The sequence below is a fragment of the Mytilus galloprovincialis genome, chromosome 11 (genome assembly GCF_965363235.1).
Source record: "Mytilus galloprovincialis chromosome 11, xbMytGall1.hap1.1, whole genome shotgun sequence".
NCBI lineage: Eukaryota > Metazoa > Mollusca > Bivalvia > Mytilida > Mytilidae > Mytilus > Mytilus galloprovincialis.
The window spans coordinates 43,801,793-43,873,881 of NC_134848.1; the positions used below are offsets into that span (position 1 = coordinate 43,801,793).

Genomic DNA, 72,089 nt, shown 5'->3' on the forward strand with positions numbered 1-72,089 from the left:
CTCCAACATTTCGTCAGGTAGGACAGTACTGCCTCCTACAAACAGTCATCTATTTTGAAAATTGAGACATTTAAAGGTGACAATACTCAAAATCCAAAGACTTGGTTAATTAATTTAACCAATACTGAAGTTTTTATGAAGTTATTCAAACTTCCGAATACGGTTTCATTACACTTGATACAAATGAACACAGAACTGTCGATTTCTGGATAGGAACTAAATCCGTTTAATTTTCTTGAAGATTAGAAATTTTCATGCATGTGATCCTGTTGCATTTAAAATTTGTGCAATCGATATCAATGAAGATCAGGAAATTACAAGAAAACAAAATGTTAGCAGGTATATAGATGGTCCCAAGAAATGTATACTTATATAGTTATTTAAAATTAAATGTTAATTATCAAGGCTTAATTGATCACCTGAAAAAAGCAGGTATTAATCTTTAAAAGAGGGCCCTTTCAAGTTAAATAGTTCCATTAATATTGAATGAGGATTAATCTAGAAACCCAGTCATATTGTCTATGTCGTTCCGGTTTCATCAAGTAGATATCATTAATAAAGAAATTTAACAGATAATTAACATTGCGTATACTTAAAATGTCAAATTATCAAAGTGTGTACCAGGTAATTTTTATACAGGTAAATAAAAATAATTTTGACATTAACAGTTCTTATATAATAATACAATTTGAAAGAGTTAAATACGGGATTTTCATTTCGTAAAAATATTAAGTCTGTACTAATAAATAATCTTGAAATCAAATTATCAATCCGCCTTATTAGAGTTAAAATACACAATTCTCATTTCGTAAAGAGATAAACATCTGGAACGCGTCGATTACGACAAGGAAAAAAAAACCCTTTAAATTCAGTGTTTCGTAATAGGCACCGAAGTTGTGGCAGACATTCTAAAATCAAAGTACTGAAGTACTGAACATCAGAGGACCTCAAGTTGTGTTGAATTATTGATAAATGACATGTGTTTATATTATACCTGCCGGACAGATATGTTCACCTTACAATATAGTACAAATAATATAATTTGCTATGCTATATCTGAGATACTGACTTGAACTAGGATACTTAACTTTGTGAATTATCAATGATTATGTGGTCAAATGAGAACTGTTAGATTTGCATTATGACCATATAGTTGCACACATACAAAAATAGTTAGCATATAACTTACAATAGAGAATTAACATAGCAAACAATTCTTCGAGTAGCTATATAGTCACTCACCAATGCTCACTGAACTATGATATTAAGGAGGTTCAAGACAATCATATTAAAACGGACAAATTGTAATATTGGAGCTAAAGATACCAGATGAACAGCAAACTCATAAACCGAAAATAAACTTACAATTCCATGACTAAAACTAAAAAAGACATGCAGACAAATAAAAGTACACTAAAAACAACAGGTGCTCTGGATGGGTAAGCAGATCCTGCTCTACAAATGACATTTATTAACAATGTTTGTTCATGTAGTATCCATGGCCAGGTCTTCTACTTTCTGGAACATTTAGCTTTTGGATCAATCACTAATGGGGTGGATGTTAACACAGCAATATTACTATCCCTTATTCTAGATTTTTGTTGCAGTCAACAAAAACTTTTTTAATGTTCATAAATAGCTTCACTGAGTTATCTTGGTTTTATTGCAACACAGGCAATCATTTATCCATTATATTTAAAAAAAAAAATAAGAATCTGCAGCTATACATGTACATTGTAGGTTCTGTTTGCTAATTATTAAATGATTCATTGTAAATATTACAATATATGATATGTACATGTAGATAGCCTTTCGCTAATGATGGTATTTTTGTTAATTGAATTTCACAACATCTGGATAGTTTTTCAACTGTTAGTCTTTTTTTACTTTGTTCTGGATTTAATACTTTGAATACCACTGGTTTAAGCAATGAGAAAATTTTGCACCACACATATAGAACACAACTACCATATGAATGTGTTGGTCCTTAGTAAGAAGCATGTAAAACAGGGCTTGTAATGTTTTGGTGTATATCTTGATTTTCCGTTTGTACATTGATGTGGCCATTAGTTTTCTTGTATGTATTGTTTAACATTTGCCATTTAAATTTCATGGCTATTTCTTACTGATGTATGTATAGTTTTTTTGATTGTAAAAGTGTTGTATGGTAAGCTTTATTTCTTTTTTGTCATTTTGTATAGGGCTGGTGTCTGATTACCAGATTACCAATCATACCACCCTTTTCATTTCTTTTTTTTATGCATTATGACAACAGTTTGGTGTTAATTTTCATTTATGTATGTACAGTAACTACTGTACATGTAACAATATAAAACAGTATATATACATGTATAATCTCATTCCATCATTAATATTGGTCATTGTTGGTATAAATTTATCTTTAAGTTTAACAATGTACTGTGAAAGAGCTATCTTCTAACAGATACTTAGTATATAGTATGGTTATTAGTGTGAAACCACTGATTCAAAGGACAAGTTTCACTTCTTGTCAAAAATGGCCTAAAATATATAGTTAAACATAAAGCTCCAAAAAGTTCACAATTTGGTTTCTCAAATGGGTCTATTTCTAAAGTCATAACGCTCAATAAATCAGTTCTTTTCATAAAGGTACATTTTATGTTCCAAATTTTGTCAAAATATGATGATTTTGGGCAATTTTCAGACCCGAAAGCTTTAAGCAATTAAGAATTAAGATTTAGCCACCACCTACCATCCAAAATGTTTTGTGACCAAAAGAATCCAAATCTGATATATATAATTCATCAATATAAAAACTTTTTGGATCTTGGATGGCAGCCAAGTTTAATTATTCCAACAACAATTAAAGTTTTACCATAGTTATCTGTGGTATAATTTTCACAATTATTCAATAGTTTTGTTGTGTATGATTTACAAATATAAAAATAAAGATGACGAGACCTGAAGAAGGCCGCCTGATTTTTTTAAGTGACATATGAACAACAGAGTCAGTGTGGGGCCACTAAGCTAAACTGCCCGCTTTGCACCAGCCAATATAAATGAATGCCTAGGGTGGGAATCGAACCCACATACACCAACTCTGTTGTCCCTATATTTTTAAATGAACAAAAAATTGTCAAAAACAAATTTAAAAAAATGTATAAATTGGTTAAAATTTAATTATCAATTTATACATGAATATATCTATAGGTTGATTTTCTGTGATTCAGATGTCTACTCAGATTGTAGTCTCATAGGCTCCAATGTACAGCTACATGAATAGACAGCTTAAGAGTGTTTAAAATTGCTAAGGCAGACTTTTGGGGGGGAGGAAAGAACTGAAGGCTTGCCCTTTTCGAGGAGCTCCATGTATGGTAAATGCGTAGTCCTTTTTTTATATAGTTTTACCCAAAATGTTGACTTGCTAGACCCCTCCCCCTTTAAAACTCCTGGATTCTCATCCAATTTGATAGAAATCTAAACTGTTTTAAAACAAAGTTGTTTAAGTAATAACAATTATGTTTGGGAATTAAAAATAGAAAGGTTCCTTTAAATGTTGCTGAACATTTTGTTTGAATAATCTAGAATATACATGTACATGTGGTTTTAATCGTGGACATTTTAAATCCATGTTAACTTATGCGTGACTTGGGCTTCTGGTACAAATTAAAACATGGAATTATTCATGCAAACTCACAGAAAGATTCTTGAGATTTAAATTTCCACAGAATAATAAATAAACAAAAACATTAAACAATTTAAACATTTAACATACTAAAATTTATGATAAAAGAGATGATTTTTCATTTCCTATCGTTAACTATCCATTTTTAGATGGTAACGTTCCCTTGTCACCATCTTACGGTGTTTATATACACTGTATCTCAACTTGTACGATTCTCTCATGTATGTAACAATGTTTTAGATTTTAACGAGAGAAATTTATGTATTACTGAAAAATTATTACACCAGGGTTTTCCATATCACAAACTAGTCACAACATTTACTAAATCTTATCAGCGGTATAAGGACATTATTCGTAAATATAGCTCAACATGCAGACTTCTTATACGTTCAGGTATTTCACATCCAATTTTTTATGGAAATATTCTTTATAAAGCACAAAGGTGTCAGTATTCACCTCAGAAACTAACAAAACCTTTGAATAGACTTATTAAGAGGGATTTAGTAACGATACTGTTGTCAGGTCATTAAAGATTGCATATTTTGGCGTTAATATTAATTCACTTATAGGGTCTTTGCATCGGAACTAAACACATTCATTTAAAAAACAGTTGTTGGCATGACACTGGTTATGTTCTTCTCATATATGTTATGATGGTATGATACTAAACCCCTAATGGGAAGGATTGTGCTTGATATTCATATGATGAAATCATAATCTTTCAGTCAGTTTTATTGAAGTCTGGAGCTGGCATGTCAGTTAACTGCTAGTAGTCTGTTGTTATTTATGTATTATTGTCATTTTGTTTATTTTCTAGACTATGGTTACATGTACATCTTCTGACATCAGACTCAGACTTCTCTTGAACTGAATTTTAATGTGCATATTGTTATGAGTTTACTTTTCTACATTGGCTAGAGGTATAGGGGGAGGGTTGAGATCTCACAAACATGTTTAACCCTGCCACATTTTTGCGCCTGTCCCAAGTCAGGAGCCTCTGGCCTTTGTTAGTCTTGTATTATTTTAATTTTGGTTTCTTGTGTACAATTTGAAAATTAGTATGGTGTTCATTATTACTGAACTAGTATATATTTGTTTAGGGGCCAGCTGAAGGACGCCTCCGGATGCGGGAATTTCTCGCTATATTGAAGACCTGTTGGTGACCTTCTGCTGTTGTTTTTTTTTCTTTGGTCAGGTTGTTGTCTCTGTGACACATTCCCCATTTTCATTCTCAATTTTAACATTTTGATAAAATAAAATAATACACTAACCCTTTGCAATGTTGCAGTTCAACTTTTAATCTAGGGTTCTGGAAAACATTTAAAATATCTCTTGCAGTCATATGCAGGGTATAGGGCTCATAGGTTTGACTCAATAAAGATTTGCTAAGTTTACTGACATGTAGAATCCCAATATCGCTCTAATTAGTATAAATAGCCACATGTGTGCTCAAATAACCATTTAGATTAGTCTCAAAATTGACATATCTAACTCAATTGAGTAGATCTAGCTAAAATTTTACTCATAAATGTAAGTGATCATATTTGCTCAATTTAAGATCTCATGGGTGCTCGTAGTGAAATTTAACTGATTGTATTTGCTCAAGTACTCATGTACAATGTATGCGTGAACAAATGTCTAATTCAAATACCTAAAATTTTACATGGATATGGTTACACAACTTAATAATTTTGGCAATACATGTACATGTGACATGTTAGTCCAAATAATTATGACGTCAAATATAATAGCCTTTCAAGTGGGTCTCATTGGGGTCTAAGCGTGACGCGGGATTGTCGATTTTCTGTAAGCGTGACACGTGAAAGTCAAATTATTGTGTCGTGAAAACGGGAAATGAGGTCTTGCGAGACCCGGGAAATGACAAAAAAATGAGAATTGCTTACGTACATAGTGTAAGCGGGATACGGGAATCCGACAAAACTGTAAGCGGGATCCGGGATTGGGACCCCCCAATGAGACCCCCTTTCAAGACGTCATAATTATTTGGACTAGTGACATGTATGGTCAAAATTATACAATACTACAAGGAAGACTTAAAAAACAGAACAGTTAATCTATATTTATATATACCTCTAAAACTGTAAGGATTCTCCAAATATATCTAGTGGCTAGTAAGTTCTGACATTTCACTTTCACTTTCAGCATGTTCAGTGTAAAATAAGACTCTTGCTTTTACGAGCAAGAGTCATAATTGACACTCAAAAATAGTCCATCTCTATTGGAAGAATAAGAAGTCGAAGATTCTCTGAATATTACATAAAATACAATTATTTCAACCAATAATTATATATAAGAATTACTTACAAATTCATTAACAAAATCCGCTTTTTTTCTAGTCAAGGGACATAATTATTCAAATATACTAATGCAAGTAACTAAGTCGGAGAAGGAGCGAAAATCCGAAACAGCACCTTAATTAAAAAACAGAAAATAGTTCCACGTGTGTGTCCAACTCCAAGTGATCAATCTACTTGTTATTTACGAAGAAAAGAAATTTAACTTCAAAAATTGTTGAGATCTTTAAAAAAAAAAAAATTGATTCCATTAAAGAATACAAAGAAAGTAACCTTATCTTTAAGGGCCTTGCAGGTTCTTGTTACTCCTACCCAATCTGCTGGTATTTTCAAAATGGCTGCGGGGGACGCGGCCTGACAAATTATTTTAATATTGTGTCAGATTAAATATTCCTGATTTTGCTTCGTTAATATTATAGACAAATATGCTACAAACGGTTTAAAGATGTTACTCTATTTCAAATAATTGAAATATAATTACCTTTCTGTGTGTAATTGCGTGAATTGATTTTCTCTCGTTCATCTTCTCGCTCTTGCTCACTTGATGAATATGCATAGGTGGTATTCATCCGCGACAATAATATTTCGGTATATCATTGATATTGAAGATCGTTTGGTTGATATACGAATATTTCTAACGACAAAACATTTTCATATTATTAATTTGCATTTAAAAAAATCTGAGTATCCATTGAAAACATAAATATAAAAGAAGAGACAAGGAATTTTATTCTGCACTATAATGTCCGCGGGTTCATAATGTCGGTTATTATCCCAACACAAATTATATATGCATCTCTTTGATCTTTGAAGATCTTTGAAAAGTAGGCGATGGCAATACACCCGAGGCCCCTCAGGGGCCTCTGATGTAAAAATACGATTCAAGCCTAGATAATTGACATTGCGTATAGTTAAAATGTCAAATGATCAAAGTTTGTCCCTAAGTAATCAATACACAGGTAAATAAAAATAATTTTGACGTTAATAGATCTTATACTGAATACAATTTGAAAGAGCTATGTACAGGATTCTCATTTCGTAAAGATCTTAAGACTTTAATAATAATAATTATAATATTGAAATAAAATTATCAATCCGCCTTGATCGATCCATATGATACTACAGGTAGTACTGAAAACGAGAGGCTCTCCGATGGTGATCGTAACATTTATTATGAAACAGCCAGCACTGCGTAGGTCTACCAATGTAATCGTAAGAAAACATGAAGTGCCTCTACATGGCTGCGCTGTATATAAGTATAATTTTCGTTTTTGAGAAATCCTACTTCTAACATGCTGTTAACATGTTTGTTTACGTGTCAACATATGGTGGGTGCCAGGTAATTAACTAGGCTACGTCACATACAGGTAACCAAAAAAAAACATTGTCGGTTGTGGTATCTATGACTGTAAATGGAGATCGTATTTTACCATAATTCCCTTTCGTTCTAAAATTTTCAGCAATCATAGACACCCCTGTTAAATCATCCTGACTCTATTGGTTATAAGTCTCACCAGTTTCACCGAACGAAAATAATTTAACGGACCAAATGGTATCATCAGTGAAATAACATAACTGTGTTATGGCATTCTCGGGAAGCCACGTCACACAGGTATATTGAAATAAGAAAAATATCGTTGACATAGTTCGTACCGAATAAATGTACACGGCGCGCTTTTAACCGTAAGGTGCTAAGAGCAGTCCAGTACCATTTTGATTTTATCAGTTTCAGCAAGGTATTCCATTTCTCTGACATATCAACCTGTCAACAAAAGGTGGGTCCCAGGTTACTAAGCTACGTCACATACAGGTAAATGAAAATAACTTTGTCGTATGTAGTATACATGACTGTAAATGGAGATCGTATTCACCATGTTTCCCTTTCGTCGTACAATGTACGGCAAACATCAACAGCCTTGTTAAATCTACTTGACTGAATATAAAACAAGTCTCAGAAGTTTCATTCAAGGAAAACAATTGATAATACTACAAGGTATCAATACTAAAACGACAAAATTATTTTATGTCGCACAGGTGGGTTCACACAGGTACATTGAAAATAAGAAAAATAACGTTGACATTGTTAGTACAGAAAAATGTAAACAGCAGGTTATTTATTTCAGGTAAAATCGCTGTTCGGAATACAAATTCACCAGATCAGCTCAAAGCATTAATAGCGTTATCTTAGATACTTTTGAAAGATGTTAATGAAGCTTCCAATGACACATAATTAACAAAAACAATGATAAATATAGATATATCTTAAATGAAATATAAATCAATCGACAATTGCTGGTTAATAAAAATATTAAATAAAATAGTAAATTTATGAAATACATGTTATAATCAATGTTTTTTATCTGACAAATACAACCCCTTTATACATCATAACTTTTTTTTATTTACACCTTTTAATTTGTTTCTGTTTGTACTTTCAGGTTTTTTTTTAGTCTCTTTAGGAAATATTTGTTTTTTCGTTTTCGTTTTCTTGTTAGTGTATATTTATTTTTCTATAAAATTCCTCATATAAACTTAAAAAGATGCGGTATGATTATCAATGAGATAACTCTCCATTTAAGACCTAAAGCAGTGAACATAAACAATTATGTTTAGTCATACTTTGATTTTTTTTTCATATTCAACAGCAAACCAATGTTCAAGAAGTAAGAAAGCACGACGCGACCACCAACACCACCAGCTGGCTTCAGCTATCAATTCAAATTCCAACTCTACCATCAGCTAACTCAACATATGCAGTTGGTTGACAACCACTACAAATAATGCAGTCAAATAAATGACCGATCGAGGATGTCGATAACCATATTAACCCTGATATAGTAAAGAAATCCATGCTGGTGTATGAAGATATTTCACCAGTAACTAGGCAAGACAACGAAAATGTCTTTCCCTAGGATCTAAATGAGTATCTATTTACTCCATTGTTGCAGGAATAATAAGATTTTCTCGTGTATTTTAGGAACATTGTAGTTTCCGTTCCTTCTTGTGTATATCAATTCATTACATAGTGCAGGTGACAATTTTTTTTATACTGAACTGTAATTCTCGGAATTTATTTTTATGTTTTGTAATTTCTATCCAATTGGAGGAAACTATCTCAGCAATATAAAGTAAGGAAAAAAGATAAATACATTTTTATTACTGTTAAAATCACATATAATCATATTTACATCAATACAATATACAATCTGTTATATACTGTTCTTTTTTATGGGATAGAGGACATGTTTGTCCAGATAGAATACCATATAATGATTGGGATTCTTAAGAAGAAAAAGGTTGAAAAAGAAATCCAACACAAGAAGATGGTAAAACAAAGACTGCACTACCTTAAAGTGCAGGAAAAACTAACATAATAACATTGTCAACCTATTTATATTTGTAATAAATAACAAATAATGTAAATATTTTTATTGTTTATTTTGTTAATTATAAATTGAGAATACAATGTTTACATATTAGTGTTATAATCAGTGGGGGGTATGTGAAGCCAAAATTAATACCAAGCATAGTTTTTGCCATTTAACACTGTTCAGAGCTATCCCACGTTTTGTTGCAAATGTTTTGTCAGATCCTTCTTTAGTAAGGTATCCATTTTACACTTTTTCTCTGACGCTTCTTTAATTTGATTGATTGATTGATTGTTGGTTGCTTTACGCCGCATTAGCACAAAAAGGCTATATCGCGGCGTGAGCTAATTCGAATATTTTTACAATTTAAAGCATATTTTTAAAATAAGACAAAAAGTCCTTCAATATACTAAAATTCTAGACTAAAGCAAATTGATTATTTACAAATAAAAATCAATATAAGTAAAATAACGTGATAAAAATTAAAAACGACTTAAATATTATAACATTTTTATATTCTATAATAAATTCCAATTTCTGTTAAAAATGCAACAATATTTGTAAATGGAACATTATTAAATAAATCATACATATTATTGACATTGAAATGCTTCTTACGAATATCAGCAAAGTCAATACAATTAATTAAAACATGTTTAATAGTATACTTGCAGTTGCAAGGTACACATTGTGGTTCATCTTCATTTTTAAAAGATACTCGTGTGTTATTCTAGTATGACCAATACGACATCTAGAAATAACACACTGATCTTTTCTGCACATAAAATTATTAAAAGGTTTACCTATATTAGGTTTAATTTCATGTAATTTATTATCATCTTTTTTACTCCATTCATTTTTTAAAATATTAAACACATATTCTCTAATATTAGATTTAAAATCAGTATATGGTATATCACAGTTAGATAAAGTGTCACCCAGGGCATGCTTTGCCTCAAGGTCTACAGCTGTGTTTCCAAGGATTCCAACATGACCCATAGCAATATTATTTCTTTCAGAAGAATTTTTAAATTCCTCATTACATATAAAATTTGGAGAATTAGTGGGTTTTTAATTTTAGTATTTTGTATAGCTTGTAAGCATGAAAGTGAATCAGAACATATAATAAATTTGGATTTATCTGAAGAAGCAATAAATTTCAAAGCCAAAATTATTGCTTCTGCTTCAGCAGTAAAGATGGATGCATCAGATGGCAAACGGAGAGTTGCAGCTCTGTCCCTGAAGACAGCAGCAGATGCAACTCTGTCGCCATCTTTTGATCCATCAGTATAGACAGTTGAAAAATCTGGATAATTGGCTTTAATTTCAGCATAGTGTTGCTGAATTAAAAGAGGATTTGTTTTATTTTTATTGTGTTCACGGAGATCAAATATCATTTTTGGTTTGGGAATTTCCCATGGAGGACATTTGCAAATTTTAACTTGAGCAACAGATTTTAAATCAAAAGAAGCTAAATGTGGTTTTAAACGTATACCTAACGGAGGAATTTTATTTTCATGTTTTGCAAAAATATCTTCATAAATCGGATTAAAAACACAGCTGTAGGCAGGATTATCTGAATAGGCTTTCAGTTTGACAGCATATTGAAGTCCAAGACATAATTGTAATTGTCTTTCTATGTTATTCATATTTTTGCCTCTGTAACATATTAAAAAATCATCAACGTACAATGAACCTTCAATATTACTTTTTAAAACTTCAACAAGGTTGTTGATTTTAAGACTAAATAATGTAACAGATAAAATACTGCCCTGAGGGACACCCATCTCTTGATCATACAGATCAGACATGGTCGAATTAACTCTAACATTAAATTGTCTGTTAGAGAGAAAATTAGAAATAAAATAAGGCATATTGCCTTTCAACCCCATATCAAATAAATCTTTTAAAATACCATATTTCCATGCAGTATCATAGGCCTTCTCAAGGTCGAAAAAGACCGACACCACATGTTCATTTTTCGCAAAACCATTACGGACAAATGATTCGAATCGAACAAGGTGATCAAGAGTACTGTGGCCCTGTCGGAATCCACACTGGATATTGGCTAATAGCCCATTGGATTCCAAGAACCAAACAAGGCGATCATTGACCATCCGTTCGAGTGTTTTACAGACACAACTGGTAAGAGCAATTGGTCGATAATTAATAGGATCCGTATGATCTTTACTTGGTTTTGGAATAGGCACGACGGTTGCAAGCTTCAAGATTGATGGTAAATTACCAGATTCCCAGATGTTATTCATGAGCTGCAAGAGAGCTTCTAGCGAGGAATCTGGCAAGTGTTTTTAAGAGTTGGTAGTGAATATTATGAGGCCCACAAGCTGTATCATGGGCTTTTGACAGAGATGTTTTAAGTTCTTCAAGAGAAAATAGTTTAATTTGATAGAATGTTCGAGAGTTCCAGGGGTTCCATTGAAATTATCGTTCTCTTTTTCTACAAATAAACCGTTCCCCGTTTGTGTGAATGTGTCCATTTTTTTTAAATCCTCTTCCTCTTTATTTTGCTGAACTAACGGTTTTGACGCCAATAATTCTTCATATTTTCTCTTGGACAACAATACGTGTTCTTTTGCCATGACTTTATATAAAATCCAAAACAGGGCGCAATAGACTCGGAAGCACTTTGTTATAACGGATCAGAAGTTTCTTCTTTTTGTGTCTACTCACCGATTTAGATTCTAATTTCCATATAATTGATTTGAAAGATTCCAAAGGTTTCATGTATTTTTTTTTATTCGGAAACACTCCTTTATATATGTTAAGAGCTATTTCAGACAACACATCTACTTCCTTTTTTGTAATGTGTGATAAAACAGCTATCCTTTGGTTTTTATTTGCCTTGTACAAGAATTTCAGAAATGTTGAATTTGATTTCATACAACTACTCATGATTTTGTTTCATAATAACATATGCTCGTTTTTTTGCAAGAACCGGGTATTTATACTGGCAAGAAAACGACACAGATGTCATCAGGGAAAATTCCTGTACGCAACATGTATTTTTCACGATCTATCCTCTGATTTGAAAGGTCAACCAGAAGGTAGCCCTATCTTTTTCCCTCTGTGGCTTTCATAAAAGAGTCGTTAAAATATTTTGTCCTACTCGGAAGTACTTGCGATGCAAATGTTGATAATTGACGCATATCTCTTGGATTACGAAATAGAACAAAATTAGCACAGTTTAAAGATATACTTTTAGAATACTTTCCTGGAGGATACAATGATTGTGAAATAAGTACCACTGATGTTCCTTTGTGGTGACTTGTAACAGAAAATAAATGCAACTGTTCTAAATCCTGTACTACTCGCGATACTAAATAATCTAAAACAATCAATGAATGTTTTTGGTTGCAAGTAAACTCCTCAATCACATTCTTGTCTGGTAGTCCTTCGTAAAATGTCAAATTAGGTATATTTTGCATTTCGTCAAACATTTTTTGATATTCGGAGTAGGCATACAGAATTTTTTCGGGTGCTTCAGTGAACATATTACTTGCATTTTCTATGAGCTTCCTGCAAAACATTGATTTACCTGACTGTGTCGGGCCAGCAATGTATAGAGTTGTTGGTTAAAGGAATGGTAGGAGTGTCTTTTCCACATTCATTGCAATAGCAGTCTGACATTACTACACATGATTCATTTTATTTTATACCAAACTTTTTTCAACATTATTTTCTACTGTTGTCGTTTTCTTGCAGTTTTAATTGCTTTGTCTATATGTGGTATTAACCTTTTGAAATATTTATACTGGTTTGTGTTGAGGAAAAACCCTTTAATTGTTGGTTTTCCATTTAGGAAAAATCTGACATCAACTGTTATATTTGATTTATATGTGCATATAGTGACGTAGTAGTCTCCAGGTAAAGGATATTGTTTAATATAACTGCACAAACTCATATATAATTGTTGTCTTGTGTATATGGTTGGTGACCTGATACAATATATCATTGTTGTGTTTTGTGACTTCTCCCTTGAATAAATATTGCCGGTTAAAGCTTAAGTAACACTCATGATAGATAAGAGAACTACCACTCCAGTTAATTTCAAGATGTCAAGATGGATTTCAAAATTCCGGTACAATGAACTCATACTAGATCTAATACTTGAATGTCTAAATGTCATAGGAATTGTGGAACTATCAATCTCATCTTTGGAAGAAGTATTTTCCATTATCAATTTGATGTTATACCAGTGATACAGAAACTTACAATGGAAAATGATATTTAAACTCTTTTGTTTTATTATAATGGTTCTACCCATAACACATAGCAAACATGAACTATAGGGTAAACAAGCAAGATAGGTGGAGCTTTAGTGACTGACACTGCTTACTCTTCTGGAGCATCTGGTTGTCAATCATGTTACAAGGGTGCTAGTTGTGTTTTGGTTAAGTTAATTTTTGTTTGTTTACATGGATCTTTGAATATAGATTTGACATTTTTTATTTAATTTCCTAGTTTATAGTAACCATTCCATTCAAATTTGACATGTGTGTGTGTGTGTGTGTGTTACTTTAGCTTTGACCAGCAATTTATATTCAAGTGACAAGTCTAAGCATAACATGATAATCAAATAAAAACATAAACAGTGTATGATAACTCAATTTTAATCAATTTTCAAAAGAAACATGTATAACAATTTGGCACATTAAATTTCATTGGCATAAAGTGATAAAAAAACAAAGAATGTCTATCTAAAGTAATCTCAATTGGCACATCTTAAATTCATCATTAAACATCATAAGTAATCATTCTACCTAATGTAAAAAAGTAAACAAATATATACAGTGAGGTAGTGAAATTTTTTTAATGGAGGAATGGAAAATCAAATGGAATAAAAAATTTATGTGAAACTAAAATAATTCAGCTATATAAACATTCATAACCTGTTGGAATGTTAAAAGAAATCAGGTTAAATATTGTTTTTTAATTTACAACCTGTTTAGAAACATTAATATTAATTTCTACTTATTTAAAAAATATTCCAGTAAAGTATTGTTTTATAAAAAAAAAGTTTAATTTTATTATGTATGCTTAAATTTCCCCCCCAAAAAACCTATGTAATTAAAAATTTGAGTATAATAAATACTAAGATTTTACAAATATCATATGTATTCTTAATAAAAAAAACATAGTGTATGATAACTCAATGTTAATCAATTTTCAAAAGAAACATGTATAACAATTTGGCACATTAAATTTCATTGGCATAAAGTGATAAAAAAACAAAGAATGTCTATCTAAAGTAATCTCAATTGGCACATCTTAAATTCATCATTAAACATCATAAGTAATCATTCTACCTAATGTAAAAAAGTAAACAAATATATACAGTGAGGTAGTGAAATTTTTTTAATGGAGGAATGAAAAATCAAATGGAATAAAAAATTTATGTGAAACTAAAATAATTCAGCTATATAAACATTCATAACCTGTTGGAATGTTAAAAGAAATCAGGTTAAGTATTGTTTTTTAATTTACAACCTGTTTAGAAACATTAATATTAATTTCTACTTATTTAAAAAATATTCCAGTAAAGTATTGTTTTATAAAAAAAAGTTTAATTTTATTATGTATGCTTAAATTTCCCCCCCAAAAAAACCTATGTAATTAAAAATTTGAGTATAATAAATACTAAGATTTTACAAATATCATATGTATTCTTAATAAAAAAAAACCATAGTGTATGATAACTCAATTTTAATCAATTTTCAAAAGAAACATGTATAACAATTTGGCACATTAAATTTCATTGATAATATCTCTGTAAATGTATTCGGATACGAGGACGGTAATCTGTTTCCAATGTACATTAGTACGAGAAAAGGTAAGAAACACTAGGTTGATTTGCTGTATTTGAGCGAAGACAAAAACGCGCATTATTGCTACGTCAAAAGTTTGAACAGGCTATTAGCAAGGACAAAACGCAGCAATACAGCATATAAGCTTTGTCGCTACTGTCTGTTATTATCAGATCTCAAAATGTAAAACAAAGACTACCAGAATAATTATCATATTGCAAAGAGGAAAACAACCAACGCTCCTTGTAAGTATAAGTCACATAGCTGAATTTATTTACTATGTACTGAAACACAATTTTTTTTAAATAATTGTTGTACATGTTATGTATATAAAAACTGAGATTTTTACCAAACACATTGACAGGTTTGTAGAATGATTATCATGATAAGGATTTTTTTTTTATTTTTCAGAAATAATAGGAATTTAATCTTGCTGTCAGATAACAGAAAAAGAACTCAAGATGGAAAAAAAATGATGATGAACAATCAACACAGGATATATCCAACAAAAGATAAAAACCGACTCAAAATGGACAAGAAGACAAATGGTAAGTGCATTTGACATTAAATCTAATTCCTGTAAATGTGTTCAGTTTTATGTGTGATCACACATAAATCATTAATGATGAACATGATGAAGATAACAAAATTATTTTCATGAAAAAAAAAACCCAACAGACATCAAATGGACAAACCAAAATTATTTCCATGAAAAAAAACCAACAGACATGACATCTACAAATAATATATTTACCAAATTATTTTTCTTTTTTTGTAATTGATGTACAATTTCCTTGGAAAAAAATGTTCAGTATTATGCGAGATAAAACATAAATTCCTAATGATTTGACAACTGAACATGTCCATGAAAAAAACAACAGAATATTTTCATAAAAAAACCCACCATACATCACATTGACAAGCAATGTATTAACCATATTATTTTTTGTAATTGTAGGACAAACACCTCATTATTCAGCAATAAACAAGAGGAAGAGTTTAGTACCATGAGACACATAGAAACTATATTGAACACAAAAATTAAGGACATGGCAGCAAAGATTGAATATGAAAATTATGTGCAAGAGAATAGAAAAAAACAATTAAGGAAAAACAAACATTTAAGGAATATGATACATGACAGACTATTGAATTAAAACTTTGACTATTTTCCAATGGATTGTGTATAACATGTTTTTTTTCTTGATGTAACACTATACAGTGCTTATATAATAACTTTAATATTTAATATAATTTTTGTATACAAATGGACAGTAAAGTTATATGTATTAAAGTTTAACTTGCAGATATATAATTGTTTTACAACGTAGTATGTACATGTTTTGGCTTTAAGGTAAACCTATACTTTTGGCAGGTGGTCATCGTGTAGTGGTCAGTTAATTGACATTTATTGCTTTGTATTAAATGAACTTCAATGCTTAGCTATGGAAGCAAAAGTAATGACCACTGTTTATAACATATTTATATATCGCTTTTGGCTTTCTAAAAGTAAGTACCTGTCAAAGGTAGAAACAAACAACATTCTTTCTAAATTTAAGTCACGTTGGTAGATGTATAAAAGGACTGTCTTTCTCAGACAGTCCAGATTGTAACTTGATCAGTAATAAAGAAACGTTTACCAGTTCAGCCATTGTTTGCCGTTGTTGTGTGCCTTGTCTGATTTGTTGGGTTGCTGACTAACTTGACTTTTCGAGAGTCTAACACCTGGGAATTGGTTGCCGTGTACCAGGATAACCCTTTTATTCGTAATCAGGTAAGCGATTTTTCTAATCTATTGTTACTTTCTCATAATGGCTGAGCAAGACATCGGACAAGCGTTTAATAACCTAGCTTTCCAGCTACAAGGGTTATCAAACAAATTAGGGGCACAGGGGGTTAATCAAATCATACCAAAATTTTCGGGGGATGCTACAAAGTTTAGAACATGGATCAAACAAATTGAAAAATATATTGTTTTGGCAGGGTTGGGCAGAAACCAAGCGAAAATGGTAGCATATCAAGCTAGTGACCCGCCGGTTAGTGATTTCATCCATAGGTGGTTAGAGCAAATGACAGGGATGAAACTGTGGGGTGGAATGAGTTAAAAGCTCAATTAGGTGTAAGATTTTCAGAGGTGTCGGATCCACAACATGCTTTCGACCTTTTAAGTAAAATTAAGCAAAAACATGGTGAAAATGTCCCTATCTTCGCGGAAAGACTGCATAATCTCGCAGAAGAAGTTTTTAAGGATCAAAATGTAAATTTACCTATAATACAGAAACAATTGGTAAACTTTTTCATAAATGGCCTTTCTTTAGACTACTTGAAAATGAAAATTATGAGGTCAAACTCAGACCCCTTTCACGATGATGTCGTGGTAGCGATGACCGAACAAAATTTGCGAAAAAGGTTTGAATTGAGAAGGGGAACCCCAGAAAGATCAAATAATAGACATTTTGATGGACAGGGTGCGGGTGAAGAATCTATGGAAGTAGACCATTATAGGAATGCTAAACGATGTTTTAACTGTAATAAAATAGGACATAGATCTAGGGATTGTAAGGCAAGAAAACAAGTAAACGCTTTTGACCAAACTCCACATTTTAACAAAGAAATAGATTACTGGAAATGTAGAAGAAGAAAATAGATTTCAGGGAAACTAAGAAACTCTCTTTGTTATGAAGCCGACAAAGAGAGAGAAACTAAACAAGAAACATGATTTTTTTTTACTATAAATTTGGCAGGAAATCGAAACAGTTGTATATTAAATAGAAAACAAAATTAGAAAATTAAGGGCACTTTTTGATTCTGGAGCACAATGTAGTTTATAACATTATAAAATTTATAAACTTTAAACAACTTACTAAATGGATTTTTCTATCAAAAATAATAAAATGACACACTTGTTTTACGTTGTTTCTGGTATGAACAGAAACGTTATTTTAGGACGTGACTGGTTAGGCTTTAGTTTGATTTCGGAATGTTGAAAGAAGGAGATGTTTTTGCTAATTTAGAGGAAGATACTAATATATCAAGTATTTCAAGACTTTCTAAAGTACATGCACAACATTTTAAAACATGCACCCGTTGAAACGTGGGATATTCCAAAATCAAATGAAAATAAAAAGTTAAGGAAAAGCAGATTCGTTGTTCCACCGTAATCTAGCGAAAGCGAAATGGAGGTTGACCCTCAAAAGAATGAGACAGTCGAGAATAGAACCTCATTTCGAAATCGGTTAATAATAAAAATAAACATGAGCGAGACACGCTTTCGGATGAAGATGCGATTCCTTTAATGGAATTAAAGAAGCGAATAAATATTCGTAATAAAAGTTTAAATAATAAAGAAGTTTTTAGTAGTGAGACTGATGAGGAAGATGAAATTCCTTTATCAAAGTTAAAACGGACATTGAAATCTGATGCGCGCGACGAGTCGGATTTTACCGACAAATATTCAGATAGCGAAAATATGTCAGTTAATTCTGTAAATGTAAAATCTTTATGTAAGCAGAGCGAAAATAATGATCAGCAGATAATCGATATTTTCTCCGATATATCCCAATGTTTAAAACGTATCTTAGTTAAAAAGTAAATTCCATCTTAACTATTTTGGTATATATTTTCAGTAAGAAGGTGGCTGGAATAGAAGATTTAGAAAGCCAGCTGAGGCCGAAATAATAAAAGGAAAAGTCAATTTAATCATTCATGAATTTTCCCACATAGCATATTCCGGATGTAAAGAAACATTGGAAGAAGAAGGATTAAAGCCTTCTATAATCAAACGAATCTTCAAAACTTAGAATTTTAAAGCTAGGGTATTCCATGAGTCGAATATGTTAGGAGAAACCATGAGGGACTCTTTTGAAACTTTCCTACAAAACCCTGATATCAATTTGACCCCCTCTTATATTCGCGACCTTGTCAAGGGTAGGGAAAATGCCGCTAAAAGGCGTGGTGAAACTTATTTATCACTTTTAAAAAATCACTGTTCAATTCAGAGACTATATAACCGTTTTGTAAGGGATTTTCCCGTGTATACGACCTTTGAACAGTTTATGGAAGCATATTTCCCAAACTTTTGCACTAATTTTTAAACGACTATTAATTAATATTTCTTTAAATTACAAGACGGACATAAAGACATTATTTCTTGTCACCTTCCTCTTTTGTTTGGGTGAACAAGCATTTATTTCAGAAAATGTAGTTTTCGACAAAATAAATTCAATTACGACCACAAGATCGAATTGGTTGGTCACATTTGTCACAGACTTAAAACCTTTTGATAATTTTATAAAGAAACTTTCAAATGACATTGTTCAAACAGCCGCGCTTGCTCAAAAGATAACGAGACGATATGATAAACCGGAAAAGGAAGGATTTAAAAATACCTTTTCTAATTTAAGGCATGAATTTCGATTATTAACAGATACCCATACTTCGATATTAAGAATTTTTAATGATTATAAGGCTTTACATAGGAATAAACGTAGTGTTTTACCAATTATCGGTAAAGTCATGCATTTTTGGTTTGGAACTTTAACGGATTCAGATGTAAGTGCAATAAAAGGTAACATAAGAGTTCTTGCAGATAATCAAAATAAATTTTCTCATGTTTTATTAGAAAATCTTTCAATTTTAAATGTAACAAGAATTGAAGTTTCCGAAAATAAGACTTGCAATTAATTCATTGATAGGGGACTTAAGTGAAATAGATTCTAAACTCGAAAACGTATCAGAAGAATTTGAAAAACAAATAATCGATCTAGAAAATTATATACAAAAGTATGTTCAACTAGATTTTATAACCAGTGAATTAAAATTATTAATGCAAAAAGCAATGTTTTATTTAGAACATTTAGGTTCACAATTAAATATGTTATCATTAGGTCATCTTTCACCTAGTACTATTACTCCAACAAATGTAAAACGACTTTTAAACGAAATTAAAAACAAATTACCTAGATCCTTAGAGTTATCAGAGGTTCTTATTCAAATGTGTGGTTCTTTTATAGATTGTTGACTTGCACCACTGTACTTTACGATGATAAAATATTAGCCATTATCTCACTTCCGCTTCTCGATTCAAACAATAGGTTCGAGGTTTATAAAGCATATAATCTCCCTATGCCTATGAAAAACAACAGTACAAAATTGTTAACAATGGTAGCGAAATTTGAAATAAATGTTGAATATTTTGCAGTAAATGCTGAGCGGTCAAAATACGTATTACTAAATAATGATGAAATTAATAAATGTACAGATCGTTTTACAAAATTTTGTAAAAAAGTAAGTCCTGTTTACCCTATAAATCTAAGTAAGAATTGTGCGATTTCACTATTTATGAAGAAAGAAAATGACATTGATAAATTTTGTAAGGTTTTAGTAGAACCGAGTTCAATCTTGCTCATGGCAAACTATATTTCGTCAGGATCATGGTTATCAGGTTGTTCCTTTTGTGTTTTTCGGATCCTTTGTCACTGTATTTTACTTTCTAAAAATTCACATTTTGCAACAAAATTATCACTTTGTGAAAATGGAATATATGATTTTACCAAACTCCATCCAGTTAACTTAGCAATTTTACAACACTTCTTTGATGATTCAAAAATTGAAAATATCCTTGCTACAACTTTCACTGATCCAGTTTCTATTTCTTTACCAAACTTCACAATATACAAAAATAAAATGAATCATATTTTTGCTAAAGATGAAAAATATCACCTCAATTTAAAAAAATTGGTTACAAGAGTCAAGACACAAAATACTATATATTCCACTTTAGCTGATTCTATGGTAGATGGACAAATTGATCTAAACTTTGAAAAATGGCCTACGACAAACGATATATTATCATAAATTGCAATTATTATTACTTCACTTAATACAATTGTTTTTATCTGGTTATTTTATAAATTCAAAATTATAGCTGCTGCAATCGCTATATATCAACCTGTTCAAATATCGGCTACTACAATACCAAATTTTAAATTTGACCCTTCCACAACTCAAGCACCTACTACATGGATCATTGTATTAAATTCGAATATAACTTGGGATCATGCTGTTTCTACATTAGCTTTTACTTCTTTTTTAATGACTATTATTTTATTAGTTAAATCCTTCAAAAGAACAAATATGAATACTAGATTATGTTTAGAAATAACAACAGGTTTCAATTGTGTTTGTATTCCAATTTATTCCATGTCTCTATGTCCAACATACTGGGATATTCATCTTCCAAACATTATTGATAATTTATCTGTTGTAAATTACATTAGGCCAAAACTACATATTTCTTATCCAAATTTTACAGTTCGAAATAAAAATACTTATCTATCCATTCAGGTACCTGAAATTATCGATCTGAACATTTTTCAAGCATGCACACTAAGGTCAATACTTAAACATCCTTTCTCTGTTTATGTAATACTACTTCATCACAACATTAAATGTCCTATTAAAAATGACAATAGGTTCGCAACAAATAGTGATCACCCAGGTCAACCAAACAATCGTAACACTAATGTATACCCTTCTACTTTATACTAATATTGTTTTTTCTATTTTCCCAGATATTGATATGCTAAAAGACGTAACCACCTTTTCGCCGGCCAAGCTCTGGTACAAATTATGTAATAACCATACTGATATAGATTATTAAGAAGCCACAAATTATTTAGCTGATATCAATTTTGATCCATTCAATTATTCATCTCTTCAAACTGACTGTTTAGAAATTTTATTTAAAAATGAAGAGTTGGATATACCATATAATGATTTACCCCCCTTTATGAGTTTATATATTTCCTATTATGAAATGTTACACAAGCAATACATCAGACAACTTAGATACTTTCGTTAAATTTAAATTCTGTCAATCGATAAGTATATTATATTTACTATTTATTCAAAGTTTCTAATATATTAATTTTTCTTTACAATATTGCAAGAGTAAAACATTCATATAGAATCCCCCTTCATTTTTAGACTCTCCTCAAATTTCCTACCTTCAAGTGCGCGAATAAACGCGAAATACTTGTATACAAATAAAATGAAATCATCGCTGCCATTGTGATATGTGTATAGATTATACAAAAAGAAAAAAAAATGTCCCTTGTTTAGGCATGAACGGGAAAATCGTTAACGTCATGGAAAGTTAACTAGATCTTAATTGAATGATATATTATAATGATCATTGTTTTTAAAATAGTCATTTAATTAAGTATCTTTATGTACATCTGTAAATATTTGAAGGCCTTTAAATCATTGATTTATGTTATATATCCATTTAATTGTATTTTATGTTTTAATTTTTTTCATTGTGTATTTTATTGTATTATATATATATGTATATGAAAAAGAAAAAAAATAGAAACAAAACAAAACAAAACAAAGAAAAATATTGTGTTATTATTGTTGGTTGTTTCATGGTGTTAGTAAAGCGATTATTGTAATAGAAAAATGTACTTTATTTGATTTCATATAGTTACTAATTAATACATGTAAAATCTTCTGTGAAAAATATTTTATAGTCAATTATTGTTTAATATACTTTAAAGCCAAACTTTCATGTTTAATTGGTGAACATAAGAAACAACAAATCGTAACACAATAGAATGGTAGAGGACCATGTTCAACAATAGCAAAAAACCACTGAAGCAAGGAAAAACACAGCTAATTATCATCAAGAAATTCAATGCGATATTGAATCGGCCTTCGACAATTTAGATCTTTTCACAAAAAAACCAGACAACGTTATAAGCTTCAAACCCGATCACCCACCATCGTATCCAGTTGATGATAACGACACCACAATACCATACGTTGAAGACCAGCCTTTCTTTCAATCATCGCCTATTCATTCCAACAAAAATCACTTTCTTTCGTCGTGGACAGGACAACCTACTTTGCCATCCAGTATCACTTCATTAAGACCATCAATTGTACACCGGCCATCGATTCCATCAACGTTTGCTAAAAGACCGGCACCTACCACAAATTCACTTCAAACGCCACAACATTTTTCATCATTGTATCCTACCCTACCAATTTCAACTACAACTTCAACAACATCACAAATTTCTTCAACAGTGACTGCTACAACATCCACAACAGTTCCTACTGAATTTAAAAACACTTAGGCCAGTTAAATCATTTATTCATGCAAACAGACTTAAAGCTTATAAAGATCCAAAGGAATTTAGGCCACCTCCAAATCTTAGAAAAGATAATGAAGTTTTAGATAATGAACCTGGTAATATAAATCAACCAAATCCTAATAATTTAAATGAAGATTTAAATCCAACAGGAAATCCGGAAAATAACTCTCAAAGTGATGTTGATGAAGCAACATCAAGTCAAGGTCAAAACAAAAATGATAAATGGTATGAGGCTATTAAATTGTTAAAACTAAAATGGATATCAGGAAAGAAACATTATTTAGTTCAATGGAAAGATAATTCAAACCCAACATGGGAACCGCAAGAGAATGTTAGTGAACCTTTAAAGATAACATTTCATTCGGAAAAAGCGCGCAAAAGATTAAAAAGAAGACGTTTAAAAAAAAATGTTAAATTAATTTACAAAAGTGGCATGCAATTCACAATCACATTAATCCACTTGACTACCTATATCAAAATTGTCCTTTCATTTAGACCACTGGAAAAATTTATCCCCAATCTTTTGATCTCCAGAAATCAAATTAATTCTTTTTTTTTATATATTGTAGGCATGTCAAGATTTGGATTTGTGACTTTGCGATTTTTGCTTTTTGCTTTACTTTTGTCAACGTCAAACGCAGATGAACAGAGAATAAATTATGGAATAATATTTCAAAATCAACGTAATATTGACTTTGCAACAGATTATTGGACACATATTTATGAAATCCCAATGTATTTGAACATAAACATAAATTGGTCACTAAATGTCCAAAACAGGCAGGTCGTCAATGTCAATCGTATAACAAAATTGTTTCACAAGTAAATTATATAAGAGAATATATAAATGCACAAATCCAAGACACGAAATCATTAATAGACAAATTGGTACCAAGACTAAATATCACTTTAATTGGCAAATCAAAGCGAGCATTAATCCAATTTGTAGGAAGCATTGTAGGAGGGTTGTTCGGTTTAGTGACTGAAAAATCTATGAAAAAAATAGTTTCCCATATAAATACCTTAACATCTGAAAACAATAAAATTTCAAACGCTTTAAAACAATATGGAGGTAGTTTAGCGTCTTTTGTTTCACAAACAGAGAAAAGACTTGACAATGCAATGCAAGGTATTGAAAAAAATTATCAGGCTTTATCCTTTTTAAATACCCTTATTCAAAGAGATTTTAAAAACCTAGAAGAACATTATACAGACTATTTTCAAATTCTAACAGATCAAACTCAAGATGCTAACATTTTGCAAAATTATATAATAGATTTGAAATCAGCCATAATTAATTTAGTCGAAGGAAAATTATCTCCTCTTCTTCTAAAACCAAAGGTAATTCAACTAACTGTGTTGGATATTCAAAATTTTTTAAACGCTAACTACACTGGATACAAAGTTTTAACTTCTAATCCACATTACTATTATAATTATGCTAAACATGTTGTTCTACAAAACAATACAAAATTGTATTTAGCTGTCCAATTTCCTTTAACAACTCATGGCGAACTATTTGAAGTATATAAAATAAAATCTGTTCCTATTCAAGTTACTACCAATACTTCTCACGTAACTCAACTTTTTGACGTACCTAGATATATGCTGATCACGCATGATCGTAAATTTTTCACAACTCCTAACTTTTGATTGATTGATTGTTGGTTGCTTAACGTCCAGTGGCAAATATTTCATGCATATTCAGGACGAGAACAAGTTCACAATAAATACAACAGGTAGGTTGATACAATAGAGGCCATCTGGGATGATGGTCAGGGAAATTTGGACTGCCACTCGAAAATGAGGGTATATTGGATAGGGTCAGAAATTTTGCCTTGCAACAGGCCACCTACGGACCCCTCAAAGAGTTGTTGCAAGGGTTCTTAACGTGCAAAGAGCGTGGCACTCTCTTTCCACGAGTCATCGGATTTAACGTCCCCCTTCTGACCGGACGTGACTGCGAACTTGATACATCCCGCACAGCCAAACGGACGCCCCACTTCGGCGAGCGTTTTACTGCCGGTCGGGAGAAGACCAAGTGACCATATTTCTATTCCCCATTCACCCTTGGGGATCTTAACTTTTGAACAAATGAATATGTGTCAAGGTATGACTCCAAGGCATTGTAATTTTAATCCTTTATTTCAATCATCCAATACTATAGAATGTGCTTTTCATATTTTCAATAATGACAAACAGAAAATCAAAAACTTTTGTGATTTTAAATTTTGGCCTAATTCCATTTCACCACATATTGAGCAAATATCAGACGATTCAGTTCTAATTTATCAATATGATAATTTAAATTTAATGTGTAATGATAAAAATATAACACTATCAGGTTGTTCCTTTTGTATTTTTAGGATCCTTTGTCACTGTATTTTACTTTCTAAAAATTCACATTTTGCAACAAAATTATCACTTTGTGAAAATGGAACATATGATTTTACCAAACTCCATCCAGTTAACTTAGCAATTTTACAACACTTCTTTGATGATTCAAAAATTGAAAATATCCTTGCTACAACTTTCACTGATCCAGTTTCTATTTCTTTACCAAACTTCACAATATACAAAAATAAAATGAATCATATTTTAGCTAAAGATGAAAAATATCACCTCAATTTAAAAAAATTGGTTACAAGAGTCAAGACACAAAATACTATATATTCCATTTTAGCTGATTCTATGGTAGATGGACAAATTGATCTAAACTTTGAAAAATGGCCTACGACAAACGATATATTATCATAAATTGCAATTATTATTACTTCACTTAATACAATTGTTTTTATCTGGTTATTTTATAAATTCAAAATTATAGCTGCTGCAATCGCTATATATCAACCTGTTCAAATATCGGCTACTACAATACCAAATTTTAAATTTGACCCTTCCACAACTCAAGCACCTACTACATGGATCATTGTATTAAATTCCAATATAACTTGGGATCATGCTGTTTCTACATTAGCTTTTACTTCTTTTTTAATGACTATTATTTTATTAGTTAAATCCTTCAAAAGAACAAATATGAATACTAGATTATGTTTAGAAATAACAACAGGTTTCAATTGTGTTTGTATTCCAATTTATTCCATGTCTCTATGTCCAACATACTGGGATATTCATCTTCCAAACATTATTGATAATTTATCTGTTGTAAATTACATTAGGCCAAAACTACATATTTCTTATCCAAATTTTACAGTTCGAAATAAAAATACTTATCTATCCATTCAGGTACCTGAAATTATCGATCTGAACATTTTTCAAGCATGCACACTAAGGTCAATACTTAAACATCCTTTCTCTGTTTATGTAATACTACTTCATCACAACATTAAATGTCCTATTAAAAATGACAATAGGTTCGCAACAAATAGTGATCACCCAGGTCAACCAAACAATCGTAACACTAATGTATACCCTTCTACTTTATACTAATATTGTTTTTTCTATTTTCCCAGATATTGATATGCTAAAAGACGTAACCACCTTTTCGCCGGCCAAGCTCTGGTACAAATTATGTAATAACCATACTGATATAGATTATTTAGAAGCCACGAATTATTTAGCTGATATCAATTTTGATCCATTCAATTATTCATCTCTTCAAACTGACTGTTTAGAAATTTTATTTAAAAATGATGAGTTGGATATACCATATAATGATTTACCCCCCTTTATGAGTTTATATATTTCCTATTATGAAATGTTACACAAGCAATACATCAGACAACTTAGATACTTTCGTTAAATTTAAATTCTGTCAATCGATAAGTATATTATATTTACTATTTATTCAAAGTTTCTAATATATTAATTTTTCTTTACAATATTGCAAGAGTAAAACATTCATATAGAATCCCCCTTCATTTTTAGACTCTCCTCAAATTTCCTACCTTCAAGTGCGCGAATAAACGCGAAATACTTGTATACAAATAAAATGAAATCATCGCTGCCATTGTGATATGTGTATAGATTATACAAAAAGAAAAAAAAATGTCCCTTGTTTAGGCATGAACGGGAAAATCGTTAACGTCATGGAAAGTTAACTAGATCTTAATTGAATGATATATTATAATGATCATTGTTTTTAAAATAGTCATTTAATTAAGTATCTTTATGTACATCTGTAAATATTTGAAGGCCTTTAAATCATTGATTTATGTTATATATCCATTTAATTGTATTTTATGTTTTAATTTTTTTCATTGTGTATTTTATTGTATTATATATATATGTATATGAAAAAGAAAAAAAAAAATAGAAACAAAACAAAACAAAGAAAAATATTGTGTTATTATTGTTGGTTGTTTCATGGTGTTAGTAAAGCGATTATTGTAATAAAAAAATGTACTTTATTTGATTTCATATAGTTACTAATTAATACATGTAAAATCTTCTGTGAAAAATATTTTATAGTCAATTATTGTTTAATATACTTTAAAGCCAAACTTTCATGTTTAATTGGTGAACATAAGAAACAACAAATCGTAACACAATAGAATGGTAGAGGACCATGTTCAACAATAGCAAAAAACCACTGAAGCAAGGAAAAACACAGCTAATTATCATCAAGAAATTCAATGCGATATTGAATCGGCCTTCGACAATTTAGATCTTTTCACAAAAAAACCAGACAACGTTATAAGCTTCAAACCCGATCACCCACCATCGTATCCAGTTGATGATAACGACACCACAATACCATACGTTGAAGACCAGCCTTTCTTTCAATCATCGCCTATTCATTCCAACAAAAATCACTTTCTTTCGTCGTGGACAGGACAACCTACTTTGCCATCCAGTATCACTTCATTAAGACCATCAATTGTACACCGGCCATCGATTCCATCAACGTTTGCTAAAAGACCGGCACCTACCACAAATTCACTTCAAACGCCACAACATTTTTCATCATTGTATCCTACCCTACCAATTTCAACTACAACTTCAACAACATCACAAATTTCTTCAACAGTGACTGCTACAACATCCACAACAGTTCCTACTTAATTTAAAAACACTTAGGCCAGTTAAATCATTTATTCATGCAAACAGACTTAAAGCTTATAAAGATCCAAAGGAATTTAGGCCACCTCCAAATCTTAGAAAAGATAATGAAGTTTTAGATAATGAACCTGGTAATATAAATCAACCAAATCCTAATAATTTAAATGAAGATTTAAATCCAACAGGAAATCCGGAAAATAACTCTCAAAGTGATGTTGATGAAGCAACATCAAGTCAAGGTCAAAACAAAAATGATAAATGGTATGAGGCTATTAAATTGTTAAAACTAAAATGGATATCAGGAAAGAAACATTATTTAGTTCAATGGAAAGATAATTCAAACCCAACATGGGAACCGCAAGAGAATGTTAGTGAACCTTTAAAGATAACATTTCATTCGGAAAAAGCGCGCAAAAGATTAAAAAGAAGACGTTTAAAAAAAAATGTTAAATTAATTTACAAAAGTGGCATGCAATTCACAATCACATTAATCCACTTGACTACCTATATCAAAATTGTCCTTTCATTTAGACCACTGGAAAAATTTATCCCCAATCTTTTGATCTCCAGAAATCAAATTAATTCTTTTTTTTATATATTGTAGGCATGTCAAGATTTGGATTTGTGACTTTGCGATTTTTGCTTTTTGCTTTACTTTTGTCAACGTCAAACGCAGATGAACAGAGAATAAATTATGGAATAATATTTCAAAATCAACGTAATATTGACTTTGCAACAGATTATTGGACACATATTTATGAAATCCCAATGTATTTGAACATAAACATAAATTGGTCACTAAATGTCCAAAACAGGCAGGTCGTCAATGTCAATCGTATAACAAAATTGTTTCACAAGTAAATTATATAAGAGAATATATGAATGCACAAATCCAAGACACGAAATCATTAATAGACAAATTGGTACCAAGACTAAATATCACTTTAATTGGCAAATCAAAGCGAGCATTAATCCAATTTGTAGGAAGCATTGTAGGAGGGTTGTTCGGTTTAGTGACTGAAAAATCTATGAAAAAAATAGTTTCCCATATAAATACCTTAACATCTGAAAACAATAAAATTTCAAACGCTTTAAACAATATGGAGGTAGTTTAGCGTCTTTTGTTTCACAAACAGAGAAAAGACTTGACAATGCAATGCAAGGTATTGAAAAAAATTATCAGGCTTTATCCTTTTTAAATACCCTTATTCAAAGAGATTTTAAAAACCTAGAAGAACATTATACAGACTATTTTCAAATTCTAACAGATCAAACTCAAGATGCTAACATTTTGCAAAATTATATAATAGATTTGAAATCAGCCATAATTAATTTAGTCGAAGGAAAATTATCTCCTCTTCTTCTAAAACCAAAGGTAATTCAACAAACTGTGTTGGATATTCAAAATTTTTTAAACGCTAACTACACTGGATACAAAGTTTTAACTTCTAATCCACATTACTATTATAATTATGCTAAATATGTTGTTCTACAAAACAATACAAAATTGTATTTAGCTGTCCAATTTCCTTTAACAACTCATGGCGAACTATTTGAAGTATATAAAATAAAATCTGTTCCTATTCAAGTTACTACCAATACTTCTCACGTAACTCAACTTTTTGACGTACCTAGATATATGCTGATCACGCATGATCGTAAATTTTTCACAACTCTTAACTTTTGAACAAATGAATATGTGTCAAGGTATGACTCCAAGGCATTGTAATTTTAATCCTTTATTTCAATCATCCAATACTATAGAATGTGCTTTCATATTTTCAATAATGACAAACAGAAAATCAAAAACTTTTGTGATTTTAAATTTTGACCTAATTCCATTTCACCACATATTGAGCAAATATCAGACGATTCAGTTCTAATTTATCAATATGATAATTTAAATTTAATGTGTAATGATAAAAATATAACACTATCAGGTTGTTCCTTTTGTATTTTTAGGATCCCTTGTCACTGTATTTTACTTTCTAAAAATTCACTTTTTGCAACAAAATTATCACTTTGTGAAAATGGAACATATGATTTTACCAAACTCCATCCAGTTAACTTAGCAATTTTACAACACTTCTTTGATGATTCAAAAATTGAAAATATCCTTGCTACAACTTTCACTGATCCAGTTTCTATTTCTTTACCAAACTTCATAATATACAAAAATAAAATGAATCATATTTTTGCTAAAGATGAAAAATATCACCTCAATTTAAAAAAAAATTGGTTACAAGAGTCAAGACACAAAATACTATATATTCCACTTTAGCTGATTCTATGGTAGATGGACAAATTGATCTAAACTTTGAAAAATGGCCTACGACAAACGTAATATTATCATTAATTGCAATTATTATTACTTCACTTAATACAATTGTTCTTATCTGGTTATTTTATAAATTCAAAATTATAGCTGCTGCAATCGCTATATATCAACCTGTTCAAATATCGGCTACTACACTACCAAATTTTAAATGTGACCCTTCCACAACTCAAGCACCTACTACATGGATCATCATCATTGTATTAAATTCCAATATAACTTGGGATCATGCTGGTTTTACATTAGCTTTTACTTATTTTTTAATGACTATTATTTTATTAGTTAAATTCTTCAAAAGAACAAATATGAACACTAAATTATGTTTAGAAATAACAACAGGTTTCAATTGTGTTTGTATTCCAATTTATTCCATGCCTCTATGTCCAACATACTGGGATATTCAACTTCCAAACATTATTGATAATTTATCTGTTGTAAATTACATTAGGCCAAAATTACATATTTCTTATCCAAATTTTACAGTTCGAAATAAAAATACTTATCTATCCATTCAGGTACCTGAAATTATCGATCTGAACATTTTCCAAGCATGCACACTAAGGTCAATACTTAAACATCCTTTCTCTGTTTATGTAATACTACTTCATCACAACATTAAATGTCCTATTAAAAATGACAATAGGTTCGCAACAAATAGTGATCACCCAGGTCAACCAAACAATCGTAACACTAATGTATACCCTTCTACTTTATACTAATATTGTTTTTTCTATTTTCCCAGATATTGATATGCTAAAAGACGTAACCACCTTTTCGCCGGCCCAGCTCTGGTACAAATTATGTAATAACCATACTGATATAGATTATTTAGAAGCCACAAATTATTTAGCTGATATCAATTTTGATCCATTCAATTATTCATCTCTTCAAACTGACTGTTTAGAAGTTTTATTTAAAAATGAAGAGTTGGATATACCATATAATGATTTACCCCCCTTTATGAGTTTATATATTTCCTATTATGAAATGTTACACAAGCAATACATCAGACAACTTAGATACTTTCGTTAAATTTAAATTCTGTCAATCGATAAGTATATTATATTTACTATTTATTCAAAGTTTCTAATATATTAATTTTTCTTTACAATATTGCAACAGAGTAAAACATTCATATAGAATCCCCCTTCATTTTTAGACTCTCCTCAAATTTCCTACCTTCAAGTGCGCGAATAAACGCGAAATACTTGTATACAAATAAAATGCAATCATCGCCGCCATTGTGATATGTGTATAGATTATACAAAAAAAAAATGTCCCTTGTTTAGGCATGAAAGGGAAAATCGTTAACGTCATGGAAAGTTAACTAGATCTTAATTGAATGATATATTATAATGATCATTGTTTTTAAAATAGTCATTTAATTAAGTATCTTTATGTACATCTGTAAATATTTGAAGGCCTTTAAATCATTGATTTATGTTATATATCCATTTAATTGTATTTTATGTTTTAATTTTTTATTATGTATTTTATTGTATTATATATATATGTGTATTTGAAAAAAAAACAAAAAAACAAAGAAAAATATTGTTATTATTGTTGGTTATTTCATGGTGTTAGTAAATTTAGATTGGTGGAACAATCTCCTTTTCAAAGGGAGAGCGATTATTGTAATAGAAAATGTACTTTATTTGATTTCATATAGTTACTAATTAATACATGTAAAATCTTCTGTGAAAAATATTTTATAGTTAATTATTGTTAAACTACTATATTCTTTAAAGCCAAACTTTCATGTTTAATTTGTGAACATAAGAAACAACAAATAGACTTTTGTTTCAAGTAAGTGTCACGCTGTTCTAAGTGACTTTCTGAGAGTACAAATGTTACTTGATTTTGTTTGATAAAGGTTAACAAATTATGTCATAAACTATGGACAATGGTCAACTACATGTAGGCATTATCAATAATAGATAACTTAAGGCTCAAGACACGCAAACATTAGTATATAAAGTAATCAAGCCGCTATAATGTTAATAGCGAATTTCTTGATATTTTAGGTGAGTGTCTTAGTTCTGAAATAATTTTCATTTAAATTATTTTTCTTTTAAATTTAATTTGGAAAATAAAACAAGTTTATAAATAACTTATACTTTAATATCAAAGGTATAAATAAATAGTCATTACTATTGTTATTATAATATATTTAATTTTAATTGTTTATAGTATTTTATTATTGTTTTTAACTTTAAATTTGTACTGTGAAATTATATTGTAATTATTGTGATGTTTCAAATACTAATTAATAGCGAATTTCTTGATATTTTAGTTTGGTTTTTCTTTGCCATTGTTGTCCCGGCCTACTACCTTGAGCCTCCCCCATATTGTGCCAAAGGGCATTACAATTGTCGGGTTAATATATCACAACACCAAAACACAACAAATATTAACACAATACTTACTTAGATGCAGTAAACACTTACTTAACTAACTTCAAAATGGAATCTGAATTGAGAAGATGTAAATTAGTTAAAGTGTCGGATGGATTAGAAAAACTTGAAACATTATTGGCGAAACGTAATAATACGATAAATTTACAAGATATGGAAATGAACAGCATAAAAAAGGAAATTGAATTGTTAACCGAGAGAAATTGAATTGTTAACCGAGAGAATAAATTCAGCTAAGGAAGATTTTGATGACAAAAACAAGAGACGGATTTGGTTACGATTAATAAGACAAAAAGTTAGTGCAAAGACTAAGCTCAAAAAATTGATAACAAAAAGAACCTGTGAGAATGAAGAATTGATTGATTGTTGGTTGCTTAACATCCAGTGGAAAATATTTCATGCATATTCAGGACGAGAACAAGTTAACAATAAATACAATAGGTAGGTAGTTGTAATAGAAGCCATCTAGGATGATGGTCGGGGAAATTTGGACTGCCACTGGAAAATGAGGGTATATTGGATAAGGACATACATTTTGCCTTGCAACAGGCCACCTACGGACCCCTCAAAGAGTTGTCGCAAGGGTTCTTAACGTGCAAAGAGCGTGGCACTCTCTTTACACGAGGCATCGGATTTAACGTCCCCCTTCTGACCGGATGTGACTGCGAACTTGATACATCCCGCACAGCCAAACGGACGCCCCACTTCGGCAAGCGTTTTACTGCCGGTCGGGAGAAGACCAAGTGACCATATTTCTATTCCCCAGTCACCCTTGGGGGAGCGAGAATGAAGAAAAGACTACATTGGAAATAAAGAGAAGTGAATTAATTTCTGAAAAGAATAGGATAATAGAACTTGTTCGTCAAGACAGTAATTCCTAGTAATTAACTTCTTTAAGTCTTCCATCTTCAAAATTAATTTGTGCATCTTGTATAACAAACAGATAAACATTTATTGATTCATCTGCTCCTACCTTTTTCGTTATTTGGATGGTAATACCTTCAGAGGCATTTTCAATTTTATGAGTTATCATCTGTTGAACGTAAATCTAACCATAATGCAAAATTATCTGTTAAATATTTTTCTAATGTTGTATAAGAGAAACATACATCTTTTAAAACTGCTTCTGTTGTTTTATTTCTTTTTGAATTTAAAGCAAAGAATTTATTTATTTCATCCCATTGTTGATATGCTTTCATTCCTTGACTGTATAGTTGATTTGGAACACCTCCTATTGTCATTTCTACTTTTGTTATGTTAGGATTATAATAAGTGTCTGTACTTGTTCTTTTAGGATCTTCGAACACCATTAGAATTCCTTTCATACTCATAGCTGGAACATTTAAATTAATATTCCACAATGTATCAAGATTTGTTTTTGGTTATTTTTCTATGTCTTAGTATTCTATCGTACAAAATAACCATCTTACCATCAACTTGTTGTCTTATCTGTCTTGCTAATTCTGTATCAGAAACCATATCAAATTCTAAACAAATGTTTTTGATTTTATAACTTGCAGACGTATCTGTTGATTTAATAACTTTGTTGTAGTCATTGAATGTAAGTTCATATTCAAGTCTATCACCAAGACCTGCTTGATAAAAAGGCATATGAGTTTCTAGTAGTTCAAAATCAAGTGGGATACAAAATTTTGCACCATATGCAGTTGCAATTGCTTCATCGCCTGTGTCTGCTGCTTTATCATCCGCGTCAACTCTGTGTTTTAACATGTTTGTTTCACCAATACCTAAGTATGCCATATTTACACGTTCAGATGTAGATTTCCATAAATCAACATAACAATGATAAATATCACTATCATCAATTGACATAATTTCATTTCCACTTATACGAATTGTTTTTTTTTTTTTTTAACTATTGCTCTTCCTATGTTTTGATATATAGTTGCATTGTCGTCTGTAGATGTGAGTTCTATTTCGAATGCCAATCTGGTTGTTCCAGGAACAATGACATCATTATTGCTTAGATTGGGGAATCTCACTAATAGCTGTTGATTTTGATCAATAGTTGAAGGATTATTTGTTATTACTACACTTTGACGAATACCTTTCACACCACGGGGTTCTCTTATTTTTCTGTAAGGATTTAATTTGTTTCCGTATGCCGACATTTTTAAGGATTAAATTTGTTATAAAAATAATTCAACTACCGCTGATACTAGAGTATTGATACATGCAGAATTATCACTAACAAAACCTGTAGTAAAGTTATTTTAACCGTGTGTGACACCACCACCCAAACTTATTCCGTAACCATATGGCTTATTATTATTAAGAGTCATCATAACGGCTATATCATCTGTGTTTGTTCTTAAACTTACTAAACTAATACCCAATATTTGTCCCAAGTTACCAATTTCAGCTACAGCTTCTACAACGACACCAATTGCTTCAACTGTGACTGCTTCGCTTCCACATCCACAATAGGATCATTAACCACAGTTCCAGTAACGACAGCTGCAGGAACAGGAGCAGGAGCTGTGTCAACAACAAGTAGGACAATACAACCTCCTACGAACATTTATAACATGTCATCAATTTTGAAAATTGAAAAATTTAAAGGTGACAATACTCAAAATCCGGAAACTTGGTTAACTAATTTTAATCAATATAATTGTAGTTTTTATTATTTGTCAAAGAAAAAGAGTGCAGAGTCATTTCCTTTTCATTTGGAAAGTCATGCTAAAATTTGGTATGACACAGTAGTAGTATAGTACTTGAACGACTCCAGCGCACCCCCCAAAAAAAAAATTTGACCCCTAAAAAATACCCACATTTCAAGTAAAAAAAACCCTAAATTTTCATAAAAAAAAAGCAAAAACACCCAAAAAACACCAAAATTTTCTTACTCCCAAAACATTTTTTTTTACTTTGGAAAAAAAAAACGTTATTAAAAACACCCCAAAAACAACAAAAAAATTCCAAAAACAAAAATTAAAAACACCAGGAGAACTGACAGAGAAAGAATTTTGTGGGATTTAAGAGAAAAAAAAAATTTCCCCAGTGTACCCCAACGATAAAAATTGTGATTTTTAATTAATTCTATTAATATATTCATGTTAAATTCCTGTATTGATCTTGTAAGTCTAGTTATTGAAGTGCTACTATTCAATAGGACATGACTTCTTAAATTTATTTTTAGTCTATTTAAATCGATTATTGCAAATATTTACCTGGTTGTCAAGAGTATGTTTACATGTGATTGACAACGTCGTCATCACATGTAAACATATAGCAGACTGGTGCGGTCTTTCGTTTCAAATTAACAGTGGTGAGACATTAATTTTACCTTCAAATCAGTGTGAACGTGAAGCAGATATGGAATCAGAACAACAATGGACTTTTACCCAAAAACAATTGATTAATGATTATAGAATTTACTATCAAAATATGGGATTGTTGGTTAACGAACTTGATTCAAATGGACCAACCGGAAAGATGCCGAAGCTTCCTAAAAAACCTAAACCACGGCTTAGTGACGTTTATGGACCGAAAAAAGTGAATAAGGAAAAAATGACCCCCCAAGAACTGCACAAATATCTAACAGACAACATTGCTGATGTTAACCACACAATTTCTAGAGAAACATTCAGCCAGGCTTCTTTGCTTTTTGGCAATGAGAGTGAGACGAACATTGTGGAAAAATTAAATAAAGGGATACGAAATCTAAAACGGCAGGATGCTCAAACACTTTTAATTCATATTAGTTTTGGACATTTTTTAAATCTTACCAAAGCCTGGCTGGAAAATGAAAGGAAAGAAGGAAGAATTAAACAATCTTGGTATGCATGGTTAAAAGAGAAGACAGGGTATTCCGATGACCACGCGAGGAAGCTACGTGCTCTCGCAAAGGTTCTTCACGAATACCATCAATTTTTTAATGTGGGATTACCTCTAAATTTCATTTTGAGAAAACTAAAAGAAATAGACATCATGCTACAAATTCCAGAACTCAATGCATTCTGAAAATGAACAGTAACTTAGAGACTAATATAAACAAAATCAAATTCTGTTAAAGATTATTCATGTTTTTAATACTTCATATATGTTTGAAACATTTTGTTTTATTACACCCAAAGCCAAACTACGGCAAAGTTACAGGTCCGTCTAAACAACTTACGAGACAAATAAAAGTCCTGATTATTTTTGTGGAGGCCCGAAGGTCCCGAAATCTCAACAATTCCGACTAAGCATGTCAATTCCTGTCAATTATAGAAACAGAGACACTGAACGATCATCTCCTTGAAAGCAGGAAACCCGTAACGGATTTAAAGAAAATCCATGTAACACCGGTGAAATCGGCACCTGACAAAGGCACGTCTCTGAATGATCGAACCCGTCGATTGACGGAAGAACGGTTAATGCAGCCGCCACGCAATTCCACGCGCGACCAAGATTATTTTTTTTTTGCGTTATTTAAGGGTATACATTACCCTCTTCGGTTATAAACCGTACACAAAATGCCTGTACGTGGATTTGTCAGTTTGGACTGTTGAAGGTTTTAACAACTTTTTTTTTCTTGTTTCCAGAAATCCGGGAAATAATGAGATTACATCAATAGAACAAAATGCGTTTGAAGGATTAACATCTCTCTAAAGACATTGTTAAATTGATACTATATTTGGTTGAGGCTCGTTAATAAATGTTGGACGACCTTTAAAATCCAACATCAAACATCAACATCTAGACATTACAACATGCCATGGACAAAGACAGTGTTTCGACAATTCGAACCGGAATATTTACAGTTGAACATTATGTTTATACCTTTCGGACTAATCACTTTTACATTTGTTTCCAGTTAATGATTTATTTGTGACTTTATCAGAATACACAATTGTACATTGATACTATATTATAATGCATTTTTTTCTAAGAACCAAGAACTACTATCAACATCAGTGACATTAATAACTCTCTAATAACTAAGTTGATATTGTTGTGTATTTTAATTGTAAAAAATATATTTTCATGAAACTTGTACATCAAACGCTTATTGATAAAATCTAATTTTTTTAACTTAAAATTTTCAGCTGAGAAACAAAATGTTTATTTTCATTTCACAAATCGTATTGCATTACATGTCCAACAATTTTAAGAAAAACTTTTAAAAAAGACTGTCTTAACAAGTTATAAAAACAAGTGTTGTAGAATTGTATTCATTTAAATCGTCTTTTGAATAACTTTTCAGAATAATGTTAATTAGAACTTTGTTAGTACTAAAACATGTGTTTTAAACGCATGTCAATATTAATATTTGCAATAAGACGTCTTTAAGATTAGGTACAACTTCATTTAGGGTTACATAAAATGAATATCCTTATTAGTAAGTTACCTATTAGGAACAAGTTAGTCCAATTCTTTTTGCCGTGTTCTGTTGGATAATCTTATTCCGGTACAAATTTATAATAATTTATATTTAAATTTAAAAAAAAAGGTTTAATTGAATGGTATTTATTATTGTTATTATATTATTTTTAATTTGAATTGTAGTATTTAATTATTGTTTTCAATTTATTTTGACTATAATATTTGTACTGTGAAATTTGATTATAATTATAATAATGTTCCCTTTTTTCATATTATAGCGTATTTCTTGAGTTTTCTAGTTTGGTTTTCTTTTCCGTTGTTGATTCCGGCCTCCTACCGTCAACCTCCTCTTAGATTGCGCCAAAAGGCATTACAATTGTCGGGTACAACATATTATAACATCACAAAAAATATAATGGTAGAGGACTATGTATTAAACGGAAGGAAACCACAAAAGCCAGGGAAAACTAAATTACATCCAGCATCAAGAAATTCAGGCGAAACTTGATTCAGCGTTTGACAATCTAGATATTTTTGATACCGACAACGTTGTCAATTTCAAAAGCGATATTCCACCATCGTATCTTGTTGAAGATTGTGACAACAATACAACCATTCCATACGACGACCAATCCTTTTTACAGTCATCACCAATTCATCATAACAACAGTAACCATTTTCTTTCATCGTGGACAGGTTATCCTTCAGCACCAATCTACATCACACCTTTGAGACAATCCATTATCCGCAGACCAGCTATTCCATCCTCTTTCAATACAAGACCACCACCTCCAACAAATCGTCCTCAAACGCCTCAACATGTTTCTTCATTATATCCTTCTTTGCAGACATCGACACCATCTCCAGTGCCACTTTAACATCAACTGTAAACATCTTCACATCTACCATATCAACAGCAGTCTCAACATCATTACCAACAACTACAACCACTGGACCAGGAGCAACAATAGGAACAGGCGTTAAAGCTATAACAACCACAACAACATCATCAACCTCCACAATTTCGTCAGGTACGACAGTACTGCCTCCTACAAACAGTCATCTATTTTGAAAATTGAGACATTTAAAGGTGACAATACTCAAAATCCAAAGACTTGGTTAATTAATTTAACCAATACTGAAGTTTTTATGAAGTTATTCAAACTTTCGAATACGGTTTCATTACACTTTATACAAATGAACACAGAACTGTCGATTTCTAGATAGGAACTAAATCCGTTTAATTTTCTTGAAGATTAGAAATGTTCATGCATGTGATCCTGTTGCATTTAAAATTTGTGCAATCGATATCAATGAAGATCAGGAAATTACAGGAAACCAAAATGTTAACAGGTATATAGATGGTCCCAAGAAATGTATACTTATATGGTTATTTAAAATTAAATGTTAATTATCAAGGCTTAATAGATCACCTGAAAAAAAGCAGGTATTAATCTTTAAAAGAGGGCCCTTTACTTAAATAGTTCCATTAATATTAAATGAGGATTAATCTAGAAACCCAGTTATATTGTCTATGTCGTTCCGGTTTCATCAAGTAGACATCATTAATAAAGAAATTTAACAGATAATTGACATTGCGTATAGTTAAAATGTCAAATTATCAAAGTGTGTTCCAGGTAATTTTTATACAGGTAAATAAAAATAATTTTGACATTAACAGTTCTTATATAAGAATACAATTTGAAAGAGTCAAATACGAGATTTTCATTTCGAAAAAATATGAAGTCTGTACTCGTAAATAATATTGAAATCAAATTATCAATCCGCTTTATTAGAGTTACATACATAATTCTCGATTCGTAAAGAGATAAACATCTGGAACGCGTCGATTACGAGGTAAACGGACAGAAAGTCACAGGACAAAAAGTCACAGGACATAAAGTCACAAATTTGATAGGACAAAAAGTCACAGGACAAAAAGTCACAAATAATTTGTTGACAATTGATTGAATATACGAGAGAAAGATCTTGAAATATTTTCTTTTTGTAACATATATTTATTTCTAAGTTTAGGCAATTGTTCATAAGCCTGGATAAATGAAAATTTATTAAAATTAATCAAACAAAGGACATATTTCTTGGCAGAATGAAGCCATTTAGGTAGTTAGCCACTGTGACATTTTGTTTTCATAACAATTATTTGATCATAATTGATATTTATTGAACACATTTTGAATTACAAAGTTGCTTCATATAAAATAGTTCAAGAAAAAACAAAAAAATATTTAAAAAAATTAGTGTAGTCTTGTTCAAAGAAAAATAATCTCAAAACTAAATTGTGACTTTTTGTCCTGTGACTTTTTGTCCGTGACTTTTTGTCTGTGACTTTTTGTCCTGTGACTTTCTGTCCTACATTCGATTACGACAAGGAAAAAAACCTTTAAATTTAGTGTTTCGAAATAAGCACCGAAGTTGTGGCAGAAATTCTTAAAATAACGATTCAAGCCTAGATGCATATAATTGACATTGCGTACAGTTAAAATGTCAAATGATCAAAGTTTGACCCCAAGTAATCAATACGCAGGTAGACTCTAAATAAAAATAATTTTGACGTTAATAGTTCTTATACGGAATTAGGATTTTACAATTTGAAAGAGCCAGGATTCTCATTTCGTAAAGATATTAAGACGTTAACACTAATAATATTGAAATAAAATTATCAATCCGCCTTGACCGATCTATATGATACTACAGATAGTACTGAAAACGAGAGGCTCTCCGATGGTGATCGTAACATTTATTATGAAACAGCCAGCAGTACGTAGGTCTACCAATGTAATCGTAAGAAAAAATTAAGTGCCTCTACATGGCTTTGCTGAATATAAGTATGATTTTCGTTTTTTGAGAAATCCTACTTTTAATATGCTGCTAACATGTTTACGTGTCAACATATGGTGGGTGCCAGGTTATTAACTAGGCTACGTCACATACAGGTAACCAAAAATAATATTGTCAGTTGTGGTATCCACGACTGTAAATGGAGATCGTATTTTACCATAATTCCCTTTCGTTCTTAAATTTTCAGCAATCATGGACACCCTTGTTAAATCATCCTGACTCTATTTGTAATAAGTCTCACCAGTTTCACCAAACGAAACTAATTTAACGGACCAATTGGTATTATCAGTGAAATAACATAGTTGTGTTAAGGCAGTCTCGGGAAGCCACGTCACACAGGTACATTGAAATAAGAAAAATATCGTTGACATAGTTAGTACAGAATAAATGTACACGACGCGCTTTTTACTGTAAGGAGATAAGAGCAGTCCAGTAAAATTTAGATTTTTTCAGTTTCAGTAAGGTATTCCATTTCTCTGACATATCAACCTGTCAACAAAAGGTGGGTCCCAGGTTACTAAGCTACGTCACATACAGGTAACCGAAAACAACTTTGTCGTATGTAGTATACATGACTTTAATCGGAGATCGTATTCACCATGGTTCCCTTTCGTCCTACAATGTACGACAAACATCGACACCCCTGTTAAATCTACTTGACTGAACTTAAAACAAGTCTCATGAGGTTGATTAAATGAAAATAATTGATAGTATTACAAGGTATCAATACTAAAACGACAAAATTATTTTATGTCTTACCTGATATCCAAGTCACACAGGTGGGTTCACAATGGTACATTGAAATAAGAAAAATAACGTTGACATTGTTAGTACAGACAAATGTAAACAACAGGTTATATATATATCAGGTATTGTCGCTGTTCAGAATAAAAATTCAACAGATTAGCTCAAAGCATTATTAGAGTTATCACCACCCCAGTAGCCAGTACTTCGGTACTGGCATGAATATACGGATTTTTTGTGTTATTAAAATTTACTGTTACAAAATGATAGAAATTATTATAAATTAAGGAATGTATCTCCCTCATGCAAAGCTCTGGTTCCTTTCACGGATTTGGCTATACTTTTTGGACCTTTTGGATTATAGCTCTTCATCTTTTATATAAGCTTTGGATTTCAAATATTTTGGCCACGAGCATCACTGAAGAGACATGTATTGTCGAAATGCGCATCTGGTGCAAGAAAATTGGTACCGTTAATTTTATTACTACCACTGGGTCGATGCCTCTGCTGGTGGACTATTAGTCCCCGAGGGTATCACCACCCCAGTAGCCAGTACTTCGGTACTGGCATGAATATACGGATTTTTTGTGTTATTAAAATTTACTGTTACAAAATGATAGAAATTATTATAAATTAAGGAATGTATCTCCCTCATGCAAAGCTCTGGTTCCTTTCACGGATTTGGCTATACTTTTTGGACCTTTTGGATTATAGCTCTTCATCTTTTATATAAGCTTTGGATTTCAAATATTTTGGCCACGAGCATCACTGAAGAGACATGTATTGTCGAAATGCGCATCTGGTGCAAGAAAATTGGTACCGTTAATTTTATTACTACCACTGGGTCGATGCCTCTGCTGGTGGACTATTAGTCCCCGAGGGTATCACCACCCCAGTAGCCAGTACTTCGGTACTGGCATGAATATACGGATTTTTTGTGTTATTAAAATTTACTGTTACAAAATGATAGAAATTATTATAAATTAAGGAATGTATCTCCCTCATGCAAAGCTCTGGTTCCTTTCACGGATTTGGCTATACTTTTTGGACCTTTTGGATTATAGCTCTTCATCTTTTATATAAGCTTTGGATTTCAAATATTTTGGCCACGAGCATCACTGAAGAGACATGTATTGTCGAAATGCGCATCTGGTGCAAGAAAATTGGTACCGTTAATTTTATTACTACCACTGGGTCGATGCCTCTGCTGGTGGACTATTAGTCCCCGAGGGTATCACCACCCCAGTAGCCAGTACTTCGGTACTGGCATGAATATACGGATTTTTTGTGTTATTAAAATTTACTGTTACAAAATGATAGAAATTATTATAAACAAGTGAAACTGCGAGCTACTGCTCACTGATGATACCCCCGCCGCAAGTGGATAATATTAATAGTGTAAAAATATGCAAGTGTTCGGTAAACAGGAAGTTGTCGAGTGATGAATCTGAAAACGCATCACACGGCATAGCTGACTTATATAAATCCTGAAACCAAATTTCAGAAATCCTTGTATTGTAGTTCCTGAGAAAAATGTGACGAAAATTTTCAACTTGGCTATCATGTGTAAAATCATACAAGTGTTCGGTAAACAGGAAGTTGTCGAGTGATGAATCTGAAAACGCATCACACGGTATAGCTGACTTATATAAATCCTGAAACCAAATTTCAGAAATCCTTGTATTGTAGTTCCTGAGAAAAATGTGACGAAAATTTTCAACTTGGCTATAATGTGTAAAATCAGACAAGTGTTCGGTTAACAGGAAGTTGTCAAGTGATGAATCTGAAAACGCATCACACGGTATGGCTGACATATATAAATGTTGATACCAAATTACAGAAAGGGTGGATGTGTAGTTCCTGAGAAAAATGTGACGAAAGTTTCATGGGACGGACTGACTGACGGACGGACTGACGGACTGATGGACGGACGGACTGACGGACAGACAGAGGTAAAACAGTATACCCCCCCTTTTTTAAAGCGGGGGTATAATTAAGGAATGTATCTCCCTCATGCAAAGCTCTGGTTCCTTTCACGGATTTGGCTATACTTTTTGGACCTTTTGGATTATAGCTCTTCATCTTTTATATAAGCTTTGGATTTCAAATATTTTGGCCACGAGCATCACTGAAGAGACATGTATTGTCGAAATGCGCATCTGGTGCAAGAAAATTGGTACCGTTAATTTTATTATCTACTTTTGAAAGATGTTAATGAAGCTACCATTGACACAAAATTAACAAAAACAATGATTAATATAGATATATATTAAATGAAATGTAAAACAATCGACAATTGCTGGTTAATCTATACTATTAAACGAGAAGACCTCATTTTTGGTGTCGCTTCTCTTCTTTCCACAATAAATTAATCAACACGCCTCTGTGTCTTATAGGTACAGTGCATAGTCGCATTTGTCATCCATGCATATGATTATTCAGATTGAGTTATTTTGGGAGAAAAACGAGAGAAAAAGGCATCCGGATATTGTCCCGTCATTGGACGAAATTTTAAGTCTCATTAGACTTCCGGTTTGCGTTTTTCTGTATACTGTATTTTAAAAATTCTATCTGCTATCATTTTACAAGTTTACTATCTACGGCGGTCACATAATTTATTAAATAGAGAGGGTCTGTATACTATATCAATGACCACCATGGATCGATTAGTAAACTTAAAATTGAAAGTAAATACACTATAGTTATATAGTAATGAATGTTCATAATATACAGATTTATATAAGCGCTAAAATTATTCATGTGAACTTTTGATACCTTTTCTGAAATTCTCCAGTTATTAAATCTTTTACAAGAAGATGTGGTATGATAGCCATGTTGAGACAACTCTCCACAAGAGACCAAAATGATACAGAAATTAACAACTATAGTTCACCGTACGACCTTCAACAATGAGCAAAGCCCATACCGCATAATCAGCTTTAAAAGGCCCTGAACTGACAAGGTAACACAATCCAAACCAGAAAACTAGCGGCCTTATTGATGTACACAAAAATGAACGAAATACAAATATGTAACACATAAACAAACGACAACCACTGAATTACAGGCTCCTTACTTAAATGTTCATAACATACTCAATGTATTATGTTATATTGAAATTGATAGCAAACCAAAAATTGGGAATTTTGGAAATAAAGAAGGAGGGATATAAAAAAAACATTTTCCTGTCCCCAATAACCTATGACTTATGATACTTTTGCTGAAATTCCCTACTAAATGTATTATGTTCATATTGAAATTGATAGAAAACCAAAATTGGGAATTTTAGAAATAAAGGAGGAGGGATAAAAAAAAAACAACACATTTTCCTGTCCCCAATAACCTTTGACTTATGATACTTTTGCTGAAATTCTCCAGTCATTCAATATTTTACATAATTCTTTCAACAACACTTTACATACTATAAACTACGCTATGAATGCCCGCGATTTCGCGGGTGTGTTCTAGTAAAATTATAAAATAAAATAGTAAATGTATGAAATACATGTTATAATTAATCAAGGGGTCTTTGAGGTGTAAATAAGGTACAGTATGTTTGATTTAAATCTGTATTTATGTAGTATACTTATGCTCTGCTTAAACCATAAGGAATTGTCTATTGTGGATTTTCTTTTAAACTTTGAAATTGAACATTTACATTATGATTTGAATGGGTCAAGGGGTAATATTTTCTTGGTCAAAGATAAACAACAGACAGCATAATTTTTACTTCATATTATACTTCATGTAAAATTCTGTGTTAATGTAAAACCTACCACATGTCTCATTTGTGCAAGTCCAACTACAAGCTCTGTTAAACATGTTTGCTACAGTAGGGGGCTCATTGAAGTCTACCAGATGGATTATGCAATTACAATTTTCTGACATAACTTGCACTATCACCACTTCCCTCACATAGCCTTCCTTGTTGAAACTCCATAACTCCATATGGTTTATCAAACCACTTTCCACAACAAAGTTTCAAAGGTGTATTAGTAAGAATTACAGAAAATATACCTGAGGTTCACTATTTACCTAGTGTACTGATTTATAAATCTCACTTTGAAATTATATGATGAAAATGGAAAGAAAGACATATCTGAGTCCAAAATATGTTTATTCATGAAACATTTTTTATCATAGTTTATCTAACAGATGAATATTAGTATGCAACATCAAGTCTTGAAACATTATAAACAAGTTTTGTTAATGACACTACCTTTCATACTAACTTTGATAGCTTAGTAAAAAAAAATCATACAAAGAAAGACAACTCTAAATGTTCTATCAAATTAAAATATCTTGATAGGGAAAAAAATGAAATCGGTTATGCATCATGGCACTTTTATAGACGATAATTTAAAAAAAAATACATAGGAAAATCACAATCTTGAAAACTATCATGTTCATTGCACTTCAAATAAAATCATCAATGAAAAAGTTACCTAAAATATTTACAATGAACTAAAAACTACATGAGCTAAAAGTAACATGAAAAAAAAATCACAACCTTAAATAAAAAAAAACATTATTGCATAGTCCCTGAGTAACAATGTTATACAAACATGTAACCTAGATACAAACATCAGATTGACCCCCAAGGGTGACTGGGGTATAGAAATATGGTCACTTGGTCTTCTCCCGACCGGCAGTAAAACGCTTGCCGAAGTGGGGCGTCCGTTTGGCTGTGCGGGATGTATCAAGTTCGCAGTCACGTTCTGTCAGAAGGGGGACGTTAAATCCGATGCCTCGTGTAAAGAGAGTGCCACACTCTTTGCACGTTAAGAACCCTTGCAACAACTCTTTGAGGGGTCCGTAGGTGGCCTGTTGCAAGGCTAAATTTCTGTCCCTATCCAATATACCCTCCTTTTCCGGTGGCAGTCCAAATTTCCCCGTCCAGATGGCCTCTATTGTAACAACCTACCTATTGTATTTATTGTGAACTTGTTCTCGTCCTGAATATGCATGAAATATTTGCCACTGGACGTTAAGCAACAATCAATCAATCAATCAATCAAACATCAGATGAAAGGATGGTTCTCCCCTCTTTCATAAATAACTCACGACATTAAAAACAACATATTTAATAAAAAGTAATCATAAAATATACATTCATCATATAAAACATTCAAAGTAACAAAAACCCTATAAGTAACAACAACATTAATGGAACACTATTTTAGCACCATTTTCATAATAAAAACTTGGGACTAGAAAAATGTCTTTGGTCCATAAAACAGTAGTCTTCTAAATAAGACAAGTCGTAAAAGCATCAAAAGTTACATAAAGTATCAAAAAGGAAAATCTTTTACAAAAAGAAAGATATGAGACAGTTTAGTGAACACTTCATATTACATATCAACAGTAAGAATAAAAAACTAATATAAAAACAAAACAAAGAAAAAAATATATATCAGCCCAAAACCTATTATATACATTATGTTGGAATGATATGGTTATAAACTTATGAACACTGTATCACTAAATGATGTGTACACAAGGAAAAAAAATTTCTTCAAGCATCTTACTTTAACAAAAATAAAATTCTTCAAGACAAAACTCAAACAATATAAAACAGTGTTTACTAATGAAAAGCTTTTTGAGAATTTGAGCAATATCACATGATATATAACAACAATCATAACATTGGGACAGTATGTACCTGAAAACAAAACCACACCAACTGTTACAACCATAGATTTTAAAAAGGAAACACTACAACATTCCTGAGTATTTGAGCAAAAAATTATCATAATATATCTATTTACACTTTTTACACACTTGTAAAAAAAAAGAAACTACTTTGTTTTAATTTAGTTTGACCCAGTATGTTTTAATTTAATTTGACCAAATACTGGTGTAATCACTGAACAAATATTTCACACAGAACACTTTCTTTTGTAGCACTATCTAAAAAAAAAACAATTTAGAAACATACTTAGCACCAATTTTAACTGCAAACAATAATAAAAAAAAAAAAAGAGTACAACATGTCTTTTTTTATTTTTCTTATTACAAAAGAGGTCATACTGATATTTACATCTTTCAAATTTCTCTTTGTGTCATCTCAGAATATAGTTTAGTTATTTATATACTAAAGATAATTTTTACAAAACTATATTGATTGATGAGACACTTAAAATCATATAATTAACAACAAAACTGAAAACAATCCTGTGCATGCATATAAAAATTAAAAATCTATTTACATTGTTTTGAAGTCACCAAATACTTTAAACCATTGTCGGTATTATTTATTTATCCGCCTGTCATATCACAAATTTATCGTCTAATATTTTCACACTGGTTTGAAAAAAGGGTTTACAAATTAAAGATGAATAAAATCTAAAATTTGTTTTCCCCAAAATGTAATGCTTTTCACTAAACTATGGTCAAAAGCTATTTAATTTTGTTTTAATTTAAATCTTGCATTTAGTATTTTTGAATAAAAATTTAATCTAAAAAAAAAAATCCAAATATTATGTTCAAAAAACTAATTTTAGCACAATTTAACAATTTCTTTCACATGCAAGTCTCTTCTGTTAAAGGGGTCTTCATTCGATGGCTTCTGGTTCTTCTTGCTATTGGTGGTGTCGGATCTTCTATTGGAGGTGCAGAGGGTTCTGGAGATGATTCCCTGTTGATGCTTTCAGTGTTTTCAAGCAACAGCTCTGTTTTAATGATGTGTTCCCGTATTTTTGACACCATTTGTACCTCCATTATGAAAATCTGCCCCCTATCCAATATGACCGAACTAACCGTGAAGAGCCCTATTTGGAAGTAAATATTCTGGCTTCCACCTCCTAAAAAATAAATAAATATTCTGGGCTCCAGATTCTATTGTACACTGTACAATGAAAATAAATAATCTTGCCGTATAGCATAAGCAGCTGATAATAAATATCCTGACACGACTAAATCCTGTGTTAGCAGTAGCATAAAATCGGCATTAGCCACACTTTAATAGACATTACAGCAAATGAAATTATTGTTCCCTTATAATTTTTTGGTGACAACGGGACAGGCAGAAATATTCAAATTTCGGTAGGTCTGTAATCCACAACCTTATTATAAGAGGGGTGGAAGGGGGGGGGGGTTGTGTTACCTAATCCCAGCTTCCCTTCCCCTTCCATTATTGCTCCCCATCCCCTCCCCTTTTTCACTTTACCCAGTTTTCCCCCTTATCCCCACCCCCTACCCCAGTACCACCTGTCGGCTCCCACCTTAAAGAGTAGGTAAATTTATTAACCATTAACCATGGCACTGACCATTTTTTCGGGGGGGGGGGGGGGGGGTGCTGGGATTTACATGTGAGCCAGAAATTTTTTTTTGCCCCCTTTGCGGGCCAGATTATTTTTTTCTATACATACATTTAATGCTAGAAAATTTAGTTGGGATAATTTTTATTTTTTTCATATACAACTATCTGTAGGCAAAAAAAGTGGGCCAAATAATTTTTTTCAACCCAGGGCAGGTTACCTGGCCAGAAATTTTTTTTGGGACAAAAATCAGGGCCAGAATATATTTTTTTTAATCCCAGCTACCCCCCCCCCCCCCGAAAATCAAATGGTCCGTGCCCTAATAGTTACATGTAGAACTAGATAAGAAAATTAACTTTACCTCCAACTTTAAGTATTCTAAATTGATATAATCCGGGATATCCGGGGTATCGTGACTTCCCCGTCATTCCTCGAATATACATGATATAAGTGTCGACAACCGGTTCCTGAACATGTTTTAAATCTATAATGGAGACTCTGTTATAATCGTTTAACAAACGCATTAACGCATATCCGCGGCTTTTGCCACCAGCTTTTTCCATCTTCATCAAATTGATTTCACGCGCCAATTCAAGAAAACATGCAGCTTCAGTATCGAGAGACGACGATTGATTGGATAAACCAGTACAGGCAGTAGTTCATCGGCCAATGAAACGAGGTAACACATCGGCGCTTGTAACGACTAATGCCCATGGCAACACAAAAAGTAAAGCAATAATTATGTGATAAATAATTTGTACGTATTTTTTTAACCAAAATATAATTGGCGAATAATAATCATTTTATTTATTATACAAATAGACAATCATCATGAATGATTTCAACCTTATAAATGCATTTGCGGTCCAGATATTAAAAGGACGTTTCACTTTTCGGTTTATACATGTACCAACATCCCAATATGGCGGCCTCCAGCTCTAAGGCCGACCGTATGAGAGACTTTGTAAATTCTGATGGGAAACGCAAGTTCGAGTGTTTGTTATGTCATAGAACGCTGAGCTCGAAACAGAACATTGCTCTACATTTGCACAATGTACACGATATGTGTAAGGATTATTAGCAAAATCAATAATACAGATCAGAGTCCGAGTTTGAGAACTTTGATCACATTTTGCCAGCTTCCCCCTTGAAAGTTTGCTAAAGACTTGTTTCAGATGTTGCCATTAATTTCATTCTTATTTACCCAAAAAACCGTATTAAGTTAACATCACTGTGTACAGAATAATTTTAGGGGGTGGGCACAACAATTTGGAAAAAAGTGTCTCGAGAAAAACAAACTTTATTAATATGAGACAAGATATTACCCTTTAAAGGGCCTGAATGATTATGATTTCCAAATATTTACTTTGTTTCTGCTTACTTACAGTTTCCCCACTTTCTACTGAAAGTACAACAAATTTTGGGGGGTTGGGGGCCTTGATTTACATGATTCACAGTCGCTTGAATTTTAGTAATATATGTATGAAAATACTGCTATATGTATAATATGAAGGCAATATGTTTACAGAATTTTATCTCCTCGCCAACAAAGGAAAGGGATATTGTAACCCTACCGTACGTCCGCCCACCTGTCCTCCCGTTATTGCATCATTTTGTCCGTAACATCCTTGTGAACACTTTAGAATCAATATCCTTCAATTGATTTTGAAACTTGGTATATTGTTAGTACAAGTTTACAAATGTCAAAGGTTAAGTTCACAGTAGGACTTCGAAATTTTCTGCCTTCAAAATTAACCTTGTGAATATTCTGGAATAAGCACCTTTCAATGGATATTGACCAAACTTGGTACATTGTTAGTTTTAATCAGGATCTTAAACGCTATTGATTTTCTTGGTCAAAGGTCAAGGTCACAGCATGACTTGCAAAGTTTCTGCCTTCGAGTCAATAATTTCCAATTCAGTTAATGTCATGATTGTTTCATGACTTGATCATGTTGATATTTCAAAATACTTTTATATATAAACAGTCAGGGGTGTAACTGATTTAGGTTATAAAATAATAACTTGATTGTGTTACTTTTATCATTTAAACATTCAAAAATTAGTCTTTTAAACAATCTTGTGTACTATTGATGGACAAAATTTCAATTCAAATGTACAACTAATCATATTTCAGTTACATTATTTGACAATTTTTTTTTAATAAAAAAGTATATATATGTTCTAGAACCATAACTTAAAGTTCTTGAAAAGTTGTGTTTTAGAACTTAAGTCCTTGAAAATAATGTTCTAGAACCATAATTCAAGAACTATTTTTGGGTGGTTCTTGGAAAGTTCTACAACAGTTCTAGAAAGTTCTAGAACACTCTTTTTGTTCAAAAACATTTTTCGCAAGGGTTGCGTTGTCGCTGTTGTGATCTTGTTATGGGAAGATATGGCTGTTTCTGCTGTCTACTTCTTTATATCATCTTGCCCACAACCAGTGAAATGTAGGCAACAAATAGACCCGACACTGTCCAGAATACTGCAAAATAAAAAAAAATAAAACATTTATATTCATTGTATAACCTTACTTAATGAAACACCTTTAGGACCAAGTTACTTTTCAAATTATAGAAGTGAACCCTGACAAAAGGTACAGGAAAGATAAAGATTAAGTTTATATTGTGGCACTGTTCTTAAAATCGTTGTTATATTTGCCAATGGACGTTACAAACTTGGCTCACTTCTACAATGGATTTCATAAATGAAACTAAAATCTTGACCTACATCCAATTTTTTACACAGCAAAATTTAATGTACAAAAAGGTAATGCAATTACACTCTTGTTTAGTACATGTAATGGTAGAATTTATATCTGTTGTTGTTACCGTTTTGGATATTGTCTGTGTTGTGTCTGTTGCTTCTCCTAGGGTGACAGTTGATGTGTTTCCTATTGTTATTGGTGTCTTTCTGTGAAGGTCTGTCTTTTGAGGTACTACACCTGTTGTCAGTGTGGTAAGTAACAGGTTACTTTTGATTGTACCTGTTGCATTATCAGAAACTGTTAAATAAACAATTCAAGATTTCCTTCATATTTTGGTAAACGTGGTGTTTTGATTGATTGATTGATTGTTGGTTGCTTTACGCCACATTAGCACAAAAAGGCTATATCGCGGCGAGAGCTAATTCGAATATTTTTACAATTTAAAGCATATTTTTAATATAAGACAAAAAGTCCTTCAATATACTAAAATTCTAGACTAAAGCAAATTGATTATTTACAAATAAAAATCAATATGAGTAAAATAAAATAAAATAGGTCTCAAAACTTCATTTTGAAGACTTAATATATACTTCACAATAAATGTTTTATTTTATACATTTATTGTGAAGTATGTTAAAAATAAATGTTTTCAGGAAGAAGATGTTGTTGATAAATGTAGAACTTAAAAAGATGTAATGCCAACAGAACAAGTTAACGAATATCTTCTGAATAACTGGTGTAACGACAATTGGGGACCATTATGGAGCAATTATGGACGTCACTTTTTTCATGAAGATCATGAAACAAACAATCTAGTGGAGAGGTTATTACTAATTTGATGATAATGCATGCAAAGCACATGATATATTTGTAGCAAGATTATTTTTTTATACTGTTTACAAAACTATTTTTGGATTGAATGTTTTGTTGGGATAAGACTTGTGAACCTTTTTTTAAAAATAAACAGGATGAAACAAGGCCATTCCCCGGTGGCGCATTCCGTTGCATGGCTTGGGGCACTATATTGGAATAAGTATGGACATTTATGATTACTTGACATAATGGTACACCTTTGACTGAGTATACTAGTTACCAGAGGATGAATTGTCTATCTACACGCTCCTTATTTAATATTGTTCCTTAGATGCTTAGGTGTGGGAACCTTATGTTTATAAATAAATCTTTTTTAACAATATTGTAAGAAAGTACATATATATTTGGAAAATTTACCCAAGGCTGTGGATGTTCAGTACAAACCCAATGTTTTATTGTCCCCAAGTAAGTATATACTCAATGGGTATTCAGTAATCATCTCATATTTTATTATCCCCAATGTTGTGGGGTGTGGCGTTCAGTAACCATCCCATATTTTATGACCCCAAGTAAGTTCCCATGTTTTATGACCCCACAGTTGTGGGTGTTCAGTAACCATCCCCTATTTTCTGACTCCAAGTAAGTTCCCATGTTTTATGACCCCACAGTTGTGGGTGTTCAGTAACCATCCCATATGTTATGCCCCAAGTAAGTTTTCAGGTTTTATGACCCCACAGTTGTGGGTGTTCAGTATTTCAATGTGCAGTGACTTGTTCAAATGAGTTGCAGATGTTTGTAAATATTGCAAATACCAATCTGTATGTATTTGCAAGTATCGTTTTGATCGGGTTGATGAATGGAGGAACCTACCCTTTTTACGGTCATCACCAATTCCTCAAAACAACACCAACCATTTTCTACTACACAACAGGAAACTGCATCCATACATCTTTTTAATGTGATAGCAGTTGAAGACGGGATTACTCCAATCATTGAAAAACCGCCAGAAATTATATCTCCATGTCATGACAACGGAGGACTTTATTCTATCTGTACAACAACAGCAATTACTTCGTAAAGAATTGACATTGATTATTGGAAATGCAGTTGTAGCCAATCCACCTCAGTATAATATATTTTCAAAAATATGCTGACAATTGGGTCAATTTAAAACATTTTGATCCTTCAGGTGCACTACTTTTGAGTCTTTCATTACTGCTGATTCCATATGTGCTCCTATTTGAATTTAAGCATGTGAGAGAATAACCTTGGTCAAATCTGGACATAAATGGTATCCATATCTGTTTAAGTTGAATTGGGTACATATTAATTATTCCTCACATTGGTTGTCACAAGATGGACATGATGCACATTGAAAGGAGGAGAGTGGTCAATTTTGTACATATCTTCTGGTCAGTATCCCGAAATATAGTAACATAGTTTACGAATGTACAACCAACACATGTACAAACATAGTCACAACAGAGTTTTTATTTGTTTCTGCTGTTTGTTTTGTTTGTAATTTTTTTGTTAATACAATTTAGGTCAACCACAGATACAAACAGAAGTAAGTTGGAAAATAACACCAGACACACAGCCTAGTTATGACAATGATTTTAATTAAAGATTATCCTAATAAAGTTAAGCTTGATCTTATTGAAAAAAAAATGGATAAAATTTTAAATCAATAAGTTTTAAAAAGTCCACTTGAATCACTGAACAACAAGCTATAAATGGCATTACAATGTCTAGTTTAAAACAAATCAGACAGATACATATAAATATATATATATATAGTTTATAAATAAGTATATTCGTGGACTATTGTTGTTTTAAATGCGTTCAATATGGCTTCACTGATATGTCGTGTTATGCTTTGTATGGTGCAGTGGTGTAACTCATTCGTGATAAGATGGAAACGCATGCACAGAACAGTTAAATCTAAAGTTTGAATAAAAAAGTTTAAGCTGCAATTTAGTTGATACGAGTGGGTGTATTTTTATAATCACATTTGCAACCTGCTATGTATAGGTTAGCGCTGATCACATGGCACAATCCTAGGTAATGACACTAGCGAAGAAACTGAAACAAATGTCAGAAGAAAAAGCAATCGAGGAAACACGAATGACAAGACCTTGACATCCTTAATGTGTTCATAATCTCGAACTATGAATGTATGAGTTTAGAGGAAGTACATTTACACCGCCCGAACTAAACAAACAGCTTCATTGTCCAACGTTCCGACAACGAAGTGAAAAACCTAGCTTCGTACAGGTAAGCTGGTAATTGCATTATCCCCTGAGGCACTTCACTTGTCAAATTGGCGTACTCCTGAATATCATATAATTATCATTTTCATCTACTTTTCATTTATCTATTTCATAATCTATCCATCTATTTCATTAGCTATTTATCTATATAATATATCTGAAAATAATAGAATGGTGTGAGGATGTTTCAACCAACATGCAAATCAAAAACACCTCTAAATTACAACAAAAAGATACAACTCAATAAGTTAGATACTGCCTTTTAACAATTGAACATTAAGTTTAGAACGTTTCAAGTCTAAGTATTCCATTCCGTTGGATCCAGATAAACTGAAGGTAAAAAGATTGTAATCCGTTACTTGTGATGTTGGTCGTATCTCTTCATACGATATGCTGTCAACCCCTAACTGATAAGGTTGAAGTTTAAAAAAAGTTCTAACTCACTTGGTTGCGCCTCCGAGTAGTATAAAATGGATGGTTCAAACACTTGACCCCTTGTTTTTCTTTTGTTTGGCTATTGTTTACAAAATATGTGAGGAATGCCATCCACATATAATGTTAGCCGCATCTTACTTGATTTGGCGGGTAGTTGTATACAATAGTGTGTATTAAAGGAGGGATAACTCCGGTTTCTAAAAGGTGAACACAAGCGATACACAAGTTGTCCATGTGGTATTTTGAGTAGTAAGCTACTGAAAAAAAAAACGAAGGAACGATCATATGGAGAAAATTCCATACTTAAATTAACACCGAGGTTTCCAAAATTTGGAAAACAAGGACATTTCATACATATATACTGAACTTCTCAGTTTCACAAAAAAATGTTCGCACTTTAAGCTATTGTTTTTTTTTTTAGGGAGATACCATTTGATTTTTATGGGGGGGCTAGGATGAACAATTTTGTCCTGCATTTTTTTTTAGTTGTAATCTCTGTCCTGCCTTTTTATTTTTCACTCTATTCGGTCCTGCCTTTTTTTTTATTAGTTTATCCTGACTTTTTTTACCTAAATGGTCATCCTACCTTTTTTTTTTGCAAAGTGTCCCATCCTACCTTTTTTTTTACTCAAAACTCCTGTCCTGCCTATTTTTTTCAAATTTCATCCTAGCCCCCCATAAAAATCAAATGGTAGCTCCCTTAGTTCTTTTATTTTATCAACATGCATCATCTTTGATGTGCACAAAGAATGTGTACCAATACCAAGAACGTCGATATTCCGATGTGGCGTATTGGGACAGGGAAACTATGTAATTCACAGCACAAGACTCGTTACGAGGTTGTTGTTCGATGTAATTGTTGAGGGTGTTGAAATGAGCACATATGCAGAGATGACACCAGGACTACAATATGTATATTCCAAAGTTGGTGATTGCCCTGTTTTTAAGACAAATATAGAAAGTCAGATAAACGTTGAAATAGGAGATAATGATCAACAGGTATTAATTCAGACATATTTATAAACATATGCTTATGATAGTAACTTATCCATTCAAAGTGTTCAAACTCTCATCATGTTTCAGAAATTTCAAAACTCCCAGTTTTCTGAAAAATAATTTAAGTCTCTAGTCCATATAGTCTGTTCAGATTTATCAGAAAATAATTTAATTACACCAACACCAAAAGAGAAGAGGAAACCACATCACATTTTACCTGTGTCTGTCTGTCTGTTCGACCCTTTTCTATCATATATATGTCATATACATGTACATATACTTCAAATGAAGAAATTATTGCATTGTGTGCATATATTATTACGAATTAGGAAGAATAGACAAAATTGAGATTAAATATTACAATTCTGTAAAATCAACATACCTGTACTGTCATTTGTATCAGATATCAGAATGGGCGCTTTTATTATTTTGATATTTATTAAGTTACATTAATTGTATTAAAACACTCTGAATTTACAGTTTTCGTCTTTTACGGTCATGCATATACTTTTAAGTTTTATATTCATTGAGCTAAACTCGCACATGTAATTTTATGGGAATCAAATTTCAAAGTCTACATGTATATGATTCTACAAATTAACTTTTTATTAATTTTTTTTTTTCATTTTCAGATAAGATTTTCTCATGTCAACAACAAAATCGAAAATAACGATCACCAACAGAAATGAGGATACCACTCTCCAAACACAAAGATAGAAATTTGTAGTTTTTGAAGTTTTAAGATAAGTCAATTGAAACTTGCTAGTCTTTCACTGAAATATATTTGTTTTATGATTGTTATTTAGAATTTTTTTTTTTTTTAAAAGTCTTAAGGTAAGTTGTTTTGTTTCACCACCTGAATGCAAACAAAAGATTACTTAATGATATTATATTTTACACCAAAGATTTTATATGATGTCCACAAATAAATTGTGATAAATTTACATACGTAATTTTTTGGAATTACTTACTCATGGTGTTTACATTGGGTTGTTTTTTTAATGATGTTTTAAGATCATGTGAAACATTTTAGTCTTCCAATGAATATGTACAAAAACAAAGATAGAAATTTGTAGTTTTTGAAGTTTTAAGATAAGTCAATTGAAACTTGCTAGTCTTTCACTGAAATATATTTGTTTTGTGATTGTTATTTATAATTTTTTTTTTATATAAAGTCTTAAGATAAGTTGTTTTGTTTCACCACCTGAATGCAATTAGTTTGATGATTTTTTTGATGCACTACCTCTTAAATATTTTCACTAGGTTGAACATTGATCAATGTTGGTATATTTTACTTCAGATGCTTTTCTCGTTCACAATTCTATATACAGTTTCCACTATAGATCAATATTGAAATATTTTGTTTCCCATTTCTTTCTGTTTTGTAAATTTACGGAAATTACTTAATGATATTATATTTTACACCAAAGATGTCCACAAATAAATTATGATAAATTTACATATTTTGGAATTACTTACTCATGGTGTTTACAATGGGTTGTTTTTTAATGATGTTTTAAGATCATGTGAGATCGTTGTCTCGCGTAGATTTCTTTTGCCTTTATATTCAGCCAATGGCCGATCCGCAAAGTAGTGTTTGTGATATTTATTTTCAAAATGAAAATCTAAATTGTCGGTGAACATTCATTCCTTTTTATTCAAGCTGTAATCTTTTTAAAAGAGTAACAACTCAAAATATCCAAGAATCAAAATTCGAACACTAATACTACATTAGGATGGAGCAGAACATTGCGATAGTCTGTCTCATCGGAAGTTGAGGCCGACGCCTATGGAAAGTAGCTATAGCAAGCTAAAGCAAACTTTCCAAAAACGACTTAAATATAATAACATTTTTATATTCTATAATAAATTCCAATTTCTTTTAAAAATGCAACAATATTTGTAAATCGAACATTATTAAAAAATTATACATATTATTGACATTTAAATGCTTCTTACGAATATCAGCAAAGTCAATACAATTAATTAAAACATGTTTAATAGTACACTTGCAGATGCAAGGTACACATTGTGGTTCATCTTCATTTTTTAAAAGATTTTCGTGTGTTATTCTAGTATGACCTATACGACACCTAGAAATAACACACTGATCTTTTCTGCACATAAAATTATTAAAAGGTTTGCCTATATTAAGTTTAATTTCGTGTAATTTATTATCATCTTTTTTACTACATTCATTTTTCAATATATATTAAAAACATATTCTCTAATATTAGATTTTAAATCAGTATATGGTATATCACAGTTAGATAAAAGGGTCACCCAGGGCATTCTTTGCCTCAAGGTCTACAGCTGTGTTTGCAAGGATTCCAACATGACTTGGAACCCATAGAAATATTATTTCTTTCAGAAGATAAGGAGATACAGGATGCAGCTAAAGATTGGCTGCGGTTGAGCCTTGACAGAGAAGGTGGCAGGAAACAGAGAAGGTAAAGAAAGAATAACATAAATGATAATGACACTGTTGAAATTCAAATTGAGGACAATACTCGTGGTGACGACCAATGATATCAAATTTAAAATAAATAAGTTTCATCTTCTGAATTATTTAATTTTCAATCTGGATCTGAACCAGTACAACTAAAATTACATCTCATAAAACATTATTTGTATGAGCGACTTACCATAAGACATACGTCATTTGTGCTGTTAAAGAAATAAACACAGATTGAGGGAACCGATGTTGAAAAAAACTGTGTATCAAACAAAATATTAACCTATGTAAACCTAGTAATGCTTATACTCGCAACATAATAGTCAAACTATCCACTTTACGGGAAAAAAGAATTTTGTTATCTTTAGACATCGAAAGGGGGGATCTGTTATCTTTGTTACAAGAAATATGTTTTCAACGGAATGTTGTTAAGGAAAACACGGATTTACATTTGAATGTCACAAAACAATGTGCATATTTATCAATAGCAGAAATTAAAGATTTTAATTAAAGATTATCCCAATAAAGTTGAGCTTGATCTTATTGAACTGTTTCCATTTGATTCTTGGCATAATACAATTTCAAAAATAGTTAGGGATTCGCAAAGGTAGGATCACTTTTTCGAGACTGATCACTCATTCACATTTATATATGTTCACTATTCTTATATTTATAAACATCAATACAAATCCTTTATGTCGTCTTTATTCATATTCAGTCTTCTCACATGACTGTCCGTCTGTTTGTCTGATTTTTTCCCCTTGCTACACGGCCTTGTCATATAAGTTGTGTAACAGTGAACACGCTAGTCATGTGATTCCAGACGCATTCTGTACGTATCTTTACTTGCATAGTCAGCTAATTTTGGGTGTTTACGTACTGATTGGTTGTTTGTTAACCTGATGGCCAATGGAAAACAAGATATAACACTCATATTTAAAGAGCAAGCGGCTCTCTTGTCCACATGTCAACATCCTGGATTTAGAAACAATATTTCATGATTCAGACAAAATATATAGAGATGGTAGTCCAACCTTTGAAAACGAGTTGCGAAAACTTAAAGAGAAATTTAGAAATAGACGAGGGATTTAAATGTAAAATTTGTAACAGGGTCATAAAACATAGAGTCAATTATCAGAGACATGTCAAGTCGCATACAACTACTTAAAAATGTTTCATATGTCCCAAAAGGTTCAATAGGAGTGACGCACTTACACGAAACGAACGCGGACATCTAGTCGGTTACAAACCAGCAAATAATGCATTTACCTGCAAAGCATGTGGTGAAGTTTTCAATAACTATAGTTCATTGTTCGATCACACTCAGAAGGCACACTCGTCGCAGTGGGGTGGGAAAATTAGCACATCTTCGACAAAATCAATCACTACTAGTCACCAGTCGTCGACACAAAGCGCAATAGATGATGCGGTACATGTTCTCATCCTGTTCCACACCGATCTTGACAGATACGATCTACTCGTATTTTTCTACAACACACGAGAGGAAATAAAAATCACTTGATTGAAAGGTGTGACAAAATGAAACATATAAAATGGTATTTAAAAGTTCATGTCGAATTTGTTACGGAGATGGTTATCGGTGAAAGTGATACCAGTCAACCCTATTTCAAGAGTGATGTATACACTTTATTGTCAAAGGAAAATTTATCCGAGACTGCCTTGAACGAAGCATTTACGAAACAGTTCATGTCATTCGATGAATACATTGCAAGAGGATCCGGATGGAACTTAAAACACATTATCAATTTAGAGATTCACACATTTCAATACCGTCCCATAGGTGGATCCAGCTATATTCAAACCCGTATTCACTCAAGGGTAGTCATTTTATTGCCAACATTTGTAATAACGACCAAAAATGTTATGCATGGTCTATTCTCGCACACCTTCACCCAAAGGCAATCAATATAAATAGGCTGCAAATTATAAACAATATGAAGACGAGTTGAACATGACGGGTATATCATTGTTCTGTGTCCGGAATTCTGGAATTAGATCCGTATATGACTCTATTTTTTGTAACATCACATCACTTTCTGCATTGTTTTGAGAGCATTTTGACCACTATTTCTTGTTATTTCATCACTGTCTCGTAACGTGGTAAGCTTTTTATATTGATAATATTGTCAAACATATTTTATTCTATCCCTGTAAATGATTTTTATTTGATATTCCTATTGTAAAGTTAATTTTTGAAATGTGAGTTGTTCATGAAACTCCCGGCAAATTGTTGATCTATGGAACGCCATTCGTGACATTTATGTATTCGTCACTACTTTTGTTTGTATGGCACGCCATTTGGGACACTTTTGATTAATATTTTATTTTTGTCATCTTGATTGTATTTTAGAGCAGAGAAACATTTTATGAATGCTTTTTTGATCATATTGTAAAGGATGTTTCTTTTTTCTTTTCAGTTTTTACCTTATACTCGAATGATGCACTACGCACCCATTTGATGTCTTGTCGGTGCCTTATATGAATAAAGTTGTGCAAATAAAATTCTTGTTAGTTATCTTATGGTTTATCCTAGAAACAGCACAATCATATCCCGTGCAAGTAAAACAGATTCCCAAATTTGAAGACCAAAATAATATCTCTGTAACTGTATTCGGATACGAGGACGGTAATCTGTTTCCAATGTACATTAGTACGAGTGTAGCGGAATCGGTTTTTATATATTTAAAATTATATGATTCTTCGTTGCTTTATTTTGTCCGGTTTTAGTCCATATCGTGTTCTAGTAAGAATTGAGTAAAGTATCTTTTATATTTTGGGGGTTTGAATTTAATATTTAATGAGATTACGATAAAGTTTAATAGTTTAGGGTATTTACGGTAAAATTCCATTTGTTTAGAAGCCGAAACTTAATATTCATTTTACATTTTTGATAAGAGCTTTTACATTAGTTTACAATGTAATATTTTATGTGACTTTGATACTTTGTATTGTTATTGCAATTATTTACATCTGTTGATATTTTGAGAGACCTTATTAAATTATATAAACTTACTTATCTGGATCTCTTCAGCCAAGGAAACTCAGGGCCCAGTGGTTCGAACCTTCGCATAAGGTTAACAGACGGTTTTATACAATGTATAGTCGGAAATATCAAGTAGACTTGTGTTTCGGGAATTAATGATTTCCGAGCCATAAGATCAATTACGGTTGATTTAATATAATTGTCCGATTACAGGTGTTTCAATTTGTAGTTAACTTAGGGATATTGAGGTCAATGTCAAGTATTGATTTGTCGGTGTACTTATAGGTAAAGGTGGGTTCGAAGAGTAGGCACACGTATTCACGGTATTGTTGAGTTATACACACGATAAAAAGGAACTCGTCATTTCAATATAGAAATACCTGTAGCTTTAGAGGCTGAGTTAACATAAAGCTGACTTTAACAAATAAAACACACACACACAGAAGTTCTCTATCACATTTCATAGTCATAATATGTTGCGTTTACATTATCGCTGCATACTGATTAAACAACACATCATATATATTTTTTTTTTTTTTGCGTTATTTTTTATTTTTTTTTTTGGTTTATACTTATATTAAAACTAGTAAAATTTCATACACTGATACAAATATACGGCATGGATCTTATGCGCCAGTTTATAGAAATGACAGAATTTTCCATGAAACTGTTTTTATTATATTTCGAAGCAGTGCCTCGTGTGTCATGTCTATAAACGCGTGCATAATATTGATTGATACTCGCTCTGACACTGGCTCGAAGAACTCTGCTCGTCAAAGCTTTATGTTTCGATAAGGCCGAAGTGACTAAAAATCGTATTACTGCACTTTACACTTTAGGTATATATTGTAAGTGAGATTGCCTTAACTAAGGTTTAAAACTATATAGATTTGATGGATTTAGGTTTAGAGAACCTCCCAAGTTTTTATAGACCTTAGGAGTTTATTAGAGGAAAGTTTTGCTTGTAAAAGACTAGAATCCTGGTGTTTGGTTATATTATTGTGGGTACAGGATTTAAATCACGCTCATGATGTAGTAGAGTCGCGCCACGTCTGTTTTAATTATCGTCTTTATGATTTAAAAATGAACTATATTTTCAAAATCTATATTCAGAATGTATTTTACCGCGTATCTATATATGTAGATAAGTATACATCCATACAAATAAAAGAAGAAAAAAAAAAGAACAGCACATAGTTAGTTTCAATTTTTTTTTATTCATTTCGTAATTGTGTTCTTTTCTTTTGGTTTTGTTTTTACTGATGATTGTTGTTCAATTTTAGCAATAGATTACACGGTATCTTCGAGAGAAATGGCTAGTTTAAACATGGACACAAGAGCATTAAGGCCTGGTTGTCCAGTTGGTGGAATGCCTTGTCCAGTGGCATCCTGCAGTACAGGACACCTCAATTTTAGACAGCTTGTGCGCCACTGGAAAATATATCATGAATTGGAAATACATGCCCATAAGTGTCCGTTATGTGGGATAACAGACACCAGACGGAATGACATTAAGCGGCACATCAGAGTTATGCATTGGGTCATGGGTGGGAACATGGAAAATTTAATGAAGTCAGTTGACTGTCATTAACACTCAGTACAAGGAACCTGAAACTGCGGTCCTGCCTAAGTATGTTCGTCCGAGTCCGTGTAGTACGGAAGAAGTAGTGGTAGAAGCCGATTGCCGCATTGCTGGTGAAACCCCCGCCGACTTTAATGATGAACAAGTAGCCGAAGAAGTAGTCGAAGTCGATTAGGTGTATTATGAGGTCCTCACGCCTAGGGAAATGGCACAACGACAACGGGAGGAGTATGTTAGGCAACACACCATTCATTTGAATGAACTAGAGACTCCGGATGCTCTTGTCGCTCGCGATCAGGTGGCAACATTTGCTGATGTCAACGGGAAGACTCACATGGTGGTTAAAACCAACTCGAACTTTAAAATGTGACTTTAATTATTTTTTTTATATATATGTTCAAATGTAAACATTTGCTTTTCAAGTTGGGGGGGAATGTAGCGGAATCGGTTTTTATATTTTTTAAATTATATGTAGGATGGCTTATTTCAATTTACAATTCATTGTTATTATTTTGCTAACATGTTCGTATCCAGGGTAAACTAAAAAGTGTAGTCAATTTCTATTGGTTATCAGTAAGTGTTATCGGTGTTTTACATAAGATAAATGATTAAAAGCTTTTCTTTTCTTCTCGGTAGTAATCAATAGTTGTTTAGATTAAAATATTTTCGAGTGCACCTTTATATACAAGTTTGTATCGAAGTACGCGGTTAGTTAACGTTGTTATTTCTTCACCTGTAATTAGTATATAAAGTAGATATTTTATCAACTTGGCCGAGCCAAGGTCTGTATAAGACAAAATCGACATTTGGTTTGAATAAAACCGCCGTTGTTTATCTTTATTATTAAGGGCTTACGGGTGTATTAAACCCCGATGTCTGAATAAGACACTGCAACTTGGTTTTAATAAAACCGATATGCTTTATTTCTCAGGGTGATTCTTCGTTGCTTTATTTTGTCCGGTTTTAGTCCATAGTATGTTCTAGTAAGAATTGAGTAAAGTAGCTTTTATATTTTGGGGGTTTGAATTGAATATTTAATGAGATTACGATACAGTTTAATAGTTTAGGGTATTTACGGTAAAATTCCATTTGTTTAGAAGCCGAAACTTAATATTCATTTTACTTTTTTGATGAGAGCTTTTACATTATTTTACAATGTAATATTTTATGTGACTTTGTATTGTTATTGCAATTATTTACATCTGTTGATATTTTGAGAGACCTAATTAAATTATATAAACTTACTTATCTCGATCTCTTCAGCCAAGGAGACTCAGGGTCAAGTGGTTCGAACCTTACATAAGGTTCACAGTCGGTTTTATACAATTTATAGTCGGGAATATCAAGGAGACTTGTGTTTCGGGAATTAATTATTTCCGAGCCATAAGATCAATTACGCTTGATTTAATATAATTGTCCGATTACAGGTGTTTCAATTTGTAGTTAACTTAAGGATATTGAGGTCAATGTCAAGTATTGATTTGTCGGTGTGTTTATAGGTAAAGGTGGGTTCGAAGAGTAGACGCACGTATTCACGGTATTGTTGATTTATACACTCGATAAAAAGGAACTCGTCATTACAATGTAGAAATACCTGTAGCTTTAGAGGCTGAGTTAACATTATAGCTGACTCTAACAAATAAAACACACAGATAATAAAAGAAAGATATTTTATACATAGAAAAATACTGAGGTTAAACCGTCTCCTGTTACACGAGAAAAGGTAAGAAACACGAGGTGGATTTGCTGTATTTGAGCGAAGACAAAAACGCGCATTATTGCTACGACAAAAGTTTGAACAGGCTATTAGCAAGGACAAAACGCAGCAATACAGCATATAAGTTTTGTCGCTACTGTCTTTTATTTTCATATCTCAAAATGTAAAACAAAGACTACCAGAATAATTATCATATTGCAAAGAGGAAAACAAGCAACGCTTCTTGTAAGTATAAGTCACATAGCTGAATTTATTTACTATGTACTGAAACACCATTTTATTAAAATAATTGTTGTACATGTTATGTATATAAAAACTGAGACTTTTATCAAACACATTGACAGGTTTGTAGGATGATTATTATGGGTAAGGATATATTTTTATTTTTCAGAAATAATAGGAATTTAATTTTACAGTCAGCTAACAGAAAAAGAACTCAAGAAGAAAAGAAAATTGGTGATGAACAATCAACACAGGATATATCCAAGAAAAGACAAAACCGACAAGAAGACAAAGGGTAAGTGCATTTGACATTAAATTTAATTCCTGTAAATTTGTTCAGTTTTATGTGTGATCACAAAATGAAGATAACAAAATTATTTTCATGAAAAAAACCAACAGACATCACATGGACAAACAAAATTATTTCCATGAGAAAAAAAAACAATAGACATCACATCTACAAATAATGTATTAACCAAATTATTTTTCTTTTTTGTAATTGATGTACAATTTCCTTGAGAAAAAAAATGTTCAGTATTATGTGTGATAAAAAATAAATTCCTAATGATTTGACAACTGACCATGTCCATGAAAAAAAAAACCAGAATATTTTCTTAAAAAAACCACCAGACATCACATTGACAAGCAATGTATTAACCATATTATTTTTTGTAATTGTAGGACAAACACCTCATTCTTCAGCAATAAACAAGAGGAAGAGTTGAGTGCCATGAGATACATATAAACTATATTGAACACAAAAATTAAGGACATGGCAGCAAAGATTGAATATAAAAATCATGTGAAAGAGAATAGAAGAAAACAATTAAGGAACGACAGACATTGAAGGAATATGATACACGACAGACTATTGAATTACAACTTTAACTGTGCATTTCCCAATTGATTGTGTATAACATGTTTTATTCTTGATGGGAGTATATATTCATTTTCAATTACCAAATATATATAATTGGTATAGGTACACTTCATTATAGGAAAGTAGTTGTTTTTTTCTTACTGTGGACAGACAGACAATTGTATACCATTATGAGTCCAGTCATATATTAAAAACATTAGGATACTAATTTGTAAAGATAATAAAAAGAAGTGATAAACAACAACAAAATTTATAATTATTTATTTTATTTAACAGTTATCAAAATATACAACCAATTATAAAATCAAGATGAGTATGTAAACAATTGTGAATGACTACTTATATTATTGACCGTAGCAAAGAATGCATTGCAATAAAGAGTTCAGTATAATAATCCACTGTATTCCGGTGTTGGACGCACTCCATTTCAGCCTGCAACACAAACAGTCTACAGCGCAGCTGAAAATATAACAACAGATCATAATATACTGAGCATAAATATAAAAAAAATAAGCTTTGTTCCAAACATTCAAGTCTTGCAGTGGATCCTGACTCGGGCCGTCTACATGCAGAGTGTACTGATGAATGTAGTGCCAACATTCCAATGGTCAACAGTATTGGGGATGAATATACATGGGCCAAAGAGTGTATTCTTGATCTTAAGGCAGACAACATTGAGGTTGAGCACCTGGTGACTGATCCTGAAAGCTCTGCATACAGGGCTGCATAAGACTTGTACGAAGAAGGCACAGCGAGTACTCAGCCTGAACATTTCCTGGATACAAGGCATGTGCCTGAGAATATACGTAAGCGTACAAAGAATGATAAGAACCTATTACAGATCATGCCAGCAAGAACTCAAGTTAAGAGACAACCAGATGCTCCGCAGGGCGTAGCTTTATACGACCGCAGAGGTTGAACCCTGAACGGTTGGGGCAAGTATGGACACAAAATTCAAGCTGGATTCAGCTCTAAATTTGGATTGTGATTAAATAGTTGACACAGCATAGGTTTCTGACACAGAATGAATGTGTTCTAATGAACTTAAAATTTTTGTTTTCTCTTAGAGCAATTCACTATGCTGTTGAATATTAATCCTCTCAAAAAAATGTTTGAAGAAATTTTCTTTTTTATTTATGAAATTTCAAATGAGAAAAATTGAACCCAATTTTTTTAATCACATCCCCCTTTCCCTTATTCCAAAACTAATCTCAATTAAAATTTCTAATGGAGTTTGCAACAATAACTACTCATTTAAATACATCATTAAATATTAAGATGTAAAAAAACTGCTTGTTATCACTGAATGGTAAAGATTATTTTAATTTATCAGTTGGTAGTAAAAAGTGAAAATACGTTGTATATTGTATATAACAAAGATTTAAGTTGATTCTGGACAAAGAAAGATAACTCCAATTAAAAAAAAATCTTGCTATTGCACAATATTTTGCAATTAGATATTTCTTGCTTACTATTCTGGAAAAACAAAGATAACTCTAATTAAAAAAAAAAATTGCTATTTCACAATATTGTGCAATTAGATATTTCTTGCCATTGCGCAATACTGTGCAATTGAAAAGACTTGGTATTGCACAATACTTAATATAATAATTTTAGATCCTGATTTGGACCAACTTGAAAACTGGGCCCATAATAAAAAAATCTAAGTACATTTTTGGATTCAGCATATCAAAGAACCCCAAGATTTCAATTTTTGTTAAAATCAGACTAAGTTTAATTTTGGACCCTTTGGACTTTAGTGTAGACCAATTTGAAAACAGGACCAAAAATGAAGAATCTACATACACAGTTAGATTTGGTTTATCAAAGAACCCCATTTATTCAATTTTTGATGAAATCAAACAAAGTTTAATTTTGGACCCCGATTTGGACCAACTTGAAAACTGGGCCAATAATCAAGAATCTAAGTACATTTTTAGATTCAGCATATCAAAGAACCTAACTGATTCATTTTTTGTCAAAATCAAACTAAGTTTAATTTTGGACCCTTTGGACCTTAATGTAGACCAATTTGAAAACGGGACCAAAAGTTAAGAATCTACATACACAGTCATGACAGTTAGATTCCGCATATCAAAGAACCCCAATTATTCAATTTTGATGAAATCAAACAAAGTTTAATTTTGGACCCTTTGGGCCCCTTATTCTGTTGGGACCAAAACTCCCAAAATCAATACCAACCTTCCTTTTATGGTCATAAACCTTGTGTTTAAATTTCATATATTTCTATTTACTTATACTAACGTTATGGTGCGAAAACCAAGAAAAATGCTTATTTGGGTCCCTTTTTGGCCCCTAATTCCTAAACTGTTGGGACCTAAACTCCCAAAATCAATACCAACCTTCCTTTCGTAGTCATTAACATTGTGTTTGAATTTCATTGATTTCTATTTACTTAAACTAAAGTTATTGTGCGAAAACCAAGAATAATGCTTATTTGGGTCCCTTTTTGGCCCCTAATTCCTAAACTGTTGGGACCTAAACTCCCAAAATCAATACCAACCTTCCTTTCGTAGTCATTAACATTGTGTTTGAATTTCATTGATTTCCATTTACTTAAACTAAAGTTATTGTGCGAAAACCAAGAATAATGCTTATTTGGGCCCTTTTTTGGCCCCTAATTCCTAAACTGTTGAAACCAAAACTCCCAAAATCAATCCCAACCGTTCTTTTGTGGTCAGAAACCTTGTGTCAAAATTTCATAGATTTCTATTAACTTGAACTAAAGTTATAGTGCGAAAACCAAGAAAATGCTTATTTGGGCCCTTTTTGGCCCCTAATTCCTAAAATGTTGGGACCAAAACTCCCAAAATCAATACCAACCTTCCTTTTGTGGTCATAAACCTTGTGTTAAAATTTCATAGATTTCCATTCACTTTTACTAAAGTTAGAGTGCGAAAACTAAAAGTATTCGGACGACGACGACGACGACGCAGACGACGACGCCAACGTGATAGCAATAAACGACGAAAAATTTTTCAAATTTTGCGGTCGTATAAAAACTACTGAATTGTTTTTCAGTGGATTTGACAGAAAGATGTAGTGCAGAGCTGACTCAGGCAATTTTTTACAGTTGGTAGATAAATATCATGATGTAATCTAACAAATGACATTATCATTATTTTTTAAATCTCATTTTAGATTACAATCTCCGCCTTCAAATCAATTAGTTTGATAGCTGTAGTGGCAGCTATTAAACTAATAAAAGATACTTCAATAATTCCTGTAAGTATTAAACTAGTTTTCAATAAATATTCACTTTATTTTTTGTTTTAAAAATCAGAAATGTGAGACGATTGCAAATGAGAAATCTAGAGCCTGTGTCGCTCACCTTGGTCTTTGTGAATATCAAACAAAGGACGCAGATGGATTCATGACAAAATTGTGTTTTGGTGATGATCATGTGTTTGTACATCTTACTTTACTGAACATTCTTGCTGCTTGCAATTATCTCTATCTATAATGAACTTGGCCCAGTAGTTTCAGTGGAAAATGTTTAGTAAAAATTTGCAAATTTTATGGAAATTGTTAAAAATTGACTATAAAGGACAATAACCCCTTAGGGGGTCAATTGACCAAATTGGTCATGTTGACTTATTTTCAGGTCTTACTTTGCTGTACATTATTGCTGTTTAGAGTTTATCTCTATCTATAGTAATATTCAAAATAATAACAAAAAAAAAGAAGCAAAATTTCCTTAAAATTACCAATTCAAGGGCAGCAACCTCACAACGGGTTGTCCGGTCAATCTGAAAATTTCAGGGCATATAGATCTTCACCTGATAAACAATTTAACCCGAGTCAGATTTGCTCTAAATGCTTTGGTTTTTGGGTTATAAGCCAAAAACTGCATTTTACCCCTATGTTCTATTTTTAGCCGTGGCGGCCATCTTGGTTCGATGGCCCAATCTAAACACCTTTTTCAAACTAGATACTCCAAAAATGATTGTGGCCAAGTTTGGATTAATTTGTCCTAGTAGTTTCAGAGGAGAATATTTTTGTAAAAGATTACTAAGATTTACGATAAATGGTTAAAAATTGACTATAAAGGGCAATAACTCCTAAAGGGGTCAACTGACCATTTCGACCATGTTGACTTATTTGTAAATCTTACTTTGCTGAACATTACTGCTGTTTACAGTTTATCTCTATCTATAATTATATTCAAGATAATAACCAAAAACAGCAACATTTCCTCAAAATTACTAATTCAGGGGCAGCAACCAATCAACGGGTTGTCCGATTCATCTCAAAATTTCAGGCCAGATAGATCTTGACCTGATTAACAATTTTACCCCACGTCAGATTTGCTCTAAATGCTTTGGTTTTTGAGTTATAAGCCAAAAACTGCATTTTACCCCTATGTTCTATGTTTAGCCATGGCGGCCTTTTTGATTGGTTGGGCGGGTCACCGGACACAATTTTTAAACTAGATATCCTAATAATGAGTTTGGCAATGTTTGGTTAAATTTGGCCCAGCAGTTCAGAGGATAAGATTTATCTAAAACTTAACGACGACGGACGACGCCAAGCAATTCCACCCGTGACCAAGATTTTGTTTGCGTTAATGAAGGGTATACATCACCCTCTACAGTTATAAACAGTGCACGAAATATCTGTACATGGATTTGTCAGTCTAGACTGTTGAAGGTTTAAACATTATTGTTTTTTTCCAGAAATCCGGGAAATAATGAGATTACAACAATAGAACAAAATGCGTTTGATGGATTAACATCTCTATAGACATTGTAAAACTGATACAGTATCAATATAATAGATTTGTACAATAATAATTGTACAAAAATAAATACGGTATCGCAACCAATTTTAGAGAAACAGACTTTAAAAACATTATTTAATCATATAAACAATTACAATTAGTTCATAAGATAGATGATGCAATGCCATTGAACCATTTAATTGAAAAACCTACATTCCCAAAAAAGATTAAATTTAAAATATAGGTTCTGAAATGTCAAAATGTTTAAAGGATATTCTAGAACAATACATTGTATTTCTTATATTTAAATAAATTATATAATATATATGAGATACCTGTACATGGATTTGTCAGTCGGGACTGGTGAAAGTTTTAACATTGTTTCTTTTGTTTTGTTTCCAGAAATCCGGGAAATAATGAGATTACCTCAATAGAACAAAATGCGTTTGATGGATTAACATCTCTATAGATATTGTAAATAGTTATCAAAGGTACCAGGATTATTGTAAAACTGATACAGTATCAATATAATAGATTTGTACAAAAATAAATAAAGTATCGCAACCAATTTTAGAGAAAGAGACTTAAACATTATTCAATCATATAAACAATTACTATTAGTTCAGATGATAATAGATGAGGCAATCCCATCGAACCATTTAATTGAAACACCTACATTCCCAAAAATGATAAAATTATAAATATAGGTTCTGAAATGTCAAAATGTTTAAAGGATATTCTAGAACAATAGACTGTATTTTTTAATATTTAAATAAGTTATATAATATATATCAGATACTATTTTATTTACATTGCTACATTAGATGCTGTTCAGAGAAATTAGACTAAAGGAAAAAAGAATAAAGGCCATCAAACGGAAGCAGAAGCTCAACCTAATATTAACGAAGTTCGTTTTTATTGCGTTTTCAGGATGACATGAATCATTGGTTGATAAAGGAATGCGTCCCTCTA

At 31.8% G+C, this 72,089-nt stretch overlaps 1 long non-coding RNA gene across 1 annotated transcript; it reads right to left on the minus strand.

Annotated features, from left to right (window-relative positions):
• Window positions 1-38,552: 38,552 nt before the first annotated feature.
• On the minus strand, window positions 38,553-41,991 carry LOC143052228 (uncharacterized). The gene is made up of 2 exons (XR_012971045.1): window positions 41,156-41,991; window positions 38,553-39,482 (listed from the first exon to the last, which is right to left on the minus strand). It is a non-coding gene; the product is annotated as an uncharacterized LOC143052228 (long non-coding RNA).
• Window positions 41,992-72,089: the final 30,098 nt, after the last annotated feature.